This window comes from Schistocerca piceifrons, chromosome 2 (genome assembly GCF_021461385.2).
Source record: "Schistocerca piceifrons isolate TAMUIC-IGC-003096 chromosome 2, iqSchPice1.1, whole genome shotgun sequence".
In the NCBI taxonomy this organism is placed as follows: Eukaryota; Metazoa; Arthropoda; class Insecta; order Orthoptera; family Acrididae; genus Schistocerca; species Schistocerca piceifrons.
The window spans coordinates 368,846,756-368,918,844 of NC_060139.1; the positions used below are offsets into that span (position 1 = coordinate 368,846,756).

At 42.6% G+C, this 72,089-nt stretch overlaps 1 protein-coding gene and 1 pseudogene across 1 annotated transcript; one reads left to right on the forward strand and one right to left on the reverse strand.

Moving 5' to 3' along the window:
• Nucleotides 1-11,594: 11,594 nt before the first annotated feature.
• Nucleotides 11,595-30,162, reverse strand: LOC124775392 (cuticle protein-like). Its single transcript, XM_047250226.1, has 5 exons — nucleotides 30,151-30,162; nucleotides 25,224-25,824; nucleotides 18,941-19,005; nucleotides 12,837-13,422; nucleotides 11,595-11,668 (listed from the first exon to the last, which is right to left on the reverse strand). The coding sequence occupies exons 1-5, from the start codon at nucleotides 30,160-30,162 to the stop codon at nucleotides 11,595-11,597; spliced, it is 1,338 nt and encodes a 445-aa protein (XP_047106182.1).
• LOC124778934 lies at nucleotides 20,809-20,926 on the forward strand (annotated as a pseudogene).
• Nucleotides 30,163-72,089: the final 41,927 nt, after the last annotated feature.

A 72,089-nucleotide genomic window follows, 5' to 3' on the forward strand; every position in this document is an offset into this window, starting at 1 on the left:
GCCATTTCAACAATTTGAACTGTGGGAACCATACAAGCCTGCTGCATGAAAAAAGAAGGTAATGAAGAACTTTTCGCAGCTGCTGCCCTACGAGAATATTTGAGAAGTAAAAACAATACGAGAGACAAAGCTGAACCGATACACACAATTCTGAAACTTATAAGTGGCGAGCGTAATGAATTTGTCTTTTTCATTCGATTCACTTTAAACCGTTTCCACGAATTCAGTTCACGTACTTTGTAATAGCGAATTTTACGTCCTACACTTCAAGCCACTACAAATCATCGTACGTCGACAACGGAGAAAGATTGTCCTTCGGTTAGTTAGGTTTAAGTAGTTCTAAGTTCTAGGGGACTGATGACCTGAGAAGTTTAGTCCCATAGTGCTCAGAGGCATTTGAACCATTTTGAATTTAGGTTTTCGTTGCTATTCACTTCAGGTTTCAACCAACTTTCTATTCCTAATGCTTCATGGATATTATAACCTTCAATTAGCGATACTAATTCTGAGACCTTACCACGGACGCTCCTGCAGTTTACTAACACAATTTTATTAACCTTTTATTAAGATTATCTGAGAATAATGCAGCTGATGTATCATCGATTTAGCCAGGCAATTCATCTGTGATCCCAAGGTGAGGGGGGGGGGGGGGGCGAGGATTCCTCTAACCTAAAAAACCCTCATGTGCACTCCACATGTACTGTGCTACCCTTACCCTAGTAGTCGCTTCCTGCGTGTAGCGCAAGCCTGTCCTATTAAGGGGAAACGTACAACTCTGCACTCGATAGTGGAGTTCTAGAAATTCACATCCGATACCGTCGCAGAATCGTCTGAGCTTCTGGTTTAGATCTTCCACTTTTCTCCAAACCAGAGGACCACGATCGACCCTGCAACATACGACTGTCTGTGAAATGCGTGCCGGCGATCTTCCTATATACAGTCAAACTGAAGATGCTCAAATCATCTCTCCGATGGTAAAATCCACGGTTCTTAAACTGACAGGAATTTGTCCCTGACCGCAGTAAACGGAGAAGAGACTATCTTCGCCAAAAGACGTCTGTCATCTCATTCACTGGTCACTGGACACGTGGCGTCCATCACGTAGAGAATGAGCCCTTGGTTATTTAACTTGTAATTAGTGCAGCAGTTAATATACAGCTAGAAAGAGTTGATTCTCACGACTACAAGGGTGAAGAGCTTTGACGCATTTGTATAGACTTCCGCTCTGAGACGTTACAACACTTGGCGAAATTCATTGTCGCAGACAACAATCAGAGTAGCTAGAAATTCATTAAATTCATTGAGAATGTCGTCGGCAGAAGACAAATTAAAATTCGTACCTCTATATTATACGCCTAGGATGAAAACAACCTTCGTTCGGTAAAAGCTTCGAGATTTTAACACAACCGTACCCCTATGTGTTACATAATGTTCATCTGGTCAATGAGCTTTTCCTGTGCGGAAATTTGTGAACGTTGTTGCTTAAGATGTTTCTGAGGAAAAAAATTCCTTCAGCGGCAGACATAGTTTGATATGTCCAAAAGATGGCTTCGATTCTCACTTCAGGCTTCCATTTTTTTAACAGGCACTAACGGACGTCCTTCACCTGTGATAAGGCCACCGCTGAAAATATTCTGTACCTGACATGTGAATTCACTAAGTAAACAATCCGACCAGCCATCCGGTTCGAATCTCCATCACAAAACTTTACAGCATTGCATTTCCACGTCCAACAAGCCCTCGCCTTGTTAATTGTAAGTGAAACTATACTGAACATCTTTCGTGGTCTTCATGGGATTCGCGGTTCAGTGCAAACATTTTCGCCTTTTGTTTTCAGGTTCATACTGGCTAACTGATACTCGTGAACACTTTAGTATTTCACGTCTCTTTGTTCCTAGTTATCAATGACGATCGTTGCAGTGATTGAGTCTTGATCATGCACGAAAGCTTTGCTTGGTTAGCTTTGGCTGTAGGTGCTGGGTTTGAGTATAGATCCAGGACAAAAACTTTAGTCACGTCATTTAAAGTTCAAACATGCGTACAAGTAACTGCTCACGTTCTCAAAATGTTTCTTTTTTAAAAAAAAAAATAAGGATTACTGAATGATTTACGTGATAGTCAGCTGTTTCAGATTGTAATGTAAGTAATACTTTTCAAATGACAGTAACTGTAATAGAGTTAAGTTTACAAGTGTTAAGAGCCGTCCTATTTCTAATAACCTGTTTCCTAATATTTGAAATATTGTGATTTTAATTTACGTCAGGACTGATTGCCACAGTGTTTCTTGTGGTAACCATTTTGCATAGTGATGGGACTGTACCGCGAAGAGATAAGTTGTCCTAAAAAAAAGATACGTTATGCGGATCGCACACATATCAGGTGTAACGCAATTCAAGCCGTCCACATACTTTTGAGTATGGAAGTACTCATAAATAGAGCTGTTATCCAGTGCATCAAATGGGGGTACCTTTTAAATCATTCTACATTTCATTACGTTTATCCAGCGACGATATTTCGCTATAGCCTACAGCATCATGAGCGAACAACCATAGAGTGATGATGAACCTATCTGATTCCACGTCTAGACCCATATGTTTTTAGTACTTACGCATGCATCTGATCAGCTCGTTGCAACTTGCCCACTTTACTAATATCCATAGATGACAGTCAATCAGCGAGTCAGAGCAGTATGTTTTAACTATTTACAGATGATGTTTTCAGGAGTTCACGTCGTCTCTTCTCTAACAGTTTCGAAGGACTATAGCGAGCTAGTCTGTGATTGTTTACAGAGATATCTCTTCACGTTCCTCCATTGTCTATGCAAGATTTGAACATTTCAATATTTGTTGATGTATCAGTTCAGAGTATGACAGCTTGCTGCTAATTCGAATCTCCTTCGTTTGCAATCTGTGTACTCGTCATATACGTATGTTTGTAGTACTCGTAAGTACACTATTCAACAAAAATAAAAGGTCATCTTTTCGAAACCGTGTAACTGTCTCCGATTGCGACGCAGAAATTAGCTCAAAGACGCCAACAACCTTCCTCTGTAATGTTGCAATGGAGTAGCGCCCTGCGACGTCTCCCTCGGGTTCGGCGACGGTTGAAACAGCTATGTGTCGACACATGAGAGGAAAAAAAGTTCATATGGGTTAATGATATCACATTGGCAACAAATTATACCACCATTCAGCCTCACACCACCGTGGAAGTGTCGCAGCGTGGGAAGCTCGTCACACCCCCTCTTCCCCACATTTCATCCCTTCTTTCGACGTCTCCGTGATGGAGGTAAAAACTTCGACGATTAGAGTTTTAATGACGCCATTTCCTTATGGGTGGCAGAGGAAAACATTTCAGACACACCGACACTCAGAATTAACACGAAAACCTCTGAGGTGGAGGCAAAAAGGGCGCCAAGAAACCACTCCTTCAGTTGGGCGATCGAAAACTACAGTTTGCAGTGCGATGAACAACAGAACAACATTCTAGACAATATTCCACACTGCTGACACCCCATGGGCGATTAAACTCTTCACTCTGGACGTCGCGAGGCTCCATCGCCCTTGAACGTGATTAGGTCCCTATAGAGTGTAGCGCGACCGCAATTTTTGTTTTGATATGCTGGGTGTAGCCACTACGTACCGTTGAAAACCATGCGAAGAAATTTGAAAAGCAAAAGGTGTTTACAGTTTCTCGGCTCTACCGTCACTTGCACGACCATGCTGATGGAAAACAGGATGAGTCAAAGAAACTTTTATTACCAAACAGTTGCTCAGTTAGGTGTCAGAAAGCTGCATGCACCAGCGTTTCAGATATGAAGTAGGAGATACTAACGTGACGTCATTGTCAGGGGAGGATTTCTGTTTAAATGGAGTACCGAAACTTGTAGTGTGTTTCGTGTTAAACAGAACTAGATAGAACGACCAATGGAAGTTTCTTGCCCGATCCCACTACATTTATACGATCGTCCCACAGACCATTATGTCGGTTTACATCGTTACGTAATAGGAATTTTTCGGGAACTGCTTGAACAGGCGATCCAAGTGCCTTCAGAAAGGTGTCTGTGAGGAGAACAATATATGACCGTAATATTCGTGATATCTTGTTAGTTCATACAATGAAGATCCAAAGAAACTGGTACATCTGCCTAATACCGTGTAGAGGAGAGAGCAGATAGGTGGAAAGAGTAACTTGAAAGCCTCTATGAGGGTGAAGATTTGTCTGATGTGATAGAAGCAGAAACAGGAGTCGATTCAGAAGAGATAGGGGATCCAGTATTAGAATCGGAATTTAAAAGAGCTTTGGAGGACTTACGGTCAAATAAGGCAGAAGGGGTAGATAACATTCCATCAGAATTTCTAAAATCATTGGGGGAAGTGGCAACAAAACGACTATTCACGTTGGTGTGTAGAATATATGAGTCTGGCGACATACCATCTGACTTTCGGAAAAGCATCATCCACACAATTCCGAAGACGGCAAGAGCTGACAAGTGCGAGAATTATCGCACAATCAGCTTAACAGCTCATGCATCGAAGCTGGTTACAAGAATAATATACAGAAGAATGGAAAAGAAAATTGAGAATGCGCTAGGTGACGATCAGTTTGGCTTTAGGAAAAGTAAAGGGACGAGAGACGCGATTCTGACGTTACGGCTAATAATGCAAGCAAGGCTAAAGAAAAATCAAGACACTTTCATAGGATTTGTCGACCTGGAAAAAGCGTTCGACAATGTAAAATGGTGTAAGCTGTTCGAGATTCTGAAAAAAGTAGGGCTAAGCTATAGGGAGAGACGGGTCATATACAATATGTACAACAACCAAGAGGGAATAATAAGAGTGGACGATCAAGAACGAAGTGCTCGTATTAAGAAGGGTGTAAGACAAGGCTGTAGCCTTTCGCCCCTACTCTTCAATCTGTACATCAAGGGAGCAATGATGGAAATAAAAGAAAGGTTCAGGAGTGGAATTAAAATACAAGGTGAGAGGATATCAATGATACGATTCGCTGATGACATTGCTATCCTGAGTGAAAGTGAAGAAGAATTAAATGATCTGCTGAACGGAATGAACAGTCTAATGAGTACACAGTATGGTTTGAGAGTAAATCGGAGAAAGACGAAGGTAATGAGAAGTAGTAGAAATGAGAACAGCGAGAAACTTAACATCAGGATTGATGGTCACGAAGTCAATGAACTCTGCTACCTAGGCAGTAAAATAACCAATGACGGACGGAGCAAGGAGGACATCAAAAGCAGACTCGCTATGGAAAAAAAGGTATTTCTGGCCAAGAGAAGTCTACTAATATCAAATACCGGCTTTAATTTGAGGAAGAAATTTCTGAGGATGTACGTCTGGAGTACAGCATTGTATGGTAGTGAAACATGGACTGTGGGAAAACCGGAACAGAAGAGAATCGAAGCATTTGAGATGTGGTGCTATAGACGAATGTTGAAAATTAGGTGGACTGATAAGGTAAGGAATGAGGAGGTTCTACGCAGAATCGGAGAGGAAAGGAATATGTTGAAAACACTGATAAGGAGAAGGGACAGCGAGCGTGATAGGACAGATAGGACATCTGCTAAGACATGAGGGAATGACTAGGTTGCAAGTGCTACTCTGAGATGAAGAGGTTAGCACAAGAAAGGAATTCGTGGTGGGCCGCATCAAACCAGTCAGTAGACTGATGCCCAAAAAAAAAAAAAAAAAAAAAAAAAAAAAAAAAAAAAAAAAAAAAGTGCCCCCGCAAGCACGCAGAAGTGCAGCAGCACAATGTGGCATGGACTCGACTAACGTCTGAAATAGTGCTGGAGGGACTTGACCCCATTAATCCTGCAGGGCTGTCCAGAAATCCGCAAGAGTACGACGGGGTGGAGATCTCTTCTGAACAACACGTTGCAAGGCAGCCCAGATATGCTCAATAATTTTCATATCTGGTGAGTTTGGTGGCCAGCGGAAGTGTTTAAACTCAGAAGAGTGTTCCCAGTGTCACTCTGTAGGAATCCTGGACGTGTGGGGTGTCGCATTGTCCTGCTGGAATTGGTCAAGTCCGTCGGAGTGCACCATGGGCAAGAATGGATGCAGGTGATCAGACAGGATGTCTACGTAAATGTCACCTGTCAGAGTCGTATCTAGACGTATCAGGGGTCTCATATCACTCTAACTGCACACGCCTCACATCATTACAGAGCCTACACCAGCTTGAACAATTCCATACTGCCATGCAAGGTCCATGGATTTATGAAGTTGTCTCCATACCCGTACAGGTCCATGCGCTCGATACATTATGAAATGAGACTCGTCCGACCAGGCAACATGTTTCCAGTCATGAAGAGTCCAATGTCGGTGTTGACGGGCCCAGGCGAGGCGTAAAGCTTTGCGTCGTGCAGTCATCAGGTGTACACGAGTGGGCCTTCTGCTCCGAAAGCCCACATCGATGAAGTTTCGTTGAATGACTCTAGATATTGCAATTCTTATAAAACAAAACATCCATTAAAAAAAAGAAAAAAAATACATATACATATTTTTTTTCATAGAAAATATTAATATATTTTAATAGTATCATTTTTATCTTCAAATATGTATAATAAATAAACTCGCTGCAAAAATTCATGATGTTATCTAAAAGAGTTTTTAAGATAAGAAATTTTAAAGTTTTGAATACAAATTAAATTTACCATTTCCGAAGGTTCGGAAAATACAAAACATAAAAACTTTAAAAATTTATTAAAAAAAACTATAAGAGATACAGCAAAAAAAATTTGCAGGTGTTGTCAGGGTGGTATTAGAACCATTTGAGCCAAATTCCATGAAAATCTAAGGAGGTGGGTGTAAAATTTATTTTTTATTGGGTGATTTGATATGGAATGACCCATAAAGTTGTAGCGTATGGTGGTAGCAAATATGTATTATATTTAATAGAATGCAGAAAAAGATAAATGCGTGACACAGAAGACACAAATATTGGAACCACAGTCTGTGTAATTCAAATCAGGCCTACATGCAACCATTAGAATTATCAGTAATTGCTTTAAAATTGCTACAGTGCATTCCCAATCAACCACTGACTGATTTTATGATATTACTTTCTGCAGAAGAATACTTACGTTTCTAGGTAAAGAATATTCAAGATTGTACTACACATCATCACAATACAAAAAATTACAGATTCCTTTCAGAATGTCAAGTGCAGGGGTGAAGCATTCGTTTATATTCAGCAACGAAATTACCAAAATAACAGTCAAACAACTTAACCAAAATATTAAATAACCTAATACGGGAAAAACTCCCCAATGACAAAATAAATTGGAAGATACCGCACATTATCGGCAACAACTAAGATTAAATTGGAACATAATTAATCTAGGGCAATTGGAAATGTCGAGAGGAAAATTTGAATATCAGTAACAAGCATCTCCTTAACACACTTACTTCAATTTTTGCAGTATTACCTAAAAACTAGGGCGTACAAGATGTTTAGAGAACAGTGCGCTCATAATTTGTGCTCGGTTACATATACACAGGTATCATCGTCGCTTTTCTTGCACCGCATTTGATCAAACGATCAAGGCAACTCCTACTAAATGCTATATGAGTGATCTGTTTCTAAGACGATACTACTGGCAACACATACTTCGCTCAGAAACTGACAAATCACGAAGACGCCAAGACCTATGTCAATACTTACCACGTTACTCTACTGACGCTATAACACAAACTTACAAACAACCGTACGGCAACGTATTTCAACACGTACTTTTGTGCTTCTTATTGAGGAACTGTGTGCCTTTATTTATTCCAGCTTCTTTTAGGCCACTTCATTGCTTAAACTAAACACAAAACCAACACAAAGTCACACCCACGCTCCTTTGTTATCCTATTATCCTTCAACATCTCTGATTCAGTGTCTCAAGTCCAAACTTCATGGCAGCCAACACAACAGACCATATGTAAAGGTAAGCCATAGGGCACAAGAAAATCTCCGAAACAACGGTTAACGTACAGCACAAACAGAACTATTAATCGACGTCAGTTACTTGGCGTATTCATGTTATGTAAAGTGGTCAAAAATCTTACTTACTCTATACAGAACAAAAGTCTCGGAATTAATCGTAAACGAAAATGGAAAAAATCACGATAAACTGCCTACTGTTAGCCCTCATATAATACGATCCAGATGTCTTTGGCGAACTGATTATAGAAATCTTACCGGTATGTGTAAGACAATATCATCAACAATAGTCTGTAAGTTACGAACGTTCTGTTCGTACCTACTGCCAGTTTAGTACATTTTGTAAATATGAACGAAGCAGTTGGTAGTTCATGACAGGCATCGCGAAATTTATTAACAAAGGAAAGAAGAAAACAATTAAATACACATTTTACAATATATTTGTAACAAAATAAATATTTCTTGATATAGGTACTTTCCTGTGCATCTGTAATTACATTCCTCTGATCGGCAGAAACGGTGTGGTAAAAAGCGTTTCTCATTTTGTCTGTAGTATTTTATATTCCTTCTTGTCCCAGCCGTACGTGGTCTGAGCAAGGAAGGCTGATTCAGTCTACGCGTTACGCGTACAGTACGTATCTTCTTATTCCACTGCACTAAAAGAGTGTGTTTTTACCCGTTAGCATGCCCATCACTTTTTTGCCTTCCCAGCCTGGTACTTCTAGGATGAGTATGCCGCTGGCGGGCGAGTTGCCGACTGCCAAGACGTCTTCTTTCAGCAGCAAAACATTACTCGCAAGAACTACGCAGAAAAATACGGAAACTGATTCCAACGGATCTACGTTGTAAATGTAGATATCAATGCCACAAGTTCTGCGCAGCAATGTAAGATGTTGGGCAAACTCTATTTTTTAACTTAACATTGACTTTCTATAAACAATGATTACACAAAACACTTCAAGTTAAGCTACTGACAACCCAAAAAAAGTACAGTCATAAACAATACGTTGAACAGGAGCTGAACTGCACAGTGAATACATACTGTTGCAGACTGACTGTAACTTAAACAGATCGAGAATCTTGACAAACTGATTAAAACCACTCAGTTCAATTAACCAAAACTAAAAGTACACATCTGCATATTTTATGAAGTAAGCAAGTAATGTCCTACACCCTTAATCTTTGTCTAAGGGTTTATATTAGGTATGTAAGCTATTTCCTTTTAAATTAAGCTTTATTCAGACTGAATCAAACGAACGTCCAGTTAAATTGGCCGTAACTGAAAATTGGTGAGTGCCACATAAAAACGAACAGAGCTACGTAAACGAGCAGGAAAAAACGCCATAATGTGGTGCACGACACTTATGTACATGAAAAATTTACTTGTGTAACAATTTTTTAAAAGTTGTGTATGATTGCGCCATATCACTTTCTTAAATATTTATCGCAACGTGTATATGATAATGATTTGTAATGTCGGAAAATGGCCAGTGTGGGGAGGCGTTCATCTGGAATAAAATACAATTAAATGATGTCAATTTGACGTAAATTCGTGAGAATTTGTGAAGATGACTAATGTCATATGGGCTCTCGAGCTTTTAAGTAGTCGGCACATATGTGCTTCGTGGTCGTTTCGGTGGTCTTTCGGCAGTGTACCGGTGGTGAGTCAGTGTCAGATAAAGATCTGGAGGGATTGATAGCTTTTGGCAGGAGTTGAACATAGTCTTCGGGCGGCAAGTCAGCCGCAACATTTCAATACGGTATGTAAAAACTTATGGGTCATCGAAGTCTGAGCAATGTTTTCAGGTGTGGTCAATCTTCGAGTCTCAAACGCTAATTTAACTTAGCGTTGGTGATAGTTATACGCCGAAGAGCCAAAGCAACTGGTACACCTGCTTAATATGGTGTAGGGCCCCCGCGAACACACAGAAGTGCCACAACACAACGTGGCATGGACTCGAATAATGTCTGTAGTAGTGCTGGAGGGAACTGACGCCATGAGTCCTGCAGGGCTGTCCAGAAATCCGCAAGAGTACGACGGGGTGGAGATCTCTTCTGAACAACACGTTGCAAGGCAGCCCAGATATGCTCAATAATTTTCATATCTGGTGAGTTTGGTGGCCAGCGGAAGTGTTTAAACTCAGAAGAGTGTTCCCAGTGTCACTCTGTAGGAATCCTGGACGTGTGGGGTGTCGCATTGTCCTGCTGGAATTGGTCAAGTCCGTCGGAGTGCACCATGGGCAAGAATGGATGCAGGTGATCAGACAGGATGTCTACGTAAATGTCACCTGTCAGAGTCGTATCTAGACGTATCAGGGGTCTCATATCACTCTAACTGCACACGCCTCACATCATTACAGAGCCTACACCAGCTTGAACAATTCCATACTGCCATGCAAGGTCCATGGATTTATGAAGTTGTCTCCATACCCGTACAGGTCCATGCGCTCGATACATTATGAAATGAGACTCGTCCGACCAGGCAACATGTTTCCAGTCATGAAGAGTCCAATGTCGGTGTTGACGGGCCCAGGCGAGGCGTAAAGCTTTGCGTCGTGCAGTCATCAGGTGTACACGAGTGGGCCTTCTGCTCCGAAAGCCCACATCGATGAAGTTTCGTTGAATGCTTCGCACGCTGACACTTGTTCATGATTCAGCATTGAAATCTGCAGAAAATTGCGGAAGGGATGCACTTCTGTCAGGTTGAAAGATTCTCTTCAGTCTTCGTTGGTCCCGTTCTTGCAGGATCTTTTTCTGGTCGCAGCGATATCGGAGATTTGATGTTTTACCGGATTACAGAGATTCACGGCACACTCGTGAAATAGTCGTACGGGAAAATCCCCACTTGATCGCTACCTCTGAGATACTGTGTCCTATTGCGCCGATTATAACGCCACGTTTAAACTCAGTAATCGATCTAAGAACTACGCCAGGCATTTGTTGTCTTATGTAGGCGTTGCCTGCTTATATATCTCTGTATTTGAATATGCATGGCTATACCAGTTTGTTTGGCGCTTCAGCGTAGTATTAACTGATAAAATATCACTATGTGCATTATTTAACTGGAAATTACAGGGGTTGGAAATACGTGCGTTATTTAACTGGAAATAACCGGGATGGAGGTTATGTTTTTATCCATGACAAAGGCGACTCCACCGAGACCGTCACCTCTGTCTTCAACGAAAATTTTGTATTTTTAGTCCCTTTTAGAGATTAATGCAATACTTGGATAAGATTCGGTCATAGTAACTAACATACCATTATAGTTATGTGAACTGACTGGGATGCGCTGCATGCATCTCACTGACGTGTGTCCTCTGCAGCGACTACAATTGGAGAGCTTGCTCTAGGCCGCGACGCGCGGGTCTAGCAGCGAAGAACGTGGCCAATAGTGTCGTGTCGGCAACCATTTGACCTGTACGGCTGTTGAGGGTGACGTCACAAACAAATACCGCGTTGTGAACTTTGCGACACCAGTCAGATGGCAGCATTTACAGGAGGGTCAGGGATTTGGTAGTAGCTTCAATGAACCGTGCAACGCTTTATCACGGACATGAAAAAATGATAGAGAAGAACACTTAACACTCAAATACTTCGACATAAACGAAAAGACAAAAAAGGAGTTTAGTAATATTCAGACGCCTTCAAGCTGCAATACTGTGGAAACCATACAAGCCTGCGGCATGAAAAAAAGAAGGTAATGAGAAACTTTTCGCAGCTGCTGCCCTACGAGAATATTTGAGAAGTAAAAACAATACGAGAGACAAAGCTGAACTATTTCTTCGTCAGTCTATCAAAACGGTAAAAACATTTCATATTGTGGTAATATATCGAAATAGAAAGAATAGTACGTTACAGAGCATCCGCAACAGAAGTGAAGATTGCTAATGAATCATCAGAAAACATTTCAGTGGAGATGACACGTAAAGGAAACACGAACTTCCTTAAGCCGGCCGCTGTGACCGAGCTGTTCTAGTCGCTTCAGTCCGAAACCGCGCTGCTACTGTGGCCGCAGGTTCGTATCCTACCTCGGGCATGGATGTGTGTGATGTCCTTAGGTTAGTTAGGTTTAAGTAGTTCTATGTCTAGGGGACTGATGACCTCCGATGTTAAGTCCCATAGTGCTTAGAGCCATTTGAACCATTTTGAGTAATTCAAGGACAGAAGTAAATTTCTCGTAAGCTGTTCGAAGATACCACACAGAAAATAAATTGTCTTCCATGAAATCTGGAAACAGAGTATGAACTCTACATGATCCTGTCCTTTGAGATGCATATTGCTCACCAGAACCCTTTTCCGCCAGGTTTCTTCTTTTCCTCTTCATCAAGCAGCACACAAACAAAAGTTTCATCATCATTGCTCATTTCTTCACTGACACACAGTGCTGCAGCAAAAGATGAACCGTCATCTTCAGCTTTAGACTCTACACTGGAAGAGCACAGCGATTGCTTGCGGCGCTGTTGATGTGAACGTATGTCCTCCTCCACAAAAATAATTTGTGCCCTTCGGCGGTTTGGGCACGTGCGGCGCATCCCAGAGGACGCTTTACTTTGAGAGAACGACACGCGCGCAGAAAACAGCCACTACGTGATCGCTTCAATAGCTCTAAGCGACAAACTAGAACGGCTCGTTAATGTGTCAAAGGAAAATATTTTAGGAACTTTGTAATCCCAGTAGTGTTACTCTTTGGGTGCGAAATGTACCTTCCACTGTACTGTAGTATTGTCTGACATTAATGCACATTGAAAGCAGACATATGAAGTAAAACACAATAATGGATTCTTTTTATTAACGAATTTATTCGTTATGTTTATGATAGCATACAAAACGCATTCACACACAATAAATATATTCTATTTATACAGCTTAGCCCAGGATGGCCTTGCCATAGGCAAGGGGGGCAGCGTACTTAGCAATGGCCGGGGCGGCGTAGGCCACAGGGGCGGCGATCTTAGCGACGGCGGGGGCGGCGTAGGCGACGGGGGCGGCCACCTTGGCGACGACGGGGGCGGGGTGGGCAGCGGCCTCCCTGTGCACGACGGCGTTGAAGCCGTTGACGGGGTCGGCGGTGTAGTCGACGGTGCGGATGGAGCCATCGGGCTCGACCAGGCTGTAGCTGCCCTGGACGACGTCGCCGCTGCGGCTCTCCTGCTGGTTCTTGGAGTCACCGGTGAGGGCGTCCTGCACGCTGTAAGCGTAGCTGTACTGGGGGTTGGGGTCGTACTCGGCGGCGACTGCGGCGGGGGCGGCGACTGCGACGGGGGCGGCTCTCACGGCGGGGGCGACTGCCAAGGGGGCGGCGCGCAGCGCCGGGGCGGCGTACGCCACAGGAGCAGCGTGGAGTGCGGGGGCGGCATAAGCGCGGGCGGCGATGGCAGGGCCGGGGGCGACGACGGCGGGGGCTCCCAGGTAGCCGGCACGGGCGACGGCCACGAAGGCGGCGAGGACGATCAGCTGAAACACACAGGACATCTGTCAGTTAATTGTGTCCAGCGTCTTTTCCTTGTGAGGCAGTCTATAAATTAAATCTTTACATTTACTTAGTTCTACGTGCGTTCTTTAGCGGCGTTTTTAAAGCTAAGTGAGGAGGTGTAATTATCTTTCTTTCTTTTGCTAGTGCCTTGTCCCGCTGTATCACAGGGTCGGCATGGTTAGGAAGGGATTTGGCAAGTGAATTTTAAGTGGCGACTGGATACCCTTCCTGCTGCCACCTGTACCCCCTGGGACGGAATTAGTGTACCCCAGGTGTCTGCGTCCAGTGTAATCCATGGAATACTGCGAACGAGTTCAGATGTCTGTGAGTTGTGTAACTGAGGCGGAACGCGGGTCCAGCCCTGTATTCACCTAGAGGGATGTGGAAAACGACCTAAAAATCACATCCAGCCTGGCCGATACACCGGCCGACGTCGGTAATTTGCCAGGCGGATTTGATCCGTGGGCGGCGTGTATCTGAGTCGCGAAAGTAGCGCATTAGCGCTCTCGGCTAACCTGGCGGGTTGAGGACGTGTAATTACATGGATATGTAAGTAGCATGGATGGAAAAGGGCAAGTCATTGGCGTTTTGAAGACCCATTTTGAAGCTGCCGTATAAAACCTTCTTGACCATTAGAAGTCTACTAAGACAATCATCATTACGGCATTACTTTTGTATTTAACATCTTTCTAACCCATAATAGCTACATAGTATTGTTACGTCTGCGACTTCAGTTTAATGACACAGTATTGCAAAACGAACGAGAATTTGGTTTTGCAGTGAACATGCTATGTCCAATGTCGCAACAGAGTGCTACTATGGTTAGCGTTATTTTTCTCTCTTCAAGTGTAGTTGTGTGATAGCCCTCCATGAACTTTACTTGGAAGAAAGAACCACTCCCATCTTCTAAAAATCTTATTTTTTGACGGTTTCAAAAACTGATGTCACTCTCATTGAGACATGACGGACTTTATAATGAAATTTCCTAGTACATTAAAGATGTGTGATGGGGTTCGAATGAAATGCGTATTCTTTCTTTGCACAGGGTATCTTCTTAATAATTGAGTTACCTAGGCACCCCTCACCCTGCTCATAATGCGCTCGACTAACTCTCAAGGATATATGTACTGAGGAAAGTGGTGTAGATCCAAATTGAAATTTGTATCCATCATTAATCTTCATTATGTCCTTAAGTCCCACTGTTAGTTATTTTCGCTCATAAACGTTTCTTCTGTGACTTTAATCTGGTAAGATTTTGGAAACAGGCTCGTGCTTGTCCACGTGAGGGTGCGATTTTTTTTTTTCGAGAAAGTATTTACCTGACTTTGGACTCATGTTCTGCTCCATTCAACCTGCTTTAAATTTTCCATAAATTCCCTCTATCGCTTGAAGTAAATACTTCTTCAGTTCCTTCAACGGGATCCATGACCGATTCCTTTCTCCATTTATGTTTATTATGAGCTAATGCTGCATATCAATTGACCTATCATTGACGAGATGTTCTACTTTCCTTCTTACCTTTGGAATTCTCTACTCGGTATCTTCGAGAGTCCGAAAGTTCCACATCCCCTTTCCACAATTCGTATAGTTCCCCACTAGCTAATCTAAAACACAGTCAGACTGACCAGCCAGGTCAAGGCGCTGAATCCTACATAATGTTCGTGTCAACTTTATACAGACTCCTACATATTCACGTCTGTGTCGGCACTGCTGTGATTGCAGCTGGCAATACGCTGTCAAATTCGAAGCACATGACGGAACTGTAACACCACTGATGTATTGACACTGGAAACACAGTCGGCAGGTGTAAGTTGTGCAGTCTTCCGGCGGCACCCACCTTGCAGGCCATGTCGGTGAGTTTCTCGCTGAGTGGAGCGCTGGACTGACGATGCACCGTCCGGCCGGCAGTTATATACCCGGCAGGCGTGGCGGGGCGCTGCCCGCGTTTTCGCAACGCGTGGCGTGGATGACGGCCATCGGCCAAGGCAAGCCGTGGGCACACCTACCCCAATTGAGACACAGCCGTCCGCTACGAAATGCAGTCCGGCTGGTAGTCAAGACATTAAGCAGAGAGTTCACTGCCATTCTAGTTATATTGATCGAAATATTTGGAACACTCAGTTATGTTTTATTACAGCAACACAGTCAACATATCAAAGTGGAATCAGTGAAGTTCGGTGGCAGGAGGAACAGGACTTCTGGTCAGGTAAATAAAGGGTTATATATACAAAATCAAATAGGGGCAATGAAGGAGTAGGTTTAATAATGAGTACAAAATAGGAACAAGGATAAGCTACTACGAACAGCATAGTGAACGCATTACTGTAGCCAAGAGAGACACGAAGCCCACACCCACCGTAGCAGTGTAAGTTTATATGCCAACTAGCTCCGCAGATGATGAGGAGAGTGAGGAAATGTATGATGAGATAAAATTAATTATTCAGATAGTTAAGGGAGACAAAAATTTAATAGTCGTGGAGGAATGGAATTCGATAGTAGGAAAAGGAGGAGAAGGACAAGTAGTGTGTGAATATGGACTAGGGGAAAGTAACGAAAGAGGAATCCGCCTGGTAGAATTTTGCACAGAGCATAATAGTAGTTAACAGTTACTTTAAGAAGCATGAAAGAAGGTTGTATACGTGGAAGAGATCTGGAGACACCGGGGGGTTTCAGAATGATTATATAGTGGTAAGACAGAGATTTCGAAACAAGGTTTTAGATTATAAGACATTTCCAGGGGCAGATAGGGACTCTGACCACAATTTATTGGTTACGAACTGCAGATTAAAAGTGAAGAAACTGCCAAAAAGTAGGAATTCACGTAGATGCGAGCTGGATAAGCTGAAAGCACCGGAGGTTGCAGAGAGTTTGAGAGGGAGCATTAGGGAACGACTGACAAGAACATACAGAGGAAGAGGAATAGTAGCTTTGAGAGATGAAACAGTGAAGGCAGCAGATGACCAAGTAGGTAAAAAGACGTGGGGTAGTAGAAATCATTGGACAACACAAGAGATATTGAATTTAATCAATGAAAGGAGAAAGAATAAAGTTACAATAAATGAGGGAGGTGAAAGGGAATAAAAATGTCTAAAAAATGAAATCGAGAGGAAATGCAAAATGGCTAAGCAGGAATGGCTAGAGGACAAATGTAAGGATTTAGATGTTGCGAATAGAGAAATTAAAAGGGGAAAATTAAAAAGGGAACCACCTGTTTGAATATCAAGACGTCAGATGGAAAAACAGTCCTAAGCAAAGAAGGGGAATCAGGAAGATGGAAGGAGTATACAGGGAGTCTATACATGGGAGATGTACTTCATGGCAACGTTATGGATATGGAAGAGGACGTAGATGAAGATGAGAAGAGAGATACGATACTGCGAGAAGAATTGGAAAAAAAAGACTCTGAGCACTATGGGACTTAACTTCTGAGGCCATCAGTCCCCTAGAACTTAGAACTACTTAAACCTAACTAACCTAGGGGCATCACAAACATCCATGCCCGAGGCAGGATTCGAACCTGCAACCGTAGCGGTCGCGCGGTTCCAGACTGTAGCGCCTAGAACCGCTCGGCCACCCCGGCCGGCCGAAGACTTTGACAAAGCACTGAAAGACTTAAGTCGAAACAAGACCTCGGGAGTAGACAACATTTCGTTAGAGCTACTGATAGCCTTGGGAGAGCCAGCCATGACAAAACTCCTCAATCTCTGTGAGCATGATGTATGAGACAGGTGAAATACCCTCCGACTTCAAGAAGAATATAGTAGTTCCAATTCCAAAGAAACCAAGCGCTGTCAGTTTAATAAGTCGCGTTTGCAAAATATTAACACAAATCCTATATAGAAGAATTGAAAAGTTGGTAGAAGCCGACCTCATGGAAGATCAGTTTGGATTCCGGAGAAATGTAGGAACACCCGAGGCGGTACTGATCCTTCGATTCTCATAGAAGATAGGTTAAGGAAGGATAAAGCTATGTTTATAGTGTTGGTAGACTCAGAGAAAGCTTTTGACAATGTTGACTTGAATATTCTCTTTCAAATTCCAAAGGTGGTAGGGATAAAATATAGGGAACGGAAAGCTATTTACAATTTGTGCAGAAACGAGATGGCAGTTGTAAGATTCGAGGAGCACATGAGGGAAGCAATGTTCGAGAAGGAAGTGAGACAGGGTTGTTGCCTATTCCCGATGTTATTCAATCTGTACACTGAGCAAGCAGTAAAGGAAACAAAAGAAAAATTTGGAGTAGGAATTAAAATCCATTTGGTGTAAAAGAAGCTTTGAGGTTTGCCGATGACATTGTAATTGTGTCAGAGACAGTAAAGGGCTTGGAAGAGTAGTTGTACGGAATGGATAGTGTCTTAGGAGGAGGATATAAGCTGAGCATCAACAAAAGCAAAACGAGGATAATGGAATGTAGTCGAATTAAATAAGGTGATGCTGATGGAATTAGATCAGAAAATGAGACATTTAAAGTAGTAGACGAGTTTTGCTATTTGGGAAGCAAGAAACAGGGAGGATATAAAATGTAAACTCGCAATGGCAAAAAAGCACTTCTGAAGAACAGATATTTGTTAAGGTAGAGTATAGTTTTAAGTGTCATGAACTTCTTCCTGTAAGTATTCGTATGGAGTGTAGTCATGTATGGAAGTGAAACATGTACGATAAAATATTTAGACTAAAAGAGAATAAAAGTTTTTGACATGTGTTGCTACAGAAGAATGCTGCAGAACAGATGGGTAGATCACGTAGCTAATGAGGAGGTACTGAATATCATTGGGGAGAAGAGAAATTTGTGGTACAACCTGACTAAAAGAAGGACTCGGTTGGTAGGACATATTCTGAGGCATCAAGGGATCACCAGCGTAGTACTGGAGGGAAGTATGGGGGGTAAAAATCGTAGTAGTTACTCGGAGAGGAAGGAGCTTGCACAGGAAACAGTAGAATGGAGAGCTGCATGAAACCAGTCTTTGGACTGAAAACCACAACAACATCAAGGACTACTGCTTCCACGGTGACTATAATCCTACTGTTACCCTGATTTTAGTTTACTGTGGTTTTCTGAAATTTATCTGTACTTCACTGGGATATTTATTCCAAAAGTATTTGGCCCGTCATTCTTTCGAAATTAGATTAAGCACCTATGTCATCAACTTCGTGCCAACGACACTTTTTGTTTAAAAAAAAAAAAAGAAAAGAATATGGCAACTGACAGATGTGAACAATACCTGAGATTTGTTTTTGGTGATTTTTTCAACTTATTGTTAATTACCGTTTTGTGTTTTCAGTGACCTCTCTCCAGCAAAAGATATTACAACACTGTTGTCTTCACGGGGAGGGAGATAGACAACGTCTGTGTGAGAGAGAGATAAGTTAAAATTTATAGTGTATTGTTGTTGTTACGACCAATTATCGCTTTCCTAACGGTTCCCATGATTATTATTTACAAGCTATAAAACTCGTAAAATTACAGTTTTTGAATTTTACTGAAATTTCAGTATTTCAAATGCAGGACACACTAACCTGATTAAAATTCTTTCCAGTCTCTATAGTTGGACTAACCTCCGATTTTGATGGTTTAGTATTTTCTTTAGAGATAACAAATTTTTTCTTTTGCTTCTTCTACCCGCTTTATTCAGTTGTAACATTTGTGCTTTTCTCAGCTTTTTACGCGATAAATACCCTTGTATTTCCTCAGTAGCTCGTTTGCTTTTTTTTTATAGCTACATTCAGTGCCAAAGTGATGATGTAGTGTTGTTTTAGGAGTAATGACATCGAGTTACAAGTAACTTCATCGTCATTATGTTTGTATTGGTTAGTACTCATCAAATAATGTTCTAAAATTGGGTGGGCAATTTTGCCGTCGCGTGTATAAAGCTTTTATGAAACTACAATCTATGACACACTGGTGTCTCGCTTCCTCCCTCATTATCCGTAAATGTAGCTTTCGAGCCGGCCGTTGTGGCCCAGCGGTTGTAGGCACTTCAGTCCGTGCTGCTGCTACGGGCGCAGGTTTGAATCCTGCCTTGGGCATGGATGTGTGTGATGTCCTTAGGTTTAAGTAGTTCTAAGTTCTAGGGGATTGATGACCTCAGATGTTGAGTCCTATAGTGCTCAGAGCCATTTGAACCATTTTGTAGCTGTCGACTGGCATTTGAATGAATCGATATTTGTCTCGCAGCTTTGCCTGTCGTAGATCGTTCATGCGTGTTCACAACCGTTGAGGATCGCGCATCTCATTAGATGATGTCGCTCCATGTCAAGCCGATATTGCTTAATTATAAGTGAAAAGCAGCTGCACAGGCTGTTTACGTTCTGCTTTCTGTTAAACTTAGCTTTCTGCCGCTCCGCCGACAATATTGCGATCTTAAACGTTACAGTTCGAATTAGCTCTGGGTAACGCTATTGTCATTATTTCTGTCGGCCACAGAACTCTTCGTATTGCAGACTAATTTCTCCACTGCCGGACAAGTTTCCAAGAGTTTCCTGCATCAGATCGTAAGTAAAGAATTATGTTACTATAACTCCTTTCTGAGAAACATTAAACTCAACGGATGACTCCTTCTCTGGACTCTTTTCTTCATTCGACGCACAAGGAGAAACCCTATACTGAACGGAATCGTAACCAGTGACATGACATGGGTTTCCTATGCAATCAATTGTAGGGAGTCGTAACGCCTCGCCCGTCAAACCGGAAAACGCTTACCAATCTCTGCAAGCCGGGTTATGACTGCCATTAATTGAGATCCTAAAAGAATCTGTTTGGTGCATGTTGCGGAAAGGGAAACGGCAGTCAATTCTACAGCCTGTCATGAGACAGTTAGAAAAACAAGAAGAAAGACACGGCACTAGAGCAACGGTGAAGTCTTTCCGCACGATAATGCTCAGCCACACTCGACGCGGTAAACAAAAATTATCACATCAGTGCGAACAGAACATTTTTGAACATCCATTCTACTGCTCAGACTTGGCGCCAAGTCATTTCCACTTATTCATGGAAATGAAAAACTAGCTTTGAATCCGGGCAAGAAATTCGAGATTCTGTTCCGGAATGGCTACAGTCACAGGCGGCAGAATTTTCTGCAGATGGGATTTGTCTTCTTATTAAGGGAAGTGACAGATGCTTTGATGGTGATTCTGTAGTTGGAGTTTTATGATTTTCCTAATAAGTTTGCATTAAGTATTCCACTATTTTGTTTGTAGCCTAACGGAGGTTAATTTTCGGATGATTCTCGCACTTTCTGAAAAGTACGTTTCTTTTCGATGTTAGTACATTCCTCTTTTTAGGAGATATTTGTCATTTTTTGCCCATCGTCAGTCTGTATTTCAATCCCTTGTACTTCTACCATCATTTGATGCAGGAATAAGAAAAGTGCTTCTACTACTTCTGCGGCAACGGCCTTGCCGCAGTGGGTACACCGGTTCCCGTGAGATCACCGAAGTTAAGCGCTGTCGGGCGTGGTCGGCACTTGGATGGGTGACCATCCAGGCCGCCAAGCGCTGTTGCCATTTTTCGGGGTGCACTCAGCCTCGTGATGCCATTTGAGGAGCTACTCGACCGAATAGTAGCGGCTTCAGTCAAGAATACCATCATAACGACCAGGAGAGTGGTGTGCTGACCCAGTGCCCCTCCTATCCGCATCCTCCTCTGAGGTTGACATAGCGGTCGGATGGTCCCGATGGGTCACTTGTGGCTTGTAGACGGAGTGGTTCTACTACTTCTGATGTCTCATTTCCTACTTTATCTCTCCCAACAACACTTGACTATATTCCAATACCCATTTATATCTTTTAACCACTTTTCAAGTAATTACCCGTTGAATTAAACTTAGCTGTGCAGACTGATCGGCTGATACTATCCACTCTCAGGCTTTCTTCAACGACTGTCTCACTTTCATGTCCTTAGAGTCTTATAATTGTTATATGATTTCTGCACAATTCGTAAATCACCTTTCGTTACCAGAATTATACCCCCAATAACTTCTGAGTTTCAAAGAATGTATTGCTGTTGAACTTTAACAATTTTTTTATAACTCTACAATTGCTAAATAGAAGTCTTACTTCAACATGTCTGGTAAGACGAGTGGTTAGGTCTGTATTGCCTCACATGTTCCTGTATTTCTCCTGAACGCAAATTGACCAGCCGTTCCATTCTTCTTTAGCTAATTCTTGTTTGTGTTCTGCAGCTGTGCCTTATCAAATACTTAAAAACACATCCCGTTTTTAATACTGGAATTATAACATTTTGCTTTAAGTCCGACGGCAGCTGCATACCTGATCGAGAAGTACTGCCATAGTTGTTTCTCCCAGCGTTCGAAGTAATTTTTATTCTGCTGTTTTGTTTTACATCTACTTGTACTTGAAGACTCTGTACATCACACTTATGTACCTGGCAGGGTGTTCATCGACCCACCTCCACAATAATTCTCTATTATACCACTCTCGAAGAGAGCTGTGAGAAAACTAACAGCTGTGTCTTACCTTACCAGCTCCGGTTTCCCTTATTTTATTATGATGGTCGTTTCCTCCTATGTACGTCGCCGTCAAGAAAATATTTTCACATTCGGAGGAGAAAGTTGGTGATTGAAATTAGGTGAGGTGGCACTGCCGCAACGAGAAACGCCTTTGTTTTAATGATGTCCACCCCAAATCCTGTATGGTATCCGTGACACTCTCTCCCCCATTTCTCGATAATACAAAACGTGCTGCCCTTCTTTGAACTTTCTCGATACACTCCGTTAACCCTGCCTGGAAATGATCCCTCACCGTGTAGCATTGCTCCAAAAGAGGACGAACAAGCCGAGTGCAGGCAGTCTCTTTAGTAGATCTGTTGCATCTTCTAAGTGTTCTGCCAAAAACAATTTAGTCTTTGATTCGCCTGCCCCACAGCATTTTCCAATTTACATTGTCCGTAATTATAATTCCAGGGTATTTAATTGATCTTACGGCCTTTAGATTTGATTGTTTAATCGTGTAACCGAAGTTTGACGCATTCTTTTCAAACATTGCGTTATTTAGGGCCAACTACCATTTTCCGCGCCATAAAGATACCTTCTCTAAATCGTTTTACAATTTGTTTTGATCTTCTTATTACTTTACTAGGCGATAAACGACAGCATCATCCGAAAACAATCTAAGACTGGTGCTCAGATTGTCTTCTAAATCGTTTATATAGGTGAGGAACAGCAGACGGCCTATTAAACAATCTTGGGGAACACGAAAAATCACTTCTGTTTTACTTGATGACTTTCCATCAGTCGCTACGAACTGTGACCTCTTTGATAGGAAATCACGAATCCAGTCATATAACTGAGACAATATTCCATAAGCACGCAGTTTGATTACAAGCCGTGTGTGAGCTATGGTGTTGAAAACCATCTGGAAATCTAGAAATACGGAATAAAATTGAAATCCTCTGCCAATAGCAATCACCACTTGGTGAGAGGACAGAGCGAGTTGTGTTTCACAAGAAATATGTTTTCTGAATCCGTGTTGACTGTGTGTTAAAAGACCGTTTTCTACGAGGTAATTCGTAATGTTAGTATACGCTGCACATTGACGTTAATGATATGGGTATGTAATTTAGTAGATTACTCCTACTCCCTTTCTTGAATATTGGTGTGATCCGGCCCCGATGGCCGAGTGGTTCAAGGCGCTTCAGTCCGGAATCGCGCGACTGATACGGTCGCAGGTTCGAATCCTGCCTCGGGCATGAATGTATGTGATGTCCTTAGGTTAGTTAGGTTTAAGTAGTTCTAAGTTCTATGGGACTGATGAGCTCAGATGTTAAGTCCCATAGTTCTCAGAGCCATTTGAATAACTTTTTGAATATTGGTGTGACTTGTGCAACTTTGCAGTCTTTGGGTATGGATCTTTCGCCAAGCCAGCGGTTGTATATGACTGTTAAGTATTGGGCTATTGCATCAGCATATTCTGAAAGGAACCTAACTGGTATACAGTCTGGTCCAGAAGACTTGCTTTTATTGAGTTAAGTTGCTTTTCTACTCCTAGTATATCTACTGCTGGTTACTCATGGTAGCAGCTGTTCTTGATTCGTATTCTGGAATGTTTACTTCGTCTTTTTTGGCGAGTGAATTTCCGAAGGCTGTGGTTAGTAGCTCTGGTTTAGCAGCACTATCATCGACCGTATATCCATTGCTACCATGCAGAGAAAGCATTGATTGAGTCTTGACGGCAGCGTGCTTTACATAGGACCAGAATCTCTCTGGATTTCTGCCAGGTTTCGAGACAAAGTTACGTTGTCTCCGGCTTCAGCCAGCTTTCACTGCCTGTAGCGATTGGAGCGTCAGTGCTTTCTACTAGCGTTTGGAGCTCTGGTACTTCCCAACACAGCTACTATAGTTTAGAAGTGTTATACCTGTGATTAATAGATATACGTTCTTCCTCTGTTCGTCATGCAGCGTTTGAGACTGAAGATCTTCTTGTGTTTCTCCGAGACCCTCTAACCAAAAAACCCAGTCCACGCCACACAGCCCCTGCTACCCGTGTAGCCACCTCCTGTGTGTAATGCACTCCTGGTCTATTTAGCGAAACACGAAAACCCACCGCCCCATGGCGCAATTCGAGGATTCTGCAGCCTACACGGTCGCAGAACTGACTGAGCCTCTGAATGTTCTACTCTGTATCAGAAGTCCGCAATCGGTCCTGTCGACTATGCTGCAAGTGGTAAGATCTGCTTTCATCTCGTAAGAAAGACTGGCAGCCCTTACAGCTTCTGATAGCCGCACGAAACTCGAGAAAATCCTTTCCGATACAAAGAGGCCACATCAATTGTACCGACGTGACACATCACCTGCAGTTGGCTGCACCCTGTGCTCTTCATGGCAACCCGTTCCACTTCTGGAAAGACTCCATCTGTTATGCACACGGAGTGCACACTGGCTTTCTACTTCTCCTTAGTATAATCATGTGCCTAAGACGCCCCATAACGCAACTAACATTGGAGTTCCCAACTGCGAATATTCCCATGGTCTGTGGTTGTCTGGCTCTTGCCCTCTGGAAGGTTTCCTCTTAAACAGCACCAGCGACTGCATCTGGCTGAAGGACAGTGTCATCCGTAGGCAGCACCTTGAACCTGTTTGTCAGACTGACAGGAGAGGCCTTACTTTCGGCCCCCTGGGGAGTCATTCGCCTCCTTGCATGCCCCGAGGAATGCAGGCCTCTCAGATACAAAGTGTTCGCCCAAACACTTTTCCGTCAGGTTTCTTCTTTTTCTCTTCATCCAGAAACACAAAAGTATCAGTTTCATTATCATCACTCGTTTCGTCACTGTAACACAGTGCTGCAGCAAAGTTCAGACTCTACGTTGGGAGGACACAGCGATTGCTTGCGACGCTGTTGGTCCTGGACAGTGAACGTAAGCCCCCACCCCCAATCCCCTCCACGCTTTGTCACGTGCGGCGCCTTCTATTGAACACTTTCCCTTGAGGGAACGATTCCGCAGTCACTAAGTGATCACTTCGATAGCAATAAGGGACAAACTAGAACAGTTTGTTAGTGTGTCAAAGGTAAATATTTAAGGAACATTGTAATTCCAATAGTGTTACTCTTTGGGTGCGAAGTGTACCTTTCATTATATGAGTATCGTAGTATTATCTGACATTAATGCACAGTGAAAGCAGACATATGAAGTAAAACAGTACTGGAAAATGAGAATATTCAGGTAACGAATTAGAAACAATGGATTACTTTAAGAAACGAATTTTATTCGTTACGTTCATCATACCATACGAAACTCATTCACACACAATAAATATAGCATGGACAGTTGTTTATTTAGCTTAGCCCAGGATGGCCTTGCCATAGGCAAGGGGGGCAGCGTACTTAGCAATGGCCGGGGCGGCGTAGGCCACAGGGGCGGCGATCTTAGCGACGGCGGGGGCGGCGTAGGCGACGGGGGCGGCCACTTTGGCGACGACGGGGGCGGGATGGGCGCCGGCCTCCTTGTGCACGACGGCGTTGAAGCCGTTGACGGGGTCGGCGGTGTAGTCGACGGTGCGGATGGAACCGTCGGGCTCGACCAGGCTGTAGCTGCCCTGGACGACGTCTCCGCTGCGGCTCTCCTGCTGGTTCTTGGAGTCACCGGTGAGGGCGTCCTGCACGCTGTAAGCGTAGCTGTACTGGGGGTTGGGGTCGTACTCGGCGGCCACGGCGGCGGGGGCGGCGACTGCGACGGGGGCGGCTCTCACGGCGGGGGCGACGGCCAGGGGGGCGGCACGCAGTGCGGGGGCGGCGTATGCCACGGGAGCAGCACGAAGGGCTGGGGCGGCGTACGCCACGGGGGCGGCGTAAGCGCGGGCGGCGATGGCTGGGCCGGGGGCAACGACGGCGGGGGCGCCCAGGAAACCAGCATGGGCTACGGCCACGAAGGCGGCGAGGACGATCAGCTGTAACACAGGAAATCTGTTAGTTATAGTGTCTACCCTTATTTGCTAGTGAGGCAGTGGTTCTTTGCACGTTCTTCTGCGGAGGTTCAAAAGGAAGGTCAGGAGGTGTAGTTATTTGGCTATGGATGGAGAAGTGGGGGCCATTGGCGTTTTAAAGATCCGGTTTATAGCTGTCGTGTGAAAGGTTCTTGACCATTAGAAGTCTACTAAGACAATCATCATTACGACATTACATTGGCACCTAATCTTTCTAATCCACATTAGTTACATAGTAACGTTACGTCTGTGACGTCAATTTGATGGCACAGTATTACAAAACGAATAAGAATTTGGTTTTACAATGAACATACCATGTGCAATGTCGCAACTGAGTGCTTAGTATGGTCAGCGGTATTTTGCTCTCTTCGGCAATCGTCGTGTGGCAGTAACGTTCTTCCATGTACTTTACTTAGAGTTGGAGATAAATTGGGAAAAAGGAAACCCCCGCTATCTTGTAAGATCTTATTTTTTTATCTTTTCAAAAACTGACGTAACTATCATTGAGACATGACGAACTTTCTAATGAAACTTGCTAGTAGATTAAATATTTGTGATGGGGTTCAAAGGTATCTTCTTAATAACTGAGTTACCTTGGCACCCCTCACCCGGGTCATAATGCGCTCGACCGACTCTCAAGGATGTATTGTACGGAGGAAAGTGGCGTAAATCCAAATTAAAATCTGTATCCAGTACTAGTGTTCAGTACGTCCTTCCGTCTCACTGTTATTTTCGCGCATAAACATTTCCCCATTGACTCCAATCAGTAAGATTTTGGAAACAGGCTCGTGCTTGTCCACGTGAGCATGCGATTATTTTGTCTAGAAAGTATTCACTTCACTTTGGACTCGTGTTCTGTTCCATCCAACCTGATTTAAATGTTTCATAAATTCCTTCAATCACTAGAGGTAAATATTGGTTCAGTCCTTCAACGGGATCCACGACCGATTCCTTTCTCCATTTACGTTGATTCTGAGCTTATGCTCAAATGAGTCGACCTTTACGTTGACGAGATGTTTAACTTTCCTTCTTATATTTAGAATGCTCTATCTGGAATCTTCGAGAAAGCTCCACATCCCCTCCCCACATTGCGTGTAGTTCCCAACTAGCTACTCTAAAACACAGTCACACTGACTAGCCAGTTCAAGGCACTGAATCCTACACAACGTTCGTGTCGAGTTTGTACAGAGTCCCACATGCTCACGTCTGTGTCGGCACCGCTGTCTTTGCAGCTGGCAACACGTTGTCAAGTTGAAAGCACATGACGGAACTGTAACACCACTGATATGTTGACACAACACAGTAGGCAGGTGGAGCTGTGCAGTCTTCCGGCGGCACCCACCTTGCAGGCCATGTCGGTGAGTTTCTCGCTGAGTGGAGTGCAGGACTGACGATGCACTGTCCGGCCGGCAGTTATATACCCGCGCCAGGCGTGGCGGGGCGCAGCCCGCGTTTTCGCAATGCGTGGCGTGGATGACGGCCATCGGCCAAGGCAAGCCGTAGGCACACCTACCCCAATTGAGACACAGCCGTCCGCTACGAAATGCAATCCGGCTGGTACTCAAGACATTTAGCAGAGAGATCACTGCCAATCTAATAATACTGATCGAAATGTTTGTAACACTCACTTATGTCTTATAACAGCATTACAATCAACATATCAAAGTGGGAATTAGTGAAGTTCAGTGGCAGGAGGAACAGGACTTCTGATCAGGTGAATACAGGGTTATGAATACAAAATCAAATAGCGGTAATGCAGGAATAGGTTTAATAATGAATAACAAAATACGAACACGGGCAAGCTACTACGAACAGTATAGTGAATGCACTATTGTAGCCAAGCTCGTATTCACCACAGTAGTATAAGGTAATATGCCAACTAGCTCTGCAAATGAAGAGGAAATTGAGGAAATGTCTGATGAGATAAAAGAAATTATTCAGGTAAATAAAATGTAGTGTGACTAGGGCCTACCGTCGGGTAGACCGTTCACCGGGTGCAAGTCTTTCGATTTGATGCCACTTCGGCGACTTGCGCGTGGATGGGGATGAAATGATGTTGATTAAGACAACACAACACTCAGTCCCTGAGTGGAGAAAGTCTCCGGTCCAGCCGGTTCAAAAATGTTTCAAATGGCTCTGAGCACTATGGGACTCAACATCTGAGGTCATCAATCCCCTAGACTTAGAACTACTTAAACCTAAGGACATCACACACATCCATGCCCGAGGCAGGATTCTAACCTGCGACCGTAGCAGCAGCGCGGTTCCAGACTGGAGTGCCTAGAACCGCTCGGCCACTGCGGCCGGCGACCCGGCCGGGTATCGAACCCGGGTTCTTGGGATTGACATTCTGTCGCGCTCACCACTTTTCTTATTCTTCTTTTTTTTCGTTTTGTTCGATATAGCTCGTTGCGTTTGATCTGGGCGGACGTCACAAGACATCCGTTGATTACATCTACATCTACATCTACATCCATACTCCGCAAGCCACCTGACGGTGTGTGGCGGAGGGTACCTTGAGTACCTCTATCGGTTCTCCCTTCTATTCCAGTCTCGTATTGTTCGTGGAAAGAAGGATGGTCGGCATGCCTCTGTGTGGGCTGATTTTATCCTCATGGTCTCTTCGTGAGATATACGTAGGAGAGAGCAATATACTGCTTGACTCCCCGGTGAAAGTATGTTCTCGAAACTTCAACAAAAGCCTGTACCGAGCTACTGAGCGTCTCTCCTGCAGAGTCTTCCACTGGAGTTTATCTGTCATCTCCGTAACGCTTTCGCGATTACTAAATGATCCTGTAACGAAGCGCGCTGCTCTCCGTTGGATCTTCTCTGTCTCTTCTATCAACCCTATCTGGTACGGATCCCACACCGCTGAGCAGTATTCAAGCAGTGCGCGAACAAGCGTACTGTAACCTACGTCCTTTGTTTTCGGATTGCATTTCCTTAGGACTCTTTCAATGAATCTCAGTCTGGCGTCTGCTTTACCGACTTGACTCAGTTTTTTAGTACAGAGAAACCACTCAGCTACCGGGGACGGACACTATTCATATAGTTAAGGGAGACGAAAACGTAATAGTCGGACTGGAATTCGATAGTAGGAAAAGGAAGAGAGCGAAAAGTAGTTGGTGAATATGGACTAGGGGGAATGGAACGAAAGAGGAAGCCGTCTGGTAGAATTTTTCACAGAGCGTAATTTAATCATAACTAACACCTGGTTTAAGAATCATGAAAGAAGTCTGTATACATGGAGGAGACGTAGGGACACCGGAAGGTTTCAGATTGATTATATTACGGTAAGACAGAGATTTCGGAACCAGGTTTTAAACTGTAAGGCATTTCTAGGGACAGGTGTGGACTCTGATCATAACTTGCTGGTTATGAACTGCAGATTGAAAGTGAAAAAACTGCAAAAGGCACGAATTTAAGAAGGTGGGACCTGTATAAACTGAAAGAACCGGAGGTTATAGACTTTATCTGAGGGAGCATAAGGAAACGACTGACAGGAACAGGGGAAAGGAATATAGAGAAGAAAAATGGGTAGCTTTGAGAGATGAAATAGTGAAGGCAGCAGAGGACCAAGTACGTAAAAGTCGAGGGCTAGTAGAAATCCTTGGGTAACACAAGAGATATTGGATTTAATCGATGAAAGGAGACAATATAAAAATTCAATAAATGAGATAGGTGAAAGGGAATACAAACGTCTAAATAATGAGATCGAATGGGAGTGAAAAATGGCAAAGCAGGGATAGCTAGAGGACAAATGTAAGGATGTAGAAGCATACATCACAAGGGTAACATAGATGTTACATACAGGAAAATTAAAGATACCTTTGGAGAAAAGATGGAAAACCAATCCTAAGCAAACAAGGAAAGCAGAAAGGTGGAAGGAGTATATAGAGGATCTATACAAAGAATATGTACTTCAGGGCAACATTGGAAATGGAAAAGGTCGTAGATGAAAATGAGAAGGGTGATATGATAATGCGTAAAGAAGTTGACAAAGCACTGAAATACCTATGTCGAAACAAGTCCTCGGGAGTGGACAACATTCCATTAGAGCTACTGACAGCCTTGGGAGAGACAGCCATGGCAAAACTCTTACATTTGGTGAGTAAGATGTATGAGATAGGTGAAATACCAGCAGACTTCAAGAAGAACATAGTAATTCCAGTTCCAAAGAAAGCAGGCGCTGACAGGTGTGAAAATTACCGAACTATCAGTTTATGAATCATGTTTTCAAAATACTGGCAAATCCTTTACGGAAGAATGGAATAGCTGGTAGAAGCCGACCTCGGTGAACATCAGATTTTATTCCAGAGAAGTGTAGGAACATGCAAGGCAATACTCACAGAAGATAGGTTAAGGAAATATAAAATTACGTTTATAGCATTTGTGGACTTAGAGATAGCTTTTGACAATGTTGACGGGAATATTCTCTTTCAAATTCTAAAGGTTATTCAATCTGTATACTGAGCAAGCAGTAAAGGAAAACAAAGAAAAATTTGGAATAGGAATTAAAGTCCAGGAAGAAGAAATCTTTGAGGTTTGCCAATTACATTTTATATCTGTCAGAGACAGCAAAGGATTTGGAAGAGCAGCTGTGCGGAATGGACAGTGTCTTGAAAGGAGGATGTAAGATGAACATCAACAAAAGCAAAACAAGGGCAATGTGATATAGTCGAATTAAATCAGGTGATGTTGAGGGAATTAGATTAGGAGATGAGATACTTAAAGTCGTAGATGAGTTTTACTGTTTTCGAAGCAAAATACCAGATGATGGTCGAAGTAGAGAGGATATAAAATGTAGACTGGCAATGGCAAGGAAAGCGTTTCTAAAGAAGAGAAATTTGTTAACATCGGGTGGAGACTTAAGTATTAGGAAGTTCTTTTTGAAAGTATTTGTATGGAAGAAGTGAAACATGGACGATAAACAGTTTAGACAAAAAGAGAATAGAAGCGTTTAGCATGTGTTGATACAGAAGAATTCTGAGGAGGTACTGGATAGAATTGGGGAGAAGAGAAATTTGTGGTACAACATGACTAAAAGAAGGAATCGGTTTGTAGGAACTTTCTGAGGGAACAAGGGATCACCAATGTAGTACCGGAGGGACGGGTGGGGTGGGGGTGGGGGGGGGGAGTAAAAATCGTAGAGGGAGGCCAACAGATGAATACAGTAAGCAGTTTCAGAAGGATGTAAGTTGCAGTAGTTACTCGGAGATGAAGAGGCTTGCACAGGATAGAGTAGCATGGAGAGCTGCATCAAACTGGCCTTTGGACTGAAGACTACAACAACAACAACATCAAAGACTATTGCATACACGATGACTATAGTGCTACTATTACCCTGATTTTCTTTTACTGTGATTTTCTGAAATGTACATGGAGGTCATTGGGATATTTGTCCCAAAAGGACTCGGCCCGTCATTCTTTCGAAATTAGGTTAGAGTACCTCTTTAATCAATTTCAAAGGATACGCGAGATTGGTTTTCTCGTGATATTTTCAACTTTTGTAAGTTACCGGTAATTGTTTTTAGTGACCTCACTGTAGCAAAACATATAAAAACAACGCTGATCTTCACGGCCGAGGGAGATAAACGATGTGTGTGTATGAGATAAGTTAAATTAATTTTTACATTGTATTGTTGTTGTTGTCGTTGATGTTGATGTATCTTATTATCACTCTCCTAACGATTCCCAAGGTTATTATTTACAAAATATAAGATTACAGTTTTTGAATTTCATTAAAATTGCAGTATATCAAATGTAGGACACGCCAATCTGATTTAAATTCTTTCCAGTCTATACAGTTGGACTAACTTCCGATTTTGATGATTTAGCATTTCCGTTTGAGATAACAACTTTTATCTTTTGCCTGTCTTGCCCGCTTTATGTAGCTGTAACATTTGTGCTCTTCTAAATTTTTTACGCGGCATACCTGTGTATTTCCTCAGTAGCAGGTTTACTTTTTTTTATAGCTACTTTCAGTGCCGTAGTGATGATTTTGTGTCGTTTTAGGTCTGTTGACGTCGAGTCACAGGTAACTTTATCGTCATTATGTTTGTATTGGTTAGTACTCATCAAATAATATTGTAAAATTAGGTTGACGATTTTGCTGTCACTCGTATAAATATTTTATGAAACCACAACCAATCACACACTTGGGTTTAGCTTCCTCTCTCGTTAGCAATAAATTTATCTTTCGACGCGCATTTGAATGAATCAGTATTGTCTCTCAATTTTGCCTGTCGTCGATAGTGCATGCGTGTTCATAACCGTTGAAAATCCCGCACATATCATTAGATGATGTCGCTCCATGCCAAGCCGATATTATTTAATTATAAGTGGAACGAAGTTGCACTGGCTGTTTACGTTCTGCTTTCTGTTAAACTTAGCTTTCTGCCACTCCGCAGACTATATTGCGATCTTAAAAGTTGCAGTTCGAATTAGCCCTGGGTAACGTTATTGTCATTATTTCTGTCGGTCACAGAACTCTTCGTATTGCAGACTGATAGCCATTAAAATTGCGACGCCTCGTAAGTGGCATGCTACAAACGTCACATTAGGTGTATGTGTCGCCGCACACATACTGTGCATAAAAGCAGAAATGTCTGCCAGCAGGGGCCGGAATAGCGCAGCGGCAGGATCATCGTCCATCCTGAAAGAGGACCATACAGGACCTCAGAGGCTTCACATAGTACGTTAGTAGGTATTGGAGCAGCCATAGTGACAAAGTCGCTCTTACACATATAATAGCCGTGAAAAAATAAGTGAAATCCGGTCTGTAATGCGGTTTGTAGTGGAAAACATCTAAAAGCTACTGACATTCATCGTAAATATTGTGTTAATTAGGGACTGAATGTGACCCGTCAAATTTCTGTGCGCCAATACTGTCTCTTTTTTACGAATTTAAGGGTGAATGTCCCTGATGATGATAGCAGTGGCCGTCTGTTTGTTGTTAGCATAGAAATAGTGGCAGAATAAGAGAAAGTATTCTTGAAAAGTGTGTTTCACGATTTCTCCACTGGCGGACAAGTTTCAGATGGTACAAATGGCTCTGAGCGCTATGGGACTGAACATCTGAATTCATCAGTCCGCTAGTCTTACAACTACTTAAATTTAACTAACCTAAAGATATCACAAACATCCATGGCCGAGGCAGGATTCGAATCTGCGACCATAGCAGCAGCGCGGTTTCGGACTGAAGCGCCCAGAACCGCTCGGCCACAACGGTCGGCGGACAAGTTTCCACGAGTTTTCTGCATCAGATCGTATGTAAAGAATTTGGTTACCATAACTCCTTTCTGAGAACCATCAAACTCAACGGATGACTCCTTCTCGGGACTCTCTTATTTACTCGACGCACAAGGAGGAAGCCTATACTGAACGGAATGGCAACCGGTGACACGACACGAGTTTCCTATGTAATCAATTGTACGTAGTCGTGTCGCCTCGTCCGTCAAACCGAAAAACGCTTACCAACTTCTGCAAGTCGGATTATGACTGCCATTAATTGAGGTTCTAAAGGAATTTGTTTGGTGAATGTTACGGAAAGGGAAATGGCAGTCAATTCTACAGCCTGTCATGAGACAGTTAGAAAAATAAGAAGAAAGACACGGCACTAGAGCAACGGTGAAGTCTTTCGGCATGAGAATGCTCAGCCACACTCTACGCGGTAAACAAAAATTATCGCATCAGTCCGAACAGAACATCCATTCTACTGGCCAGACTTGGCGCCAAGTCATTTCCACTTATTCATGAAAACGAAAAACTGGCTTGGAATCCAATGCTATTAATCCGGCCAAGAAATTCGATATGATGTTCCGGAATGGTTACAGTCACAGGCGGGAGAATTTTCTGCAGATGGGATTTGACTTCTTATTAAGAGAGGTGGCAGATGGTTAGATGGTCATTCTGTAGTTGGAGTTTTATGATTTTCCTAATACGTTTGCTTGAAGTATTCCACTATTTTATTTATGGCCTAACGGAGGTTAATTTTCGGATGATTCTCGCACTTTCAGAAAAGTATGTTTCTATTCGATGTTAGCACATTTCTCTTTTTAAGAGATATTTTTAATATTTTTGCCCATCGTCAGTCTGTGTTTGAATCCCTTGTACTTCAACCATTATTTGCTGCAGGAATAAGGAGAGTGCTTCTACTGCTTATGATGTCTCATTTCCTACTTTATTTCTCCCAACAACACTTAACTACATTCCATTACCCGTTTATATCAATCTTTTAACCACTTTTCAAGTAATTACTCGTTGAATTAAACTTAGCTGAACAGACTGATCCTGATGCTATCCACTATCAAGCATTCATCAACGACTTCCTTACTTTGATGTCCTTCGAGTCTTATTATTGTTATATGATTTCTGCACAAGTTGTAAATCATCTTTTGTTACCTCAATTATATCCCTAATAACTTCTGATTTGCAAAGAATGTATTGCTGTTCAACTCTAACAATTTTTTTTCTCAATCTACAATTGCTAAATAAAAGTCTTACTTCAACGTATCTGGTAAGACGAGTCGTAGGGTCTGAATTGTCTCACATGTTTCTCGATTTCTCCTCGACCCAAAGTGACCAGCCGTTCTATTCTTCTTTACCTAATTCGTGTTTGTGATCTGCAGCTGCGCCTTAATAAGTACTTTACCACACACTTCCTTTTTGATACTGGAATTATCACATTTTGCTTCAAGTCTGACGGCAGCTGCATACCTCATCGAAAAGTACTGCCATAGTTCTTTCTCCCAGTGTTCGTAGTAATTTTTCTTCAGCTGTTTTTACATCTACATCTTCATGAATACTCTGTACACCACACTTACATACCTGGCAGTGTGTTGATCGAACCACCTCCACAATAATCCTCTATTATTCCACTCTCGAAGGGAACACCTGTATCTTACCGTACGAGCTCCGGTTTCCGTTATTATATGATGATTATGACCTGTGTAGGTCGGCGTCAAGAAAATATTTTCACATTCGAAGGAGAAAGTTGGTGATTGAAATTAGGTGAAGTGACACTGCCGCAACGAGTAACGCCTTTATTTTAATGATGTCCACACCATATCCTGTATCGTGTCCGTGACACTCTCTCACCTATTTCTCGATAATACAAAACATACTGCCCCTCTTTGAACTTTCTCGATACACTCCGTCAACCCTGTCTGTAAACGATCCCACACCGCGTAGCATTGCTCCAAAACAGGACGAACAAGCCGAGTGTAGGCAGTATCTTTAGTAGATAAGTTGCATCTTCTAAGTGTTCTGTCAAAAAAGTGCAGTTTTTGATTCGCCTGCCCCACAACATTTTCCAATTTAAGTTACCCGTAATTATAATTCCAAGGTATTTAATTGAACTTACGGCCTTAAGAGTTGATTAATTTACCGTGTAACCGACGTTTGACGGATTGTTTTTAGCGCTCATGTGGATACCTCACACATTGCATTATTTAGGGTCAACTGCCACTTTTCGCACCATAAAGATATCTTTTCTAAATCGTTTTGCAATTTGTTTTGATCTCCTGATGACTTTACTAGGTGGTGAACGACAGCATCATCTGCAAACAATCTAAGATTGGTACCCAGATGTTTTCTAAATCGTCTATATAGATGAGAAATAGCAGACGGCCTATAACACAATCTTGGGGATAACGAGAAATCACTTCTGTTTTACTCGATGACTTTCCATCAGTCACTACGACCTGTGAACTCTCTGACAAGAAATCACGAATCCAATCGCATAACTGAGACAATATTCCATAATCACGCAGTTTGATTGCAAGTCGTTTGTGAGGTACGGTGTCGAAAACCTTCTGGAAATCTAGAAATACGGAATCAAATTGAAATCCCTTGCCAATAGCACTCAACACTTCGTGTGAGTACAGAGCTAGTTGTGTTTCACAAGAACTATGTTTTCTAAATCCATGTTGACAATGTGTCAAAAGACCGTTTTCTGCGAGGTAATTCGTAATCTTCGTTCGCATCTGCACATTGACGTTTATGATATGGGTATATAATTTAGTAGTTTACTGCTACTCCCTTTCTTTACTACTGGTGTGACCTGTGCAGCTTTCCAGTCTTTAGGTATAGATCTTTCGTCAAGCGAAGGGTTGTATATGACTGTTAAGTATGGGGCTATTGCATCAGCATACTCTAAAGGAACCTACTGGTATAAAGTCTGTTCCAGAAGACTTGCTTTTATAAAATGGTTTAATTTGCTTCACTACTCCGAGGATATCTACTGCTGATTACTCATGGTAGCAGCTGTTCTTGATTCGAATTCTGGAATGTTTACTTCGTCTTTTATGGCGAGGGAGTTTCCGACGGCTGTGTTTAGTAGCTCTGCTTTAGCAACACTATCATCGACCGTATTTCCATTGCTATCGCGCAGAGAAGACATTGATTTAGTCTTGACGCCAGCATGCTTTACATACGACCAGAATCTGTCTGGATTTTCTGCCAGTTTTCGAGACAAAGTTTCGTTGTCTCCTGCTTCATCCAGCTGTCACTGCCTGTAACGACTGGAGCGTCAGTGCTTTCTATTAGCGCTTATAGATATACATTCTTCCTCTGTTCATTCGGCACCGTTTGAGATTGAAGATCTTTTTGTGTTTCCACGACACCCTCTAAGCAAAAACCCAGTCCACGCCACACAGCCCCCGCTACCCGTGTAGGTGCCTCCTTTGTGTAATGGACTGCTGTTCTATTTAGCGGAACACGAAAGTCCACCACCCTATGGCGCAGTTCGAGGAATCTGCAGCCTACACGGTCGCAGAACTGACTGAGCATCTGATTCAGACCCTCTATTGTGCTCTGTACCGGAAGTCCGCAATCGGTCCTGTCGACTATGCCGCAAATGGTGAGATCTGCTTTCATCTCGTAAGCAAGACTGGTAGCCTTTACAGCTTCTGATAGCTGCACGAAACTCGAGAGAATCCCTTCCGATACAGAGAAACACACATCATTTGTACCGACGTGAGCCACAACTTGCAGTTGGCTGCAACCTGTGCTCTTTATGGCAATCAGGAAGGACCCGTTCCACTTCTGCGCACAGAGCTTTCGAAAGTTCAAGTGTTGATGCATTATGGTGTGGACGGTGCCCAAGCTAATTCCTCGTCTTCCAGTGACTCGTGCTCTTCAAGGAAACGTTTGCGACATTCCATAACACTTGAACGACTCAGACTGTACTCACCGTACGCAGCCTTCATCGGTCGATACATCTCACGGCCTCCAACTCCTTCCGCCGCTGAAAATCGAATTACTCCTCGTTGTTCCTGCTTACTCGCCTTCATGTTCGGTCGTGGACGATAACTTGTGTGACCACCTTGTCTTCGGCGCGAAACCACAGTGCCGCTATGCAACATCAAATGGCGCGCACGCTTCAGTCTCTCTACGAATAGATGGCGCCACCATACCCGCAATTACGTGGTGCCACCTTACGTGTAAAGCAAAGGTAGACGCACTGACCAGATTTCTATTTGAATGAACCTCATATTTGCTGACTCATCTAGGAACGTACGTTCTCGGAACTTTAACAAGAATCCTCACCATGATGCATAACGCCTCTGTTGCAGCGTCTGCCACAAAAGTTGGTTGATCATCTCTGTGACGCCTTCGAACTTACAAAACGAACTTGTAACGAAACGCGCTGCTCTTCTTTTATCTTTCTCTGTTTCCTCTATCAGTCCGATCTGGTATGGATCCCGTACTGGCGAGCAATACTATAGTATTTGTCGAATGAGTGTTGTGCAGCCTACTTTCTTTGTTGATGGTCTGACATTTCCCTTACTCGTGATAAATTTTATGCGCTTCTGGTGACAGTTCTGCAATTGTGTAATTTTATAATAATAGTTCTTCCTGGGTATGTTTTGGCAATACGTTAAATTTCTTTACGTTGAGGAACAGTTGCCGCTCCTTCCGCCAAACGTCGATCCTCCACAGGTCTTCCTACATTTCGCTATAATTTTCAGAGTTGCGACTTCCCTGTATTGAAATGCATCATCTGCGAAAAGCTTGAATGAACTTCCGGCGTTATCTTCTAGGTCATTATTTGTATTGGGAACAATAATGGTCCTATGACACTCTACTGGGGCGCGCTTAACGTCACTTTCACGTCTGAAGACCTCTCCACCCAGAACGATATGCTGTGTTTGTTTGCTATAAATTCTTCAATCCAGTCACACAGTTGGTCTGATATCCCATACACTCGTATTTTGTTCATTAGGCGGCAGGGCGAAACTGTACCGAATGCCTTACGGTAGTCAAGGAATACGGCATCTCCCTGTGCGCCTGCATCTACTGGTTTTTGGGTCTCGTGAATGAACAGAGCGAGCTGGGTGTCACACGATCATTCTTTTCGGAAAACCATGTTGGAAGCTACTGAGGAGATTTTCGGCATCCAGAAATGTCATAATACGCGAGCATGAAACATGTTCCAAATTTCTACAACCGTCAGAGACGTAGGCCTATAGTTTTGTTCCTTTGTTCGGCAACATTTCTTGACCCTTACTTTTTTCCAATAATCAGGGACACTTCCCTCCACCGGAGATCTACAGTACATTGCAGCTAGAAGAGGGGCAAGTTGTTTTGCATACTCTATGAAGAATTGGGTTAGTATTCTATCAGGTTCAGTGGGCTTCCATCTCTTGAGCGATTTCAGTTTCTTTTCGATCCTGTGGTCATTTATTTCGATGTCAGCCATTGTATTGTTCGTGTAACTACTTAAAGGAAGAACTACAGGTGATGTGAACAGTTTTAGAAAAAGACGTATTGTATTTCGGCTTTTCCTATGTCGTCCTCCGTTTCAGTGTTTTTATCCTCACAGAGTATCTGGCCAGATGGCTTCGATCCATTTACTGGTTTAACATAACATTAAAACTTCTTAGGATTTTCTCTCAAGACGATAGATAGAATTTTACTTTCAAATTCGTTGAACTTTCTCCTTAAGCTAATTTGAGCTTTTTTGTTTCTCTGTGGCTACGTTTAAAGTTGTAGTGAAACTATCTTCGCTTTCATAGCAGTTTTCTTACATGGCTGTCGAACCACCTCGGGTCTTTTCCATCGCTCACAACTTTGCTGGCCGCATATCTGTCTAAAGCGTATTTTAAATTGTTCTTGAATTTCGTTCAATGATACTCAACGTTGCCAAAGCCAAGGATACTTACCAGGCCTTATCGTTTAACCGCTCGTTCCTTTGCTGCCTTCATTATTTCATCTCTCAGACTCACCCATTCATCTTTTATCGTGTTTCTTTCACCGTTTCCTAATACTTCCTTCGAAACTCAACAACCGCTAGTTGTTCCGAGTTATCCAGGGCTCGTCTCTTTAATACGCTACCTCCTGCAATTTCTTTAGCTTTAATCTGCGTAACTAGTAAGTTGTGGCAGGGCACACATCTGTTTCTGATAATATTTTCCGTTTTAAAACCTGGTTTCTTGATCTACATCTACATATATACTTCTCTAGCCACCAAGCGGTGTGTGGAGGAGGGCACAATTCGCGCCAAAGTCATATTCCCCCCCCCCCCCCCCCCCTCTTCCACTCGCGGATCGCGAGAGGGAAAAACGACTGTCTGAACGCCTCAGTACGAGCTTTTATTTCCCTTATCTTTGAATGATGATCGTTAGCGATTTGAAAATTGGCGGTAATAATATATGCTCTACATCATCGGTGAAGATTGCATTTCGGAATATAGTGAGCAGCCCGTTCCGTTTAGCGTGTCGTCTATCTGCAACTGTGTCCCACTTCAAACTTTCTATAACATTTGTAACGCTCTCGCGATGGCTAAATGTACCAGTCACGTATCTTGCTGCTCTTCTTTGGACCTTCTCAATCTCTTGAATCAGACCCAGCTGGTAAGGGTCCCATACAGACGAACAGTACTCTAAGACTGGACGAACTAACGTATTGTAAGCTATTTCCTTTGTTGAAGGACTGCATCGCTTCAGGATTCTACCAATAAACGGCAAACTAGAGTTCACCTTACCCGTTACTTGTGTAATCTGATCGTTCCATTTGAGATCCTTTCGAACAGTCACACACAGATACTTCACTGATGTTACCGCTTCCAAAGACTGATCATTTATTTTGTACTCATACATTAATGGGGATTTTGGCCTTGTTATACGCAGTAGGTTACACTTACTAATATTGAGAGATAACTGCCAGTCATTACACCACGCATTTATTTTCTGCAAATCCCCATTGATTTGTTCACAAGTTTCTTGTGATACTACTTTCCTGTAGACTACAACATCATAGGCAAACAGTCTAAGGCCGCTGTCAATACCATCAACCAGATCGTTTATGTAAATCGTAAAAAGCAGCGGACCTATTACGCTGACCTGGGGCACACCTGATGTTACGCTTGATTCTGTTTAAGTCTCCCCATTCAGGACGACATACTGCTCTCTGTTAGAAAACTTTCTATCCACCCGCATATGTCATCGGATAGACTGTAAGCGCACACTTTTTGAAGCAACCGACAGTGCGGAACTGAGTCGAACACCTTTCGAAAGTCGAGGAATATGGCATCAACCTGGGAGCCGGTATCTAGAGCCTGTTGAATATCATGCACAAAGAGGGCCAGCTGTGTCTCGCATGACCGCTGCTTCCTAAAACTGTGCTGGTTTCTGCAGATGAGCTTCTCAGAGTCTAGAAAGGTCATTATGTCTGAACACAAAATATGTTCCATGATTCTACAACAAATCGATGTCATTGAAATTGGCCGGTAATTATGTGCATCCGATTTTCTACCCTTTTTATAGATTGCTATGTCCTGGGCCTTCTTCCAATCCCGTGGAACTTTCCGCCGTTCCAATGATCTCTGATAGATGACGGATGAGAATGGTGCGATATTCGCAGCATAGTCAACATAAAATCTTACGGGGATACCGTCGGGGCCAGATGCCTTTCTGGCGTCTGAAGATAGACTAAACACTATGTCAGCCATCGTTTCGTTTGTTAGATAATTGAAAGGGGGAATGGTGCTGCAGTCCTCTATCGTAAACGAGTTTTTGAAAGCTAGGTTTAGAATTTCGGCCTTCTGTTTATCATCATCCGTTACATTACCCGTAATGTCAGCAAGAGAAGTTATTGAATTATTTGTAACGTTCATAGATTTTACGTAGGACAAAAATTTTTTGGGGTTATTTTTAGATTCTGCAGATAAAATATTGCTTTCAAAATCGTTAAAAGAATCTCTCATTGACCTATTGACAGCTGCTTTCATTTCGCATAATTTCTGTTTTTTAGCGGGGCAGTGACCACGTTTAAAACGACTGTACAAAATTCACTGCTTTCTCAGTAACTTCCTAGTATGTTTGTTGTACCAAGGTGGATCCTTTCCCTCCCCTATACATTTCTAGGCACATACTTCTCTAGCACATGGTGGACAATACCTTTAAATTCCGACCAACGATGCTCAATGTCTTTGTGTCCCGTGGTGAATGCTTGGAGCTGACTATGAAGATATTCATTAATGACACTTTTATTTGCTTTCCCAAACAAGAAAACTCTACGCTGTTTCTTTGTTTTTTTTTGTTTTTTTGTTTTTTTTTTCAACTTCAACTGACATAGAAGCCACAACGACTTTATGGTCACTAATACCTTCTTCTAGATTAACTTCCTCAAAAAGATCGGGTCTGTTTGTCGCCAAGATATCTAATATGTCCCCATCGCTCCTAGAATAACTTAACACGAATCTTTGCTTCTGCTCCCTGTGATAAACGTGTAATTTTGCCAGTCAAAGGATGCTAGATTAAAGTCTCCACCTATAACTAATGGATAATTTGGATATTTGCTTCCTATGTACTCAAGACTCCCCCCCCCTGCCCCCACCCCGCCTCCCCCATGAACCACGGACCTTGGGGTTGGTGGGGAGGCTTGCGTGTCTCAACGATACAGATAGCCGTACCGTAGGTGCAACCACAACGGAGGGGTACCTGTTGAGAGGCCAGACAAACGTGTGGTTCCTGAAGAGGAGCAGCAGCCTTTTCAGTAGTTGCAGGGGCAACAGTCTGGATGATTGACTGATCTGCCCTTGTAACACTAACCAAAATAGCCTTGCTGTTCTGGTACTGCGAACAGCTGAAAGCAAGGGGAAACTACAGCCGTAATTTTTCCCGAGGGCATGCGGCTTTACTGTATGATTAAATGATGATGGCGTCCTCTTGGGTAAAACATTCCGGAGGTAAAATAGTCCCCCATTCGGATCTCCAGACGGGAACTACTCAAGAGGACGGCCGTTATCAGGAGAAAGAAAACTGGCGTTCTACCGATCAGAGCGTGGAATGTCAGATCCCTTAATCGGGCAGGTAGGTTAGAAAATTTAAAAAGGGAAACGGATAGGTTGAAGTTAGATATAGTGGGAATTACTGAAGTTCGGTGGCAGGAGGAACAAGACTTTTGGTCAGGTGAATACAGGGTTATAAATACAAAATCAAATAGGGGTAATGCGGGAGTAGGTTTAATAATGAATAAAAAAATAGGAGTACGGGTAAGCTACTACAAACAGCATAGCGAACGCATTATTGTGGCCAAGACAGACACGAAGCCCACGCCTACTACAGTAGTACAAGTTTACATGCCAACTAGCTCTGCAGATGACGAAGAAATTGATAAAATGTATGAGGAGATAAAAGAAATTATTCAAATAGTGAAGGGAAACGAAAATTTAATAGTCATGGGTGACTGGAATTAAAGCGTAGGAAAAGGGAGAGAAGGAAACATGGTAGGTGAACATGGATTGGGGCTAAGAAATGAAAGAGGACGAAGTCTGGTAGAATTTTGCACAGAGCATAACATAATCATAGCTAACACTTGGTTTAAGAATCATGAAAGAAGGTTGTATACATGGAAGAACCCTGGAGATACTAAAAGGTATCAGATAGATTATATAATGGTAAGACAGAGATTTAGGAACCAGGTTTTAAATTGTAAGACATTTCCAGGGGCAGATGTGGACTCTGACCACAATCTATTGGTTGTGAACTGTAGATTAAAACTGAAGAAACTGCAAAAAGGTGGGAATTTAAGGAGATGGGACCTGGATAAACTGAAAGAACCAGAGGTTGCACAGAGTTTCAGGGAGAGCATGAGGGAACAATTGACGGGAATGGGGGAAAGAAATTCAGTAGAAGACGAATGGGTAACTTTGAGGGATGAAATAGTGAAGGCAGCAGAGGATCAAATAGGTAAAAAGACGAGGGCTAGTAGAAACCCTTGGGTAGCAGAAGAAATATTGAATTTAACTGATGAAAGGAGAAAATATAAAAATGCAGTAAATGAAGCATGCAAAAAGGAATACAAAAGTCTCAAAAATGAGATCGACAGGAAGTGCAAAATGGCTAAGCAGGGATGGCTGGAGGACAAATGTAAGGATGTAGAGGCTTATCTCACTAGGGGTAAGATAGATACTGCGTATAGGAAAATTAAAGAGACCTTTGGAGAAAGGAGAACCACTTGCATGACTATCAAGAACTTTGACGGAAACCCAGTTCTAAGCAAAGAAGGGAAAGCAGAAAGGTGGAAGGAGTATCTACAGGGTCTATACAAGGGTGATGTACTTGACGACAATATTATGGAAATGGAAGAGGATGTAGATGAAGATGAAATGGGAGATATGATACTGCGTGAAGAGTTTGACAGAGCACTGAAAGACCTGAGTCGAAACAAGGCCCCCGGAGTAGACAACATTCCATTAGAACTACTGACAGCCTTGGGGGAGCCAGTCCTGATAAAACTCTACCATCTGGTGAGCAAGATGTATGAGACAGGCGAAATACCCTCAGACTTCAAGGAGAATATAATAATTCCAATCCCAAAGAAAGCAGGTGTTGACAGATGTGAAAATTACCGAACTATCAGTTTAATAAGTCACAGCTGCAAAATACTGACGCGAATTCTTTACAGACGAATGGAAAAACTGGTAGAAGCCGACCTCGGGGAAGATCAGTTTGGATTCCGTAGAAATATTGGAACACGTGAGGCAATACTGACCCTACGACTTATCTTAGAAGAAAGATTAAGGAAAGGCAAACCTACGTTTCTAGCATTTGTAGACTTAGAGAAAGCTTTTGACAATGTTGATTGGAATACTCTCAAATTCTGAAGGTGGCAGGGGACAAATACAGGGAGCGAAAGGCTATTTACAATTTGTACAGAAAGCAGATGGTAGTTATAAGAGTCGAGGGGTATGAAAGGGAAGCAGTGGTTGGGAAGGGAGTGAGACAGGGTTGTAGCCTATCCCCGATGTTATTCAATTTGTATATTGAGCAAGTAATAAAGGAAACAAAGGAAAAGTTCGGAGTAAGAATTAAAATCCATGGAGAATAAATAAAAGCTTTGAGGTTCGCCGATGACATTGTAATTCTGTCAGAGACAGCAAAGGACTTGGAAGAGCAGTTGAACGGAATGGACAGTGTCTTGAAAGGAGGGTATAAGATGATCATCAACAAAAGCAAAACAAGGATAATGGAATGTAGTCAAATTAAGTCGGGTGATGCTGAGGGAATTAGGAAATGAGACACTTAAAGTAGTAAAGGAGTTTTGCTACTTGGGGAGCAAAATAACTGATGATGGTCGAAGTAGAGAGGATATAAAAAATAGACTGGCAATGGCAAGGAAAGCGTTTCTGAAGAAGAAAAATTTGTTAACATCGAGTGTAGATTTAAGTGTCAGGAAGTCGTTTCTGAAAGTGTTTGTATGGAGTGTAGCCAAGTATGGAAGTGAAACGTGGACAATAAATAGTTTAGACAAGAAGAGAATAGAAGCTTTCGAAATGTGATGCTACAGAAGAATGCTGAAGATTAGATGGGTAGATCACATAACTAATGAGGAGGTATTGAATAGAATTGGGGAGAAGAGGAGCTTGTGGCACAACTTGACTAGAAGAAGGGATCGGTTGGTAGGACATGTTCTGAGACATCGAGGGATCACCAATTTAGTATTGGAGAGCAGCGTGGAGGGTAAAAATCGTAGAGGGAGACCAAGAGATGAATTCACTAAGCAGATTCAGAAGGATGTAGGCTGCAGTAGGTACTGGGAGATGAAGAAGCTTGCACAGGATAGAGTAGCATGGAGAGCTGCATCAAACCAGTCTCAGGACTGAAGACCACAACAACAACAACAACATGTACTCAAGACTTTCCCTGAAACGTTCTGCGACGTTTGTCGGGGATGCTGGTGGTCTATAAAAACATCCTAATACAATGGTCAGTCCTTGTCTGATTGCCAGATTTATCCAGACTATTTCACAGTCCAACGCAGTATCGATCTCAACTGCGTTTAAACAGCTTCTAACTGCAATGAACATACCACCTCTCATAGCATCAGTCCTATCCTTCCTCAACATTGTCCAATCAGAGTTCAAAATTTCACTGCTTTTTAAGTCTGATTTCAAACAGCTTTCGGTACCTAATACAATATTGGCATTGCTACTGTTTATTTCGGAGATTAACTCGGAGATCTTGCTACAGACCCATCGACAATTTACTAACATGAGATTAAGCATATTTAAATCCTGTAGAATGACCTGTTTAGGCAAACTAACAGTTTTTCCAGTTGGAACACCCACATCAGTGTCATGAACTGGTAATTTTTCGTGCCAGCGGTTTGTTTGCCGTGGTTAGGAACCTAGTCTTAAAAAAAACCCATGTGTACGCCACAAGTACTGTACTACCCATGTAGCTGCTTCCCGTGTGTAGTACATCCCTGATCTATCGAGGGACGTACTACAACCTTCCACCCCATAGCGTAGGTCGAGGAATTTACAACCATTTTCGTCACAGAGTCGACGTAGCCTCTGGTTTAGATTCTCCACTCGATTCCAAACCAGAGGACTCCGGTCCACCCTGGGTACGACGCTGCAGATCGTCAGCTTGGCTTCCACTCCTCGAGAGATGGAGGCCGCCTTCACCAATTTAGCCAGCCGTCGAAAGGATGCAAAGATTTCCTCGGAACCCCGACGACAGGCATCGTTGGTGCCAACATGCGCAAGAATCTGCAGCTGGCTGCACCCTGCACGCTCGATAGCCGCCGGAAGAGCCTCTTCCACATCCAGGACAAGGCCCCCCACGGCAAGCACACCGAGTGAACGTTGGACTTCTTCCCCGCCCTAGCCGCTATGACCCTGAGGGCTTCATGACCCGCTTAACATTGGAGCTCCCAATAACCAACAGACCCCTACCCCCATGTGACTGTCCTGACCTTGCTGAAGGAGCAGCCACTATCCTGGCAGAAGGTGCAGTCTGATCCGGCTCAGCCTCCCTCCCCCCCCCCCCCCCCAGCACACTGAATCTATTAGCAAAGTGCATGGGATTTGGCAGGAGCCTGTTTCCCCCATGCAGCCTTCGCCTTGAGGCTCGAGACCTCGACACAGTCTGTCACCCACACTAAGGTGAGAGTGGGCCAGCCGGCTTAGTCGCACCTGAGGTCGGTTCGGTGACAGAGCCGTGACATCCCCCTCTGGACATTTAGCGCAGCAGAGGCTGCCCCAGGCACCCCATCCCCACTGCACCTCAAGGTGGCACTCTGGAGCTTGTTGACTGTGGCCAACAAAGCTTTCAGCTGCGTTTGGACTTTGGCCAACTCCTCCTGCACCGGCACACAACAGACACAGTCCCTACCCATCTAACTGATAACTGATTTACTATAAGAAACTTAAGGAAACCTACTGTCACACAAGGTTAACACTACGCTCTAGTTGGCAGAAAGGACACTCAATAGTGAAAATAAAAATTTATGCTAGAAGAGAGATCTGGTGCTTATTTTCCTGCTAGAGGCTATTTAGTGAATACTAAAGAATAAGACAGTGACCTACAGTAAACTGCTAGGGGCTATCTAGTGAATATTATAAACGAATAGACAGTGACCTACGGTAAGCTGCACCTTCTGATTATCCCTCGTATTTGTAATTTCAAAAATGGTTCAAATGGCTCTGAGCACTATGGGACTTAACATCTGTGGTCATCAGTCCAATAGAACTTAGAACTACTTAAACCTAACTAACCTAAGGACATCACACACATCCATGCCCGAGGCAGGATTCGAACCTGCGACCGTAGCAGTCGCGCGGTTCCGGACTGAGCGCCTAGAACCGCTAGACCACCGCGGCCGGCTATTTGTAATTTAAACAAGCGTTTACGTACACGCGAAAGTGACCTAATAAAACTATAAAAACTGCTACCTTAAATGTACCGAGTCTAAATGACACTAATAAACGTGAATACTGAGTACTGTACACTAACTTAAACTGATTAACCCTCGTATTGACAATGTAAACAAACGTTTACGTTCACGTGAAAAATAACCTAAAAAAACGTATAAAAACTGCTACCTTCAATGTATCGAGAATAAATGACACTAATAATCGCAAATACTAAGTATTGTGCACTGAATTAATTGATAATCCCGCGTATTAACTTCAGTTAAGAATGTAAACAAACGTTTGCGTACACCCGGAACTGTCCTAAATAGAAACTACGCTTATCTTATTCATACGCAAATAAAAACTGAAACCTTTAATTTATCGCGTGTATCTGACACTAATGCACGTAAATACTATAGAATAGACAGAAAAAACTGTCTCTGGCGTATCATTACGTAATCTGTCTTAAGCCGTCTCGTGTGACTGGATCTCTAAAACTACAATGAAGGCTTAGCCTGAACTCTTTGTGGAATGTGAGGTTTACGCGGGTATACCTCAGACGTTATAAGCTATGTACCGCTGTTAATTTACAATAAAATGACTGTGTCGATATTTCTTTAGAAAAGTACGTTGCGTTCCAGTATTATGCAAGTGTGCTTAATCGGCTCATTCCTGTACACCGCTGACGCAACCTGCTCTGGGAGTACGTCAGCACACGGTGATGTCGCTTTCACATAAAATCCTTTTGCTTCTGAATGGAGTCAGTTATTAATGTCAGTCCAAATTCAGAACGTTTTCGTACGACCAGCTAGGTTCGTAACTTGTAACATATGGTTTTGAAACCAAACGTGAATTACCAGATGTTGATATTTTTTCAGTATTTCTAAGTTAATTGCACATACCTGAGTGCGGTTGATTTTTTCACCATTATCGCGATACAAAATAATGCTTCTTTGCAAAGATTAGCTCCTATCGAATCACTTGGAAGAAAATCAGTTCTTTTTACCCACTGCGTTTCAAATCGATTGATAAAGCTAGCGACGTAACAAATAAGATGCATTTTAAAGTAGAACAGTAAAGCCTTTATTTTAAAAAAAATTAACTCCTCAAATTCACGTAGAATATCCGAAAAATCGATAGGAGCCGCGGCAGACAATATCCAACACGTCGGCAAGAACCGCGTCGCGTGGATATTGTCTTAGAAATCTTCACAGAATCCGAAATTGAGTATTGAGAGCTCGAAGTTTGTATGGGTGACAACCTCTGTACCGTCCTCTCCCATCTTTGACCATTTATTCTGTCCTACGTTATACAGGTGTCCACCTTTGCTGAGTGCTGTCAGGGGACTCTCCATTCACTATACCAAAAAAATTCTAAGTCTGTCGATAGACTATGAAAGGTGTCATGCAACCACACAGAATTTATGACGAAAAATGGCGAAGAAACAGATAAAACGAACGAAGAACAAAAGTGGTCAACGTAGATGTCTACCATACGGAGGACCTGGATTCGATTCCCGGTATTCCCAAGGATTTTTCAATGCGTGGGAGGTCTGGTGCTAGGTGCACTCAGCCTCGTATGCCAATTAGGAGCAACTTGACTCAGAAGTAACGGCTCCACAGTCTGTAAAGTTGGCAAAACTGCCTGGAGAACGGTGTACTGACCACATGCACTTCCATACCGCATCCGCATGATGCTAAATAGCAGAGGATGATGACAAGGCGGTCTGTCGACAACCTTTGGATTTTCAGGCTCTGGACGATGAACTCGATGTGTTAGAAACATTAATGTATATCGGCGTTATGTAGGACAGTGTTCCTCTACACAATGGGGAACAACATGCAAGATACTGAATATACACCGAAAATTATGTCTGGAGTGTGTTCTCCATACTTGTGTTCTCTTAAAGATGTCAGAGACTTACTTGGAACACGCGTTGCAATTATGTCAAAACCTCCCGACAGTTTTTTATAGTAGGAACAGAACTTGAGGACTGACGAAACGGACGGAATATTCCACGGGAATTATTACAAAATCTCGCTATCGCCACGCCACGTAAAAGAAAATCAATGGTGATCCAAACAATGCTAGTCATCAGCAATTATAGCTGACATGACTACAGCGTTAATCATTGTCTTCTCATACCTTACGTGATAGCCACAGAAATTACAGTACACTTACACCAGTGAACTACAGAGAAAAAAACCTCACTCTAGCGCAGAAGTGACGTTGTAATCAATTCATCGTGTTACTACATGCTATATTGTTTCATATATATAAACATGTCTAGTCTTGTTAGTTCTGATGAATAAGCTGGCAAACTGTATTTTTTTTTTAAAGAGAGAGAGAGAGAGAGAGAGAGAGAGAGAGAGAGAGAGAGAAATGAGTAACTACGAGTGCCAGTTTATCGGAGGTTTGTGAAAATTTACAGAGCGTTTGACCTTTCACTTTCAGTAGTTAGAGAGTAGCGTCTTCAGCTTCTACCCCAAGGATGAAATTTAATCCTACTCATTGATTATAGTCAGAAGACTTCCGATATTAGGAATCTCGCTCATTCTGCTAACGGATGTGCCAAAAGAGGCCGGAGAAATGGTTAGAGGTTCTGTAATTTGGATAAGAAACTGTGCCGGAACGTGGAACCATCAGTGATGGCGCGTGAAGGCAATGGAAACAAGGCAATTAAAACTACATCCTTTACAAAAATTCCGAAGATTGCTTAGGAATAATTTCTCAAAAGGTGGATGAATAAAACTAACACTAAGTCTCTGAGTATGACCGAGCGAGGTGGCACAGTGGTTTAAAAAGTAGACCCGCATGCGGAGGACGACGGTCCAAAACCCGCATCCGGCCATCCTGATTTAGGTTTTCCGTTAGTTCCCTGAATCACCAAGGCAAATGCCGGGATGATTCCTCCGAAAGGGGACGCCCACTTTCCTTTTTCATCCTTCTCTAATCCGAGCTTTTACATCGTCTCTAATGACCTCGTTGTCGACGGTACGTTAAAGGCTAATTTCCTCCTCTTCCTCTCTGAGTACGAAATATCAGAAAATTAAACGCTGAAGTGAAAATGGAGGATTTGAAAATACATGTTTCGTGTGACTGGTGAAGTGAAACCGAATTAGGTTTCCAGTCTGCTACCTGTACTCACAGGATAACAACAACAACAACAGCAATAGTGAGTTATACAAAAAATGTTGGCATAGCCATGAACGTGAAGATAGTTAGAAGCAAATTACCAGTTTTATATGCCCTGAAGAAAGAGGGTATTGGATCAAATGAAGCGAGACGATAAACATTTGTTGGACCTAGGTGGGTGGATGCTTTATTTTGGAACAGAGACTGGAAGGAAGACTTATAGCGAATATGGACTGGATGAAAGAACTGAAAGTAGAGAGAGGCACCTAGAGCCCTGCGATCAGTTTTATAAGTTTTTAGCGTACGGCGTCTTCTAAAATCACGTTAGATGAACGTGTACCTGGATCATACTGGGAGGCGCGGTAAATGGACGACGGCATGGCTACACAAAATAATGGAAGTCAACTAGTTACTGCAAAGCATATCCAGGTACTGACACAGACTCAGAGTATATCAGAGTAGAGATGAACAGTAAACTGAAACTCAAGAGGATAAAGAAATAGATGTTGGATGAAGTATATTACTGGTAATTTGAAGCAGAATGAGACAGATTTGAAATAGCTAGAGTAACCTTTCGTGAAAGTAAAATTGCCAAGTGAGGTTCAAGAACCCAGAGATAACAGAAGCGAGAAAGTCACGGATAGGTCAGGAAAGAGGTTAGGATTAGATTTACCTTCATTCCAATTGATTCGTAGTGAGAAGGTTCTCCAGGATGTGGATCATGTCAGAAAAACAATAATACATGACAAGTATTTACAACTGAAACAAATACGCTAATGTACCTTCCACAGATTCCAAGTGGAATGATCGTCATTTTTTTAATGAACATTATGTGAAAGAATCATTTTACAAACACTCAGTTACTGAGACCGCATTAATGCACTGAATTTAAATTTAAAAAGAAGTGTTTTTTATTTATAAGGTTATTAGTAGATGATATTGAATTTTCAGTCCGACATTGCACAGTTACTCAGTGGATAATCTATGATGTCGAACTGTGTATGGGAGTCCCCACAATATCTTGCGCGCTAATCGATATTTAGGAAGACAGCAGACTTTTAGCTGGAACTTATGCAAGTATTGCTTTAAACGAGGAATGGCGTTACACACTCAGTGTATACAGCAATGTGGCAGAGGGCTATGTGTAAAACTGAAAAGTGTGATTGATTTGAAGTGGCAGGCAAAGGCAGATGTTTCTATTGCTGATGTGCGGGAAATACAGGAAGCAGGAGATTATGCGTTTCAAAATTATCGAACATACAATGAGAGGTCACTTGTAGCTTTAAGGGCTTCACCGTAGTAACCACAAATACGATCATCATTAAGCATTCTCGTTTTTCTCTGTGGATCTTATTCATCACATTAGAAATAAAAGCATAACCTGTTCCTCGTGTGCCGAAAATTATTTCAGTAAGCAGTGAGTAAGATAACAAAATACCTTTTTGCAGATCTGGGCCGCAAACATCTCTCCAGTAGCTCCCCATGACGTAGTGCTGTCCCCACCAAGGGCCCTCTTTCTTTCTCTCTCCGTTCCCAGACTTCTCTCTCTAACCAGGAGTGTCCTCTATTGATATTTTTAATCGACTGCTTATCAAGTGTCCCCTACACAGAGCTTCTTTTGTCTTTTTATAGCTTAAGGCTGTTTGCTTCCTTACCACTCGCAGTCGAAAAGAGTTTAGGACGTACTACACAATTTCGATCCATTTTCAGCAGTTGCGAAGCATTGGCTGGTTCGCTCGTTCTATCAATTATGTCAACACAAGTACTGTTTTGGTAGAGATATTTTTACCTTGTCTTCAAAATATTTTTAATGTCGCATGTATTTTGACAGATTAACATTTCATCCTATTCCTTGGGCAGAGGTTATATACACGTAAAATAGACTAGAAGCGTAACAGAACAACTTTTAGTGGTAATTTACCACTGAGAAGCCTCACCATGAGTTCCAAGTTTATATAGATGGCTGCGTAATGGGAAGTGGTGGAACTGCGGGTGTAGGGGCATGCAGCTAGCTCTTTTCTATGTACCATAACCTTGGCAGTTATTCCAGCAACTTTAATGCTGGGTTAGGCCATAACGCTGCACTATACTAAATAGTTTGGAGAGAAGCTAGTTTCAGAAAATTCTGGTACTGACAGATTCAGTCTTTCAAAGTATCTTTTCATACGAACACCAGAAAACGTTAGCCACCGTGAAATTGTTGTTTCTAGTGTAAAACCATTATTAAAGGAACGAATACAAGTAATATTTCAGTAAATACTATCCCCACTGTTCCGGCGTAACGAAAAGCGCCGACACGAAAACGAAGATCGTAAGGTAGCAGGCCAACTAGCCAAGAAAGCTACTTCAACGTAAGAAATCAAATGTCCATCATTTACGTGAAGCTATATAAAAAACTAGTAAGTTAAAATGTCTGGAACTAGTACAGAATATCGCAGACTGAAAATTAAAAATAGGCTGCGGGAAGACTTATTAGATAACAGAAAAGTTATTCCAGAATGGCCGGCCGAAGTAGCTGTGCGGTTAAAGGCGCTGCAGTCTGGAACCGCAAGACCGCTACGGTCGCAGGTTCGAATCCTGCCTCGGGCATGGATGTTTGTGATGTCCTTAGGTTAGTTCGGTTTAACTAGTTCTAAGTTCTAGGGGACTAATGACCTCAGCAGTTGAGTCCCATAGTGCTCAGAGCCATTTGAACCATTTATTCCAGAATATCCACGGATCGGAACGGTGATAACACTATGACTAATTACAATTCGTGATTTCCACTTTCATCGAATTAAAGTATATGCGTAGCTCAGATAAGTAATTTCTAATGAAAACATTGTTATGAACTGGCATAATTTATTTAACTTGCGACAATCAGGACATCAAACAAAACGTTGTACAGGAAAGCCCCAATACATACTGCTTTGTGCTAATGTTAAGTGTTAAATCTATAAATAAATATTCTTGTTGGTTAACAACACTTCATAGAAAAATAAGCGGTGTCTTCAAAAAATTCGTCGTTACCGTTCAGTTTAACAGAGAAGTACGTCATATCAGGACAACAACGAAAGTTTTTGTTAACTGACGGATTGTATCTTTTTAGGAATGAACAAACGCATCGTTGTTGTAGTGGAGGGAATGATCGCATCTGGTGACGGCTACTTACAGAAAGCCCTAAAACGTTAATCGTGAACAATTCCCAATGTGATCTTGACTGTCAATAAATACCTTATTACAAGAAATGCTTCAGACAAGAGATTTTGTAGCTGAATATGCAAATACTGTCGTGTTAACTGTCTGCGCATATGGCAAGATGGGGTTGGTATTATGCTCTTATGTTTTATCTAAAAAATAGCAGATCTTCAAAGTAAGAAATTTATTTCACATTTCAAAATTTATACAGCCAAAGCGCATATTTTACATTTGGGTAGATAACTCATTTGTTTTTTCTGTGGCAGATGAAAGGTGACCCGCAAAAAAATAATATCACTTGTTTTAAAAGGCTACATCCGATTTTTCTACCTATTCTAGTCAAATGCGAGCTGCTGTTCCGCCGCTTATGATGTCATTCTCTGTGGGACGTTAAACCATAGCCTTTCTTCCATTCCCTCTCAATCCACTGGCCCTTGACGCACTTAATATCTCTGCGCCTCTTGACAGCATGTTATTGATCTAAGATGATATGGAGAGTGGCACCTCTATACCTCCACCCAGCTTCTGACAGAAAAGAATGAAGTTAATACACAAACAGAACCAAATAAGGACAAGTTGCCTTCGACATTACGTCATGCCAAGCGCTGGCGGGTCGAAGGGGGAAAGCTAACAGAACACGGGAGCACGCCGCTCTGGCTCTCTGGAGGTTAGGCTTCCTGTAGTAGCGATAGTGAGTGAACATACCAGCAGCCAACTTGGGCCGTGCGACGGGCTGAAGGCAAGGCAGCCGGAGATAGTCACTGGTGGGAGTTTAGGCGGTAGCCGCGGGACTCTGTCGTTGGTGGTGTGGGCGGCAGATTTACTGACAGGCTTCTATAAGGCAGTCGAAACGGTGGTAGGTAGTCACCGTCTCTGTGGAAGACTTGGCCATTCCGTGGGTACATTCACCAACTCAGTTAGGTTGATCTGTACTCTCATTGAATAATCTCGATCTTTTGTTACGTTCAGAAGAGTTTGTTTCAGCCCACCTCCTAGTCTTGTACCTTCACACCAGGGGTTATAACATCTTAGCCATATCAAAAAGTCTCCCTCTAACTAAGGTCAAGCAGCTAAATCCCTTTCAAGAACTGTGTCGCCGGCCGCGGTAGTCTTGCGGTTCTAGGCACTCAGTCCGGAACTGCGCGACTGCTACGGTCGCAGGTTCGAATCCTGCCTCGGGCATGGATGTGTGTGATGTCCTTAGGTTAGTTAGATTTAAGTAGTTTTAAGTTCTAGGGGACTGATGACCACAGATGTTAAGTCCCATAGTGCTCAGAGCCATTTGAACCATTTGAACTGTGTCGCTCAATCTCAGGCAAAAACCACTCTTGGGACGCGACACTTGATGGCTGTTGACGACAAGGAGTTGCGTAAACAAATTCTCAGTAAATATTAGGCTCTTTTAAAGGGTAATACAATTGGTGTATAGCGCTGATTTATCTCTATGAATGATGTATTTTTGTCACTTCTCCACAAAAATCATACAGCAATTGAAGCAGTGAGTGGAAACCAGCAATTTGCAAAAAAATGCTGAACTTGATTTCTCGTGTGTCAATGGTTAACATCGATTTTTCCTGTGGTATGCAGGGGATTCTTCCCAGTAATTGTTTTTAAAAATGTCAAATTTTACTACCAAGTACTGTGCAAGTCTTTTTTACCAGTTGGGCGATGAGTAAGTGAGTAAAGGCCTGTATTAGAAAAAAATATTAATCACACTAATGCACTTCCCTACAAAGAGATTTTGGCAGTGAGAAAACTGATAGCTTTTAAAATTGTTGGAAAATTTCTCCTACACACAAGACTTCGTACTCCGTATCTTCTCCCTATCCCAAAATCTAAAGAAATAGGCGGTTGGAAAACATTTTGGGTGCAATGAAAAGTCGCAGACCTTTCAGAAATTAGACCAGTGATATAATTTACTCATTGTAAAAATGTTGGAGAGACGTCACTGACTTAAGAAACGACTGTCAGAAAACAAATAATGTTTGCACTTGAAATAGTCTCGGACTCGTATTATAGGACTTTTCAAACATTGACGCAGATAATACCAAAGAGCTAAAGTGCTCCTGCTGGCAGCTTAACCTCCTCTACGTTTAAATAATTTCGTAGGTCGTACGTAGCACGTTCATCGATTTGACGGTTTTAGAAACTTTTACGTAAGGCATGTTGTTAACAGAAAGGAGCTCTTGACGCAACCCTTGAGACTTACTTCTACTACACTAACACACAAAGGCCGGCCGAAGTGACCGTGCGGTTCTACGCGCTGCAGTCTGGAACTGCGGGACCACTACGGTCGCAGGTCCGAATCCTGCCTCGGGCGTGGATGTGTGTGATGTCCTTAGGATAGTTAGGTTTAACTAGTTCTAAGTTCTACTGGACTAATGACCTCAGAAGTTGAGTCCCATAGTGCTCAGAGCCATTTGCACCATTTTTAACACACAAAATTCAACAAGTACAACAGCTTCCAGTGGGGAAATGTCTAGCAGTGACGCAGCTGGCTGTTCTATTATGCATAAGGCGCGCCTTCTTAATGAGTTGACCTCACATGACCCATGGTAGTGACGAATCATCCACGAGGCGCCGGAGACGCTCGTAAAATACGTTACTGCCAGTTTAAAAAATATTGTCCTCCACATAATGCCATTTTTTAAAACAAACTCTTTCACTTTTAGTGCAAGAATAATTTATTCACAAGTCGCTCTATTGACAGGCCCTTTGCATCTTAATGCTATCGAAATTTCGTATTATTGAGGATATAGCTGTGTATTTCAACTTTAATCATATACTGGCATGTTTCAACACAGTTTGCTTGTAATTAAAAACAATGAGTGTTGCCGGTGGCGGAAGTTATATATTTCCTGCTTGTCGCTGATTTCGTGCTTATCATATGCTGAATAAAACACTCCGAGGCAAACTACAGTAAAAGAAGCGCACCTACATTATTTTGTATTTTTCGTACGGTGACGTTTGAGTAATTTTTGCTTCTGTTCGCAGCATGTGCTTTCCTGCCGTTACTCTCATACCCGTTCGTGGCACTTCCGTGTCATTCACAGTGATCACTCAACATCTTGTGCTGATCACGTCCCGTATATTCGTATACCCCAACAAGCCTGGTGACAGCACTAAACACGAATAACACTGATGCACACTAATTGTCCTTCTACCTATCATAGAAGATTGCAATTCTGATTCTTTACGTACCCCCCCCCCCCCCCCCCCCCCGATGGTGAGGGTGTGTACGTAGTTAGATTGATATCTGACCATGTCTTCTGGGTGCTCCCCTTTTTGTCAGGCAGATTCGTATAATAATTATAACTTAGCTAAAATACACATCTTTCCGCCAGGAACACTTCTCTCCACATCGAAATTGCATATTCCGATCCAAATATTGCGTGGCTGCTGCATTGTAACGTAATAAAAATATAATTCCCTTTCGTATAATCCAGAGCTGATAACAACTTAGTAGTGATATCAGTACAGGCATATTCCCCCTACAGAGACTGAGCTTAGGCGATGAAGCTTCAAACAGTGCAGGAAGCTATCCTCCCAGAGAACGGGACGGTGGATAAAATGACGGATTCTTACGCTGAAGGCGGAGTTACATTTGAGTTTCCTAAATCACTTCGAGTGAATGCTGGGCAGTTTCTTTCAGCACATCCACGGCCGATCTTTTGGTTTGTCAGACCTGGGGCACAAACTTTAATTATCCTGGTACGGTACTGACTAGACGCTATCCAACTCTAAGACAATTCCTCAAAAGTGCCCTAAACTAGTATGCGAGATGCGAGAATCAAACAGAAAAATAGATTAATACGAAATTACTGTACAGAATGCTGCGAGGTAAAACTTAAGCATAAGGTATTTGACATACAACCATGCCCAAAAAAAAAAAAAAAAGAAAAAAAAACGTTGCATCTTCTGTGCCACTATTTCTTGGTTTGCTGATAAACTTCCAAATGTAATATAGGCATCATGCGTTATACACCTTAGATCCAAAGACCTCACTGATCATTTCTTGTGGTCTATACGGTCATCCACGTGAAATTTGACCATCAGAGCAGCCAGAAGCAGAAGAAAAAGTCTGGACCAACGGCACCCATCACACGTGTAGTTCCAGTACCTTGTGCTTCTACCTCTGGACGCTGTCGGTATCCCCCCCCGTCATTAAGGAACATGTGAAGCTCTGTGACCCATGCTATTACGGAAATATGTCGGTCCCGTTCTGGAGTGGTTGCTCTTGGTCGACCTTGAACTCACCAGCAATTTCATTCGCAGTGCCTGGCAACCGGCGCCGGAACTCTGACAAGACACTTCGTCGCACGTTCCACACTTCTGTGACTGCAGTCTGTGTTTGACGAGTTCAAGGCGTCCGGGTATTCAGTATTGTCAAGTACGGCCCAATGGTGTTCTGACGACATTGCGGTGCAAAGTTCACTAAGAAAATTCGCATGTTTCACAACAAATGTACAAACATGACTTAAACATTATGGATCTAATTCGCAGATTTTCCTGCTCTTTTGCTCACGTGCCTGTTCGAAGCAGGGTGTACACGTTTCCCACATGGCGTGTACCATTATTAATAGCGGAATCTCACACGTGTAAATGTGTTGTGTTTCTAAGCAGAAACGTTCCAGTAACCACGGGACCGCAAACGACCGTCGACGAGATAACTTTATGAGTGTGGTGACGAGACGCCAGTCACTTCAGTGTCAAATATTGTCCTAGGTATTACATACACTGTGTGTCGCACTCCCATTATAACTATGGCTGTAAAAAATACAAATCATGGATTATGCTTGCAAAATCACTGCATTTATTCAAAACAGTCTCCCCCTGAATCAATATGCACCCGAATTCGTTTTAAAAGTGTCTTTGAACAGTCGTAGCAGTCCTTCTTTGCAACGAATTTAGTACTGCTGTACGATTTCCTTGGCTATCCGTAAATGCGTCGTAACGGTATCCTTTCATAGCCAACCTCAATTTGGGGAACAACCAGAAGTCGGCTGGGGCCAAATCCGGCAGGTGATCCGTTTGCTGGACAAAAACTAGCGCACGACCTTCACTTTGTGGCCTGGGGCGATGTCGTGGACGAGCGACCATGAACCTGCCTTTCGGTATTCAGGTCGAATTCGACGAATTGTCGCCCACAAACACACAACTTAACACAAAACTTGATGTTGCCTCGCTGCTCCACCGCCATTTTCCTACGAGCGTCAGACACGTACTGCTACATTCGCGGCCAGGACCCCTGCTGCAGCGATGTTAGCACTTAGACCTCCTAATGTGGCTGTCGTTCAAGGGTTTCAATGGCGGAACTCGCCGTGAAATAGCGTTGCAGATGCAATTTCACACAAGCAGTCCTAATGGAACTGGGACGCACTGTATACGTATTTGAAACGTAAACTTTTAAGTCCCTATTTAACTGGGCTGAAATTGTACCCATGCTCCTTGTGCAAACTTGGGGGATTTGGTCCAAGCACGATGGAGAAACGGAAAGTTTTGCTGCTGATTTGCCAGCTTTTTCATCTCAGAGTAGCACATGCAACATACGTCCTCAGTTATTTGCTGGACGTGTTCCAGTCTCTCTCTTCCTCTACAGTTTTACCCTCTACAGCTCCCTCTAGTACCATGGAAGTTATTCCCTAATGTCTTAACAGATGTCCTGAATTTCTGTCCCTTCTTCTTGTCAGTATTTTCCATATATTCCTTTGTCTGATTTGATCCATTTTAAATGGTTCTGAAAGCCTGCGAATGTGAAAACAATAGGTTTGTTTATAAATAATTCATCTGCTACCAGTCACGATTTTCTTTATTTTATTTTTCGCACGACGCGTTTCGGGAAATGATTTCTATTTTCAAGTGCGCTTTTTGTGCTTGTTATGCCATTTCTATGTGATGTTGTCGATGTGTGAGAGTCTGCTTCATTTCGTTGACTTTACTGCAATATATAAGAAAACACGCGATTTTTAGTTGGTTGCCGGTCTTTTTGTGAAGTTGGTGGCGAAATTTAGAAGAATTTGTACTTACGGTTTCCTTATGGTCCGTTTGTGCAGAGTCTCACACACACACACACTAAACATCACACACAAATTGTTGTACACTTTTAAACATCGAAAACATTTTACATAAACAAAACAGTTACAAAGATGTTCCTACAAGTAGTCAACAGAGATGACATTTATAGGGCTTCCACAGAGTATGATATGCTGTTTTACAGAGGTTATTTACCTTAACAATTTGGATCATAATTTACTTTTATAGATTTTGCAATTGTGCTTACTTCTGTGTGTTACTACTTTTATTTAAGTATACTATAGAAACATCTGAAGAAATTCACTGATTCACTTTCAAGTTTTTCGTTTAATATTTTATTTATAAACAAACCTATTATATATTCCTTTCTTCGCCGATTCTGCGAAATACCTTCTTATTCCTTACCTTATTAGTCTACGTAATTATCAACATTATTTTGTAGCATCATATCTCAGATGCTTCTATTCTTCTCTGGTCTTGTTTTCCCACTGTCTATGATTCACTAGCACACAATTCTGCGCTCCAAACGTACATTCTCAAAAATTTACTCCTCAATTAAGGCCTATATTTGATAACAGTAGACTCATCTTGGTCAGGAATGCCTTCTTTACCTGTGCTGTTCTGCCTTTTAAATCCTCCTTGCCCCGCCCGTCAAGGCTTAGTTTGCTGCCTGGGTGGCACAATTTCTTAACTTCGTTCACCTCATGGTCCGCAAATTTGATGTTAAGCTTCTCGTTATTCTCATTCCTGCTACTTTTCATTATTTTCGTCTTTCTTCGATTTACTATCAGTCCATATTCTATCTATATCTGACACGAGAATATGGATGAAAATGGATAGGACGAGCAGAGCCAGCAACTTATTCTCCATGACCACCTGACCTTAATTTTCTGGATTTTTTTGTCTGGGACATCTCTGAAGTGAAGTGCAAAGCTTTCTATTTGATACAATTGAAGAAACAGACCCGCGAAATGTACAGTCCTGTCAAGATTTACGAGATGATTCGGGATATTTGAAAGAATTCCTACGTAACACACCAGAGAGATGAGTGTCGTAATGCATTCAAATGCGAGGACGACACGGGGAACATCTTCTTTAACAGGTACGAGCATGCAGTAAACTGTAGCGTGTCACGTTGGTGAAGCATTATTGTATTTCCTGTCAAGGTAAGCCGTAAGTGAAGTTTGAGCCCATTTATGTAGATGGGGATTTAATCGAAAAGTTTATATTCAGATACATTTCGTGCCGTGATGATTCAATGCTGCATATTCAATGACTTGCCCACAGGCTGGACGTTAGTCATTATTCTGAAGTGAGCTGCATCGAAGGGCATATCCCCATATTAAAATATTAAGCTCTACTTAGCTTGTAAGGTGGCTATAATTTCGCACCATACAAGTACTCATCTACATACTTTGCTGTGATTTACAACCGGAATTAGGTATCATTTGATAGGTTGTAATTCGTTTATATGAATATTTAAAGAAGACTGACATTGTCATGTACACCGTGTAAATAATTGCTAATGCTTATTGAATGGAAGGCGACGGAGAGTCTTTATCATCAAAATGGCGTAATGAATGATTGCCTATACTAGTAGAGGTTGGAACGCCAGTGGAAATGAAATGACAAGCGTAACTCAAGCCCTGGGTGGAAAAGCCCGCACAGGTGCATTGGTCCTGCTTAACACAGGAAGTAGCCAAGACGGACGATCGAGGCACCTGAGCGCTGAAGCACAATACAGCAGCAGCCGGCCGGTTTTGTAGCGAGGCCAGAAGACCGGATAATACAGGGTGATTCAAAAAGAATACCACAACTTTAAAAATGTGTATTTAATGAAAGAAACATAATATAACCTTCTGTTATACATCATTACAAAGAGTATTTAAAAAGGTTTTTTTTTCACTCAAAAACAAGTTCAGAGATGTTCAATATGGCCCCCTCCAGACACTCGAGCAATATCAACCCGATACTCCAACTCGTTCCACACTCTCTGTAGCATATCAGGCGTAACAGTTTGAATAGCTGCTGTTATTTCTCGTTTCAAATCATCAATGGTGGCTGGGAGAGGTGGCCGAAACACCATATCCTTAACATACCCCCATAAGAAAAAATCGCAGGGGGTAAGATCAGGGCTTCTTGGAGGCCAGTGATGAAGTGCTCTGTCACGGGCTGCCTGGCGACTGATCCATCGCCTCGGGTAGTTGACGTTCAGGTAGTTAACGGACAGATAAGTGCCAATGTGGACTCTCCATACAGTTGATTGTGGAATTTGCAGCTCTCTGCTAGCTCTGCGAGTCGATTTTCCTGGGCTGCGAACAAATGCTTGCTGGATGCGTGCTACATTTTCATCACTCGTTCTCGGCCGTCCAGAACTTTTCCCTTTGCACAAACACCCATTCTCTGTAAACTGTTTATACCAACGTTTAATACACCACCTATCAGGAGGTTTAACACCATACTTCGTTCGAAATGCACGCTGAACAACTGTCGTCGATTCACTTCTGCCGTACTCAATAACACAAAAACCTTTCTGTTGAGTGGTCGCCATCTTAACATCAACTGACGCTGACGCCTAGTCAACAGCGCCTCAAGCGAACAAATGTACAATTAAATGAAACTTTATAGCTCCCTAAATTCGCCGACAGATAGTGCTTAGCTCTGCCTTTTGTCGTTGCAGAGTTTTAAATTCCTAAAGTTGTGGTATTCTTTTTGAATCACCCTGTACTTTGGAAACTAGGGAGGAACGAGGAAGCGTTACCTCGTAAATCGCGCAGGCTGGGATATTTCCGATAATTTTTACTCTGAGAAGCGTACCATTGTATGTATTCCTAATAAACGAGGATAGGTATTTCCTCGCGAACTTTCCGCGCTGGACTACAAAAGACTAAATTATGGTTGGTCGGCGTTCGGGAGAATCTGTAGAGAGGGAGAATATTCCGTGGTTTCGAGAATATTATTCGCCTTCTGCAGTTACGAGGGAGGGGAGCCGAGCTTTGCTGGGAAGTCAGCGGCGGAGAGAAAGAGTTCTTCCGTTTTGAGTGCCCAAGTTTGACGGTCGCTCAGTATCAGCATTTGTTGGTACAGACTTCTCTTATTGTAAACGAAAATATCGATAGCTACTTGTATCGAAGCATTCACTGTATGTCATAAGCTTCAGTGCATTACAATTTTTATTTATTTCACTCAGTACATATACTTGTATATATTTCACTCTGTAGTCAATGGCGGCATGTAGCTACACATTTGCCAACGACTCGTTTACGGGTCCATATTTATAGGAACGTTTTTCTTTCTACGAACCTGTAGCATCTCAAAGCTGAAAAAGAGGTCCGCAACTTGTTTCATAATTGAAATAAATGCCTATAGCTCCGTCATAAGTTGCATTAAGAAGTATCTTTCTTATTCCTTGATAGTGATTAGTTTCGGACACCATATCCATTTTCAAACCTTTCTACAAAGAAAATTACAATTGGCATGACAGTTTTATGCAAACGAGACATAAATATTTGTTACACAATGATATTACACTAATACACAGGTTCCATGACAAACTTGTACATCTTAAATGTATATTAGTGCAATACAACTGTATGGCAAATATGTAAGTGTCGTTTGTATAAAACTGTCATGCCCACTGTAATTTTCTATGCAGGAAGGTTTGAGAATGGACATAGGTGTCCGAAACTTGTCACCATCAAGAAATAAAAAAGACGTTCCTTAATACAACTTATTATGGAGCTACAGTTTTTTATTTCAGTTTTCATTTCTATTATCTTGTATTCTTACCAGAGTAACGTTTTGCTATTTATTATGCTATACACTGCAAAGGCCTTATTGACTGCCCATCTTTGCCACATTTGCTCCTTTCGGTTTTTTCCTCATTTTTGCAATAATCCTTAATTTACGGTCACTTGTTCCGTCCAACATTAACGACACACCACATCTGTATTACCTTTGCTCTTTGTTAGAGGTCGTGTACGGACAAGAGAGGTAACACACTGCTTCAAGAACTGTAACTGTAAACGGGAAGAGGAGGGTATAGCTCTCCGTGAGGTTTTTCCTATTGTGTTTTCTTCGTTGTTTCACTGTAACACAGTTGAATGCGAGTCATCGTGTAAGCAGAAAACAATGCAGCAGTATCACTTCAGATCAAATTAGTGTATCTGTACTATACTTTGCAATTTTTATCCCCAACACTTCCTGCCAATACTGAAGTGCTGAGCCCTTCAGGCCATATAAAGTGTCCTATCAACAGAATCCCTCTTTTAGTGAAGTTATGGCACAAATTTCTTTTCTCCACGGTTGAATTCTGTACATGATTCACCCAAAAACTTCTATCCATTCATCTCTGAAGTGTTTATCGCCCTCGTTTCACTTCTGTGCAATGTTACGCTCCAGATAAATACCTTCCTAATACTTAAATCGATATTTGGTGTTAACAAATTTCTCTTCTTCAGAAACGTTTTTCTTGCCCTTGCCATTCATTTTCTGTCTGCTTCGGCCGTCATCAGCTCTTTTACTGCCCAACTATCAAAACTCTTGTACTGCTTTTAATCACTCGTTTCCTCAGTTGATTCTCTTAGCATCGACTTGTTTAATTCGACTACATTTCATTAATCTTGTTTTTCTTTTATTGATGTTCCTCTTACATCCACCTTTCAAGACACTCTTCAGTCCGTTCAATTGCTGTTCCAAGTCCTTTGCTGTCTCTGACACAATTACAATGTCATCGGCAAATGTCAAACTTTTTATTTCTGTTTCCCGAATTTTAATTCCTCCTCGAAATTTTCATTGGTCTCATGACTATTTGGTCAATGGACAGACTGAATAACATCGGGGGTAGGCTACAAACCCTGTATCACTCCCTCTCAATCTCTACTTCCCTTTCATGCCCCTCGACTCTGATAATCGCCATCTGGTTTGTGTGCAAGTTGTATATAACCTTTCACTCCCTGGATTTTACCCCTGCACCTTCATAATTTCCACACTGTCAAAGGCTTTGTCCAAATCTTCAAAAGCTATAAGCGAAGATCTGCTTTTCCTTAACCTATCTTCTAAGAGAAGTCATAGGATCAGTATTGTCTCTCGTGTTCCTGCTCACATCTTTCTCCGAAATCCAAAGTGAACCTCCCCGATGTCGGCTGCTACTTCTTCTGTATGTACTTGCACAAATTTGAACCACGTAAATGTAAATGTCGTATGCCATTGCTGACTGGAATGTTCCACGTGGTGGGTTCAGCTGCCTTTCGGAAAGAGCACTTTTCCGTCCAACATATCAGCCGCTTTCCTTGTGGATAACTGAGAGTTAAGTCGTAAGTGTATTCGTGGAATATAGGTGATGGATGCACGTATAGTGTACTGTTATGCCTGTGTTAATGAGGGAAGGGAGAGGGTGAAACCCGGTGCCGGCACATAACCTACTCCTTTCGAATAACACCAAGGGGGGCAACGTTTCCCTCTGACGGACGGATAATCTGCAGCAGATGACCCCAAACTTTTTTGTCTCGTAGACCTCGTGCCAATTTTTTCTGTTTTGGGTGGACTCCTTGCGTTTCATATACTGAATTTTTACAAATTTGTCAACTTGAAATGAGTTTTTGACAGCTGATACACTACTACTCACTCCTCACTCATGTTTTGTGTCTGGCCGCTGCCAACCTCAGCAGTGTAATATAGTGATGTAACCGTTAGCAGTGAATTTTGTGCCAAGTTGTGTTGTGTTGAAAATTGATACATCTCTTGATAAGTGACGAAGCGGTTCCTGGTCCACCACGGGAACGTTAGATACGCTTTCTGCTTCTCGCCGAGGGGCATGGGAACTATAAACACAATTAATAATGTCGCTGAATGTTACGAGCAGGAGAACGAAAATAAAGAGTTGTTCCATCCTTTCTCTTACCTGATTTGAGGAACAGTTACGTACAAAGGAGCAAGCTTCAGCTATGTGAGAAGAATTCGGAATTTTGATTGCGATCTGCCTAAATGTGGCCCACTCTTGTGGACCCCCCCCCCCCCCATTGACATCCAATAGCACTCCCTACAATTTCTTTCTTCGGTGATACCTTGCAGGCTGGAGACGACCCTTTGGGACTCGTTTGTCTACAGTGACATATATCCTCATTTCGTGAGACACAGCGTAGAGGTTTCGAATTGAATCCAGAACGTGGCGCGAAGATTGGTGATCAGGAACTTTACACCAACATCCGTCCTCCCCTTGCCGACCAAATACTGGCAGTGAAAGTTTCATCCACCACCAGAATTCGAACAGACTTACCTCCGAATCGAGAGCCATCACACAGTTGTGCATTAGCGACCACGGTTACGGAGTCGGTATTTGATATATAAGATGTGTTAGTTATGTGATATGGTGCGGTGGTGCTGGTGGTGTTCCATGTACACCACTAAATACAAGAAGTTGAGTTTGCATTGTTGATAGCTCGTATATTTTCTGAACTTATGTACCTACGTACCAGAATGTGAGATGCTGCTTCTTTTCTTGTATAGGTTAATTACACTTTTTTGTAACTATAATGAAAGTCTTGTTAATACTAGACGCGTTTCGCTTTGTTCTAAAGCATCTTCTGTGGCCGCTGTAACAATACGATTTTTCTCTCTTACAGTTTTGTTTGATAGACTCATGAACAGTTCTCATGCGTTACTTGCTAGTATAAACAGTTTAATTCTTATCGTTAGCCACGGTTTTTGTTGTTGTTTACTCCATTCTTGCTGTTTTTCCATGTGTATGTTTTGGGTATTCAGCGCACAGCACTTCCACTGCACTAAATATTCACATTCTTTGCTGAGAGGAACCTCTGTCATCTCGCCATTTCGTGTGTTTTTGTTTTGCTATTGCGGTATGCGTTCGTCTTTTGTTTGGTTTGGTAGTAGTGGAAACATTTGCTCTTGCTCTGTGAGTATTTATATTGTTCGATTAGAAAATGTGTGTGTGTGTGTGTGTGTGTGTGTGTGTGTGTGTGTGTACAATATTTTTCTATGGGGGGAGGGAGTGATTGTCCTTGTTTGTGTCTACATGTATAAACACACACAGAGCGAGAGCAGACGCTTCGCCACTACCGAAACAAACAAAAGATGAATGCATCCCGCAACAGCAAAACAAAACACACGAAATAGCGAGATGACGGTAGTTCTTCTCAACACAGAATGTGAATATTTAGTGCAGTGAAACTGCTGTGCGCTGAGTACTCAAAACACACACCTAGAAAAACAGCAAAAACCACAAAAAACCGTGAGTAATGTTAAGAATTTAAACTGTTCATACTAGTAACTAAAGCATGCGAACTTTTCATGATAATGAAACTTCCTGGCAGATTAAAACTGTGTCTCGGTCCGGCACACAGTTTTAATCTGCCAGGAAGTTTCATAACAGGGCACACTCAGCTGCGGAGTGAAAATCTCATTCTGTTCATGATCCTATCAAACAAAATTGTAAGGGAAAAAAAGACCGTATTGTTACATCGACCACAGAAGATGTTTTAGAATAAAGCAAAACGCGTCATTTCTTAAGAGGACTTACATCACTGCAGAAAAAGACGGTAATTAATCTATAAAACTTGTGTATCTGCAACTGCGGAAAAAAGAGGCCGAAAACCAAGGAAGACAACATGCTTCTTTTGTGCTCAAACAGAACCTGCAGTTCTTCTTCAGACGGTCTTGGCTCTTGCTTGCCTCAGCTTAAAGGAAGTTTGCAATTATCCAATTCCGCTGCGTCAGACGTCACTGAACGACAGGCCATGACGACAGCTACTGCACTCGGAATAACGTATTGTTGTCATGGTTTCCAATGTAACAGCAGAGTGCAAAGCGCAAATTGATGTCAGAATCACAAAATACAGCGCCTCATAAGTGAAAGGTACATAATCGTAACGCTTTTATTATGTGTTTCTGCTGTCTTATTTGTCTAGCGGTAAATGCAAATATGTTAGTTTTCTCTACTATGCGAATACTCTGTCCTTAGTACGTGACTGCAGTTGTCGTTTACTTGCAGTGCGACTATCCTGCTACAACCAAAGATAGGCAGTCTGCATACGCAATGCGGCACCCCGTTTTTTTTCTCATAGTTCCTAATTTTTCCAACAGCCGCTCAAAGTCAACGTGCCAAAATAGTCGGTCAAAAAACAGAATATCATGGACTGGACATCATTTCGTTAGCTATTCTGCACACTGTTTTCTGGTGAAAGTCAGTATGTCACAGCTGCTACAGCAGCAGCCAGTTGGACTACTATAGATAACGCCTTTTGCATATGATACCCTCAGTCTTGAGAATTGGAGTGGTCACTGTAGGTTATCGAAGCTCCCACAATGTCCATCAAAATCCCCACGGCCCTTTTTTCTGTTGAAGTTCTAAAGATACGCAAATAGCTGTTTGTGGAGTCGTCCATTAATCTTCACTCTCTAAATACACAGTGATTTGTGACTATGCCTGCAGGTGATGATAGTAAGTTCCTATGGGACCAAACTGTTGAGGTCGTCGGTCCCTAGGTTTATACACTACTTAATCTAACTTAAACTAACTTACACTAAGGGCAACAAACACGCACACACACACATTCACACACACACACACACACACACACACACACACACACACACACACACGCCCGAGCCTGCAGGAATCTCGAGGGTTTATAACAGCCCTTCTTGGCGGCTTTTCTTTTTCTTTTTTTCTTTGTCTTCGCTTTCTAAAGACTGGTGGTTATTATGCACATGAAGTTAATAACATTAGCCGACAGTTAAAACAACAAAACTCAGCGCCTGATCATAAGTGAAAGGTACATTGCTGTAACACTCTTTTTATGTCTTTCTTATGTCTTATGTCTGATAATAAATCGATCACACTGATTAAGAAAACAGTCACGAAAATCTTTCGTTTACAGTTTCTAAGATGTTGCAGTGGTAGCAGTAGTGGTGGCGGTGGTGGCAGTGAGGATGGAGAGTGGGACGGGGAACACGTTTCAGTTTAGTGACGAACATTGGTATTTACCTAAAATTGTCTTTAAAAATCAGTGTGTGATGAGCAGTATGATGTCTCCTGTAGGAAAAATTCTGAGACGCCACATTCCAGAATGAGTGCTTCCTCCAGCATACACTATCTGACGAAAGCACTAAGAAGTGCAAGAGGAAACGAAATTAAACTTCACAGGTTGAGACATATGTGATGTTATGTCAGTTATTACAGTATGGAGTCAAATTTACAAAGAAAATGACGACATGTGCCCACTTATCAGTGTGACGTTCCACCCCCTCTGGCCTAGATGCAAGCATTGTATCTGGCTGGAAAGGGAGAGATAAAACCGTCGTATCCTCTCCTGAGGCAAGCTGATCCACAGATTTTGTACTGGTCCTAGATGTCTTGGATATTGACACTGGGACGGAGTTGACAGGTGACCTGCTCCCACACATTTTCTGCCAGTGAAAGATCGGAGATATTGCTAGCCATGGAAGTACCTCAACGTTATGCAGACGGTTCATAGAAACAGGTGCCACGTGTCAACGAGCATTGTCCTGTTGAAAAATGGCACCACAATACTGTCGCGTGATAGGTAACACATGAGGATGAAGAAGCTCTGTGACATAACGTTGTGCTGTCAGAATACCTCAACCACCAGCAGGAGTGTCCTGAAGTTATACCCGATGACTCCCCACACCATGAAACTGGGACTATCACTGCTGTGCCTCTTCAGAACATTGTAAGTAAGGGACGCCGCCATACTTGTTCACGATGGTGGTCCGGGGTAGTGCAGAAACGCAGTGAGACTCTATTCATTATGTCCGTGCTTCCCAGTCATGGCACCACTCCAAACAGAGCCGTTTGCGTTGTGGCGTTAATGGCATCCTACGGAATAGACAGCAGTGCCTCAGTTCGGCTGCTCCATGCCTCCAGCCAATGGTGAGAGATGACACAGAATGTTGTAGGGACTCCATTTTTTTTCGAACAGAAGGCGCAGATGTGGAGGGTTTATAATGTACTTGCTGCACGGCCGGCCGGAGTGGCCGAGCGGTTCTAGGCGCTACAGTCCGGAACCGCGCTGCTGCTACGGTCGCAGGTTCGAATCCTGCCTCGGGCATGGATGTGTGTGATGTCCTTAGGTTAGTTAGGTTTACGTAGTTCTAAGTTCTAGGGGACTCATGACCTCAGCAGTTAAGTCCCATAGTGCTCAGAGCCATTTGAACCATTTGAACTTGCTGCACGATACGGAGTTTCTCCATTGTGATGGTTAGACGCGGACGAGCAGAACCCTTACGAACAGTATGCCTGCCCTCCCGTTCCTAGTCTAACATCATCGCCACACCTGAATGCCTTTTCATATTCTGTCAGAATCTGATAACGGTGTCCCACATGAAATATGTGGCATCTTGTCCTCCAAAGTGATCATGCAATAGATGACTCCTACTCTCCTTATATACCCTACTAGGCCTGGTAACAACACTGAACGCGACCAACATTAATGCACTCTGATGGCCGTTCTGCCTGTTACAGAGAATTGCAGCTCTATTCATATACGAGGTGCGACAATAAAGTAATAAAATGATTTTTTTTGCAAGATGTGGCAACCCTGTAGGCTTTTCTACGCACAATGTCTTGGAGCTTGGTCTACAGGGTGTTACAAAAAGATACGGCCAAACTTTCAGGAAACATTCCTCACACACAAATAAAGAAAAGATGTCATGTGGACATGTGTCCGAAAACGCTTAATTCTCCATGTTAGAGCTCATTTTAGTTTCGTCAGTATGTAATGTACTTATCGATTCACCGCCAGTTGGCCCAATTGAAGGAAGGTAATGTTCACTTCGGTGCTTGTGTTGACATGCGACTCATTGCTCTACAGTACTAGCATCAAGCACATCAGTACGTAGCATAAATAGGTTAGTGTCCATCACGAACGTGGTTTTGCAGTCAGTGCAATGTTTACAAATGCAGAGTTGGCAGATGCCCATTTGATGTATGGATTAGCACGGGGCAATAGCCGTGGCGTGGTCCGTTTGTATCGAGACAGAGGCCCAGAACGAAGGTGTCCCGACAGGAAGACGTTCGAAGCAATTGATCGGCGTCTTAGGGAGCACGGAACATTCCAGCCTATGACTCGCGACTGGGGAAGACCTGGAACGACGAGGACAGCTGCAATGGACGAGGCAATTCTTCGTGCAGTTGACGATAACCCTAATGTCAGCGTCAGAGAAGTTGCTGCTGCACAAGGTAACGTTGACCACGTCACTGTATGGAGAGTGCTACGGGAGATCCAGTTGTTTCCGTACCATGTACAGCGTGTGCAGGCACTATTAGCAGCTGATTGGTCTCCACGGGTACACTCCTGCGAATGGTTCATCCAACAATGTGTCAATCCTCATTTCAGTGCAAATGTACTCTTTACGGATGAGGCTTCATTCCAACGCGATCAAATTGTAAATTTTCACAATGAACATGTGTGGGCTGACGAGAATCAGCACGCAATTGTGCAATCACGTCATCAACACAGATTTTCTGTGAACATTTGGGCAGGCATTGTTGGTGATGTCTTGATTGGGCCCCATGTTCTTCCACCTACGCTCAATGGAACACATTATCATGATTTCATACGGGATACTCTACCTGTGCTGCTAGAACATGTGCCTTTACAAGTACTACACAACATGTGGTTCATGCACGATGGAGCTCCTGCACATTTCAGTCGAAGTGTTCGTACCCTTCTCAACAACAGATTCGGTGACCGATGGATTGGCAGAGGCGGACCAATTCCATGGCCTCCACGCTCTCCAGACCTCAACCCTCTTGACTTTCATTTATTGGGGAATTTGAAAGCTCTTGTTTACGCAACCCCGGTACCAAATGTAGAGACTCTTCGTGCTCGTATTGTGGGCGCCTGTGATACAATACGCCAATCTCCAGGGCTGCATCAGCACATCAGGGATTCCATGCGACGGAGGATGGATATATCCTCGCTAACGGAGGACAAAAAATGGTTCAAATGGCTCTGAGCACTATGGGACTTAACATCTATGGTCATCAGTCCCCTAGAACTTAGAACTACTTAAACCTAACTAACCTAAGGACATCACACAACACCCAGTCATCAAGAGGCAACGGAGGACATTTTGAACATGTCCTTAACAAAGTGTTTGAAGTCACGCTGGTGCGTTCTGTTGCTGTGTGTTTCCATTCCATGATTAATGTGATTTGAAGAGAAGTAATAAAATGAGCTCCAACATGGAAAGTAAGCGTTTCCGGACACATGTCCAGATAACATATTTTCTTTCTTTGTGTGTGAGGAATGTTTCCTGGAAGTTTGGCCGTACCTTTTTGTAACACCCTGTATAAGCTGTTTCTAGTCCAAGCGGTACATCGATGCAACTGCCCAGTCGCGAGTTGTGCTGTGATAATTTAACACATGTTTGTGTCTCTCGTCACGGAATTGGAACCGCATAATATTGCGCAACGGTATGCCATTTCTTTTTGCGTTAAATTGGATGAAAACGATACGACAACTTACAGTAAGCTTCAGTAGGCTTTTGGAGAGGAGGTTATGTCAAGAGCTCTAGTTTTTCGTTGGCATTAAATGTTTAGTGAAGGCAGAACGAATGTTGAAGATGAAGACCGCAGTGGACGACCATCGGATCGAAGATTATCTGTGAAAATGATTGCAGAAGAACTGAACATCAGTTGACAAACGGTTCGTCTAATAATAACTGAAGATCTTGGTATGAGAAAGATTTGTGC

What these genes read in the sequence shown, in the direction of transcription:
- LOC124775392 (XM_047250226.1), bottom strand. An exon ending in CTATGGCAAGGCCATCCTGG is followed by an intron (nt 19,006 to 25,223) that starts GCTAAGCTAAAT and finishes TTATCTCTAAAG; the next exon opens with AAAATACTAAACCATCAAAA. An exon ending in CGCTGCCCCCCTTGCCTATG is followed by an intron (nt 11,669 to 12,836) that starts GCAAGGCCATCC and finishes GTAGGGCAGCAG; the next exon opens with CTGCGAAAAGTTTCTCATTA.